General features: G+C 37.2%; 1 protein-coding gene across 5 annotated transcripts; it reads left to right on the top strand.

Annotated features, from left to right (window-relative positions):
* The first annotated feature begins 21,409 nt into the window (after positions 1–21,409).
* LOC121251826 (probable serine/threonine-protein kinase SIS8) lies at positions 21,410–50,643 on the top strand. Of its 5 annotated transcripts, none has more exons than XM_041151199.1 (17): positions 21,410–21,737; positions 24,883–25,279; positions 30,473–30,676; positions 31,656–31,844; positions 31,972–32,231; positions 32,348–32,467; positions 32,642–32,731; positions 34,003–34,098; positions 41,963–42,058; positions 42,804–42,915; positions 43,718–44,018; positions 48,383–48,506; positions 48,602–48,621; positions 48,785–48,944; positions 49,857–50,145; positions 50,262–50,334; positions 50,414–50,643. In XM_041151199.1, the coding sequence occupies exons 2-17, from the start codon at positions 25,031–25,033 to the stop codon at positions 50,494–50,496; spliced, it is 2,466 nt and encodes an 821-aa protein (XP_041007133.1). In that variant the 5' UTR covers positions 21,410–21,737; positions 24,883–25,030; the 3' UTR covers positions 50,497–50,643. The 5 variants fall into 5 exon arrangements, with proteins under 5 accessions (XP_041007133.1, XP_041007134.1, XP_041007132.1 ...); XM_041151200.1 differs by having other exon boundaries at positions 21,410–21,740; positions 41,972–42,058; XM_041151198.1 differs by having other exon boundaries at positions 21,410–21,740.
* The last annotated feature ends 21,446 nt before the right edge of the window (positions 50,644–72,089 follow it).

The following is a 72,089-nucleotide window of genomic DNA, read 5'->3' as shown; positions in this document are numbered from 1 at the left end:
ACAATCAAATCTCTACAGCACACAGTTTACATAGACACAATCACATCCTCCAACTCCTCCATTTAATCCCAACCTTCCTCCGATCTCTATAACTCAACAAATAAATAAATAAATATAGGTTTGGATTCAATGCTCAAGCTAACTTACCTTTGGCGATGGAGATGGAGACGAACGACAAAGGCATAAGCATACGACAGATGGATGGACTGTGACTGAGATGAGAGATTGAGAGAGGGAGAGAGAGAAGTGAGAAGTGAGAAGGATTAGGGAAGCAGGGGAGGGGGGAGTCACAAGGGTTCTCCTTTCTCTTAACACCCTAGACCAAAACAACACCGTTTGTCAGATACAAAACGACGTCTTTTTGTGACATGGGGGTTTTTTTATATAATTATATATATTATTAATAATATATAATATATGTGTGGCGGGGGAAAATCGGAGTGGGGTTGAGCCCCTTCTGTCCCCCACCTCCATTGGACGCCTCAGATGCAGGTGGGCCCCCCCCTCGCGTCTACGGTGCGGATCCCCCGCCTCGCCCAGGCAAGCGTGGGGTAAACGAGGCAGGGCAACGAATGCGAGACCCTACTACCCACCCCTACAAGAGGCGTAATGCGTTCAAGTTCGAGCAAGAGAGAAGAGGGTTTGTACAGACGGGTGAAAATCGTGATATATATAGATATATATATATATATATATTTTGGTGAAAACGACGTCATTTTTCTGTGTTAATTCGGGTATCGATTATTTAACCGAGTGTATTTGAAATAGTGCGGTATATCATGGCTAAGTTCCATTTCTGATTTTGAACCTACACAGGCCAAGTACTTTCGGGTCGGGTCGAAAATGGAATAATGATCAGCGGCTTTTTTTGTTCAACCTTATTTAGAAATGTTGATTTTTGCCCATAGATGGCAATATATTATGGTATTGGTGGGGATTGTGAAATGCTCAAGTATCAAATATCCTAGGTGACAGTGCGATTCTTTGGTTGATGCCTTTGTGATATGGTGATAAGTTAGGCACTAGGGACAAATAGTACGGTTATGGGGTAGTGATAGGCTTACAATTCATTTACTACCTATTTACTACTTATAATGTATTTGTTTTTTTATCATTTTCTTTTAAGTATTTTTTTAACATCCTTAATTATTAAGAAAAAATTAAAAAATATATATAATTTTACCAATAGTTACTTCCTTAACTATTAAGTAAAATAAAAAATTAAAAAAAAATCAAATACAAAAAACGTAGTAAATGAGTAGTAGGAGAGTTGTAACCCTATCATTTTCTATGATTAAGATGAAAATTTTGGCTATAACTTATGGTAGCGAATTTCTTATTTGAGTTATACTATTTACAAATATGATGTGTAATACGCCACCTTCTATGAGACCCACTAGATTCACAAAAATTGTTAAAAAGTATCTCAATAAAATTTGAGGGCAGCGATTACTTACTCTGGCTGCCACAATTTGTTCTAGTTCTTTGAGGTCGTGACTTGTTAGGCATAATTGATGGTTTTGAGTCTTGTCCTATCTAATACGGGTCGATGTCTTGTCCTATCTAATACGGGTCGATGCTCATGGTACCAAAGTAATGAGATGAGATGGTTGAGAAAAAACACCCTAGGTTCTTACCAACGATGCTACAGGCACGCAACAGACAACGAGAAAATAAACATTCAATCAATCAATGACACGACAGAAATATTTACATGGTTTGGCAATGTGTTTACATCCATAGACCTACAGAGAATTTTGTTCAGAGAAAAATAGGAACACTGTGAAGCAATACAATGTCTCTCCCTCACTTTTTCTCTCTCACACACACAAGGGCTGCCTTTTTCTCTCTATTTCACATTGGTCAAAACTAACTCAAAATACATATAATTACATACATAAAAGCATGTGGCAGAAACCCTAGAAAAACATATTTTTAGGTTATTCACTTGAACGGAGTGTCAAGGAAGTCCAAACTCTCTGTTCAATGTTCGTTCGAGCAGCGTGTCAAGCGAGACTCAAGCAAGCTCTTTGCCCGAGTTTCACTCGAAGCAAACTTTATGTCTGGCATTTTCTCAACTCACAAATCAGGCTCTACAAACCTAACAAGCTCCCACTTGGAGATTGGTTCAACCACAACCGTCAACCATTATCTCCAACACAAGCCCTTCACACTCTGTAGCTCACAGCTCCAGTCTTCAAGCTAGAAGAGTAATTGAAGTCATGCACGACCTTAGTTCATCACGTGTAGTACCCTCAGTTGACGTATCTGCAGAACAACTCACACCTCCCATTGCATTGAGAATACTTGGTCTCGTATCGACCCTGGCACACATTAGAGAACCAATAGCTGAGGATCCATTATTTGACTTGAGCGACTGATCCTTCCTCCTACTACCATCATGTTCAGTCTTCAATCAACGTGTCCGTCCACCTTCTGTGCAGTACCGACTTCCTCCCTAGAAGTCCAATCAGCTTCTTCGCCGCTAACTCCCATCTCGCAAGATTTTACCATAGTTATGTAGCTCACCACCTTTCGTTAACAAAATATAGTTCAAGGTGAGTGAATACCACTACGGAGGTCTGGTCATCTTGGCAGCCTTGCGAGTAGTAACTGTAGGAGTAGACGACCCTGGATCACCAAACGCTCTATCCTCGTCTCTCATACTACTGCTCCGCATTATAGTCTTAGGAAACTTCCCCAGGCTTACAAAACTGCAAAACTGACTCCCATTTGCTTCTCCCTCCTCAAAAGTGATTTCCCCTTCCGATTCATGTGACCAAGCCTACTTTGCCACAACTTTGTATTTTCTTACACATCACTGGATTTGGATGTCAAATACAAAGTATCTATGCTCTGACTATGAGCCAAGACCCAATCATCAACTAGATTGTGCACTACAAGAAATAGAGCATCCTTTATTTCTTCAGTCACCATGTTCACAGCGTCATCCTCAGTCTTCTTCAAATTTTGGCAGTCTCTTCTGATGTTGTCTGTCTTGCCACAATGCCAATAAGTGATTTGCTGCATAGATCTTGACTTGCTCTTAACCCTATTCTGGGACTCTAACCTATCATGTCCCCTACCCAGAGTGTCAACATTTAGTATAAAACCCAAACCCAAAAACTCACCAGAATCTCTTTTGTGCACCTCCTCAGCATGGATCAGATCTTGATGTTGTCATATTTCAACTTCATCTTACTAGCAGAACTACTCATAACCATTTTTATGGCCTCCCAACTATTCAACAATGATGCTAACAGGATTAATGCTCGAATCTCATCATCGAACTCAATCTCGACTGACAAAAATTGATTTGCGATAGTGTTGAAATTCTTCAAGTGTTGGGAAACGATGTACCTTCTGCCATCTTGAGGTTGAATAGCTTCTTCAGTAGATACACCTTGTTATTTGCCAATAACTTTTCATACATATCTGACAAAGACTACATAAGATCCGCTGCAGTCTTTTTCTTGATAATGTTATGTGCAATTTATCTCAACAGGGTTAGCCAAATAAGCCCCAAGAATTGTCGATCTAACAAGTTTCAATCAGCATGCTCCATGTTGTCTGACTTCTTTCCCAACAGAGAAAGATAGAACCTTTTTCCATAAAAATAATCATCGATCTACATCCTCCAATACCCCTCTCTGTCTCTTGCCATCAAACTTCTCCCTTAGACCTAAACTCGACTCTCAAACCAATGTTGAGAAAAACACTCCCATGTTCTTACCATTGATGCTATAGATAAGTAACAGGCAATGAGAAAATAAACAATCAATCAATCATATGACACAATGATTTACGTAGTTCAACAACGTGCCTACGTCTACAATAGAGGCGAGTACCGACTTAGTCGAAGCTCATCTGCAATGAGCGCGACCACTTCCTCTTCTTCCAACTCCAACAAGTTCCAAGAGGAGAGAATTAGAAAGCAGACCGCTTGGCAAAGGCTGCATCTGGATAGGAAGAACTCCCTCTCCTAGAACACACCGTGGTCAGAATGGTCACCTTGTCCATCAAGGGTGAGGTGTCTGTCACAACCCTAGCACCCCCTAAATGGGTAGTGGACATTCGACAATTCCTACAAGAAGGGGAGCTCCCAAGAAACTTGAAAGAAGTACGAAAGATTAGGAATAGGGCGGCTCGGTTTACCTTGATGGAAGGAGTCCTGTACAAGGGAGGCTTCTCTGAGCCACTCCTCAGATGCATATTGCCGGACAAGGTGCAGTACATGCTAGCGGAGATCCACGAAGGAATTTGCAGGAGCCACTTGGGGGGATGGGCGCTGGCGCTGGCTGCTGGCCGTAAGAGTAACCCTAGCCAGGTACTACTGGCCCCGTTCCCTCAAAGATGCAAAAGTCTTTGCCAGGAAATGCCAGAAGTATCAGGAGCACGGGCCGGTGCCACACTGCAAGCCGACAGAGCTAACATTGATCACGGCCCCATGGCCTTTCGCCCAGTGGGGCCTGGACCTAATTGGCCCATTCCCAGCAACCAGAGGAGGGGATTGTCACGGTCGATTACTTCACAAAGTGTGTTGAAGCAGAGGCCCTCGCAAGCATCACCTCCCAAACCATCACAAAATTCATGTGAAAGTCAGTTGTCTGCCTATTCGGCATATCACAGAGCTTCATATCGGATAACGGAAGATAGTTTGACTGCACACATTACCAGGAGTGGTGCCCAGAGCTCGGAATTAAGGTGAAGTACTCTTCACCAGGACACCCACAAGCCAACAGCCAAGTCGAGGCAACCAATAAAGGGAACAATACTTCAACAAACGAGTCAGGCCGCACTCCTTCAAAGCGAGTGACTTGGTGCTGTGACAGACCGAAGTAGCCACCCAAGAAGAAGGAAAAATGGGACCACGATGGGAAGGCAAGTATGTGGTAACCGCAAGCAATTGACCCAGCTCCTACCATCTCAATGATAGCCAGGGACACGAGCTCCCCCACCCCTGGAACGTCGAACACTTGAAGAAATACTACGTGTACGAACATAAGGCAACACTTTGTATGAACCATTATAAACTTATTTGATGAATGAGAATGTCTGGATATTTATCTCAAATCCTTTGTTGTCTAAGCTTGGAATTAAAGAAGTCAAGTCTTTATACTCGCTACGGGGTAAGGCCAAGTCTCTAGACTCACAGACCCCCTATTCAACAAAATCGAGTCCCTAGACTCACCATGAAGTTAAGTCCCTAGGCTCGCTGTGGGGTAAGTCCAAGCCCCTAGATTCGCCGACCCCTTATCCAACAAAACAGAGTCCCTAGACTCACCTCGAAGTTGAGTCCCTAGACTCACTGTGAGGTAAGGCCAAGTCTCTTGACTTGCCGACCCCCCATCCAACAAAGCCAAGTCTCTAGACTCATCGTGGGGTCAAGGTTGAGCATCAAATCCTGAGCCCTCTTCAAGGCTTTATGACCAAAGAAGTCGAGTCCCTAGACTCGTTACAGGGTAAGGCCAAGTCTCTAGACTCACCGACCCCCGTCCAACCAAGCTGAGTCCCTATACTCATCATGGGGTCGAGGCCAGGCATCAGATCCCGTGATGGGCACCAAGGCCGGGCATCAGATCCCGTGATGGGCACCAAGATGGACCTATCCTTAAAGATCCTTTGCAAGTTCCAGATGGGCCAATTACAAGGTCAAAAGCCAAGAAGATCAAGGAGGCAATACAAGGATTGGTGCAATCCACTTGAGATGAGTCTAGCAAGAGCCGAATATTCAAGATGAGCTTGAGAGAAGGAGATCCAGTGATCATCCACGTGATACAAGTTATGGAAGAGTGCAACATAAATTAGGACCTAGTATTATGTTTATGTGATTGAAGGCCTTAGACTTGTTTATTTAATTAAAGGAGCTTATTTTATTAGTGATAGAAATTAGTCTAGAATAATTGGGTTTGAGGATGCTTGGCCCACATATGTCTTATTTCTTATGAATTAGGATTTTTGGGAAGGCTTTGTATTTTGGCCAATGGCTTATTTGAAAAGTTACTTTTTATGAACTAGGGTTTAAAGAGGTACTGTAGTGAGTTATTGTAGCTACAGCACTATTCATCCAGGGGAATTTTTGAAAGAAATGAATTTATTTTGGCTAGAGTTTTAATTAGGTTTTGGTTTAAATACGCTTTGTAACCTCATTTTAAGAAGTTTATGAAATTTGATGAATTTATTCATTGTGAGTTGAGTTTAATCATCTTGTTTTTTATTGAACTTTTGAACTTATCAAATGTAAATCACAACTGTTGTAGCGTTCCGACTTATAATCTGGGTTCTTGAGACAGGTTCTTCAACGGGTCTAGATTTTAATATAATTTAGGTTCTTGAAACGAGTTCTAAACGGGTCTAGGTTCTCCATCCTTTGACTTAATTTTGACTTTCTTATGTGAGTTTTCAAATTGATGGTAGGTTCAAGGGATTCCATTCCCACGGGTTCATATCATTTGATATGCAGAGCAAGGTTTCCAATCAGGTCTGATTCTATCTTTTAATTCTTGCATTTTTAAATTTAATTCTAGAGCTTCATTTTTATAGGGTTGCAAAAAACAAAAACAAAAAGTAGGCTACCGAAATTCTTAGGATTTTTTGTTTTGGTTGAAATTTGCATCACCTAGGGTTTCAAAATTTTAGGGTTTATTGCATCTCTAAGTTTGTCAATTGCTTGGAGTGTCGTTCCATTGATTCTCTTCTACTTCATTGTCAATTTTTGTGTGTTTGAATTCAATTGCTTGATTTTCGCAATTGAATATTGTTGTTTATGATTGAATCAGAGAAAAGTAGAGAATCAAAAAAGAAAAAAAAAAAGAAAAGTTAGCATATTCAAAGGCTGCTACATAGTTACAACAATGAGAACGAATGGCATTTATTGATTGATCTTTACAATCAAAGTGGCTGAATACATCTTTCTAGTTGGTATCTTGTTTTATAATTAATCTTTCCCTTGTATAAATTCATTGAGTCTCGTGTCATTTTATTCCTACCTTATTTCTTGAACCTAGTGCTGGTTGTATTGTCTTGATTTAATTCAACTAGTTCTTAAAAAACTTGAGCGGGAAAACTATTGAGGTAAAAGGCAAGAGAGTGTAAAACTATTATCGAGAAAAAAGTCAATTAAGAGTGAAACACGAGTGGAGTGCCATTATTCGAGTGTAAACACGTAAGGGAGTGTGTGAGATTTTTCACTAACATTCTTTTTGTGCAGCACATTACAATATCTTATAGAAGTTATTTGTGACGTCCCGACTCCGACGTACAAAAAAATAAGGGAATCGTGACGTCAGGATAATGACAACACGGTCACACATCCCAACGAAAGTGCCAAGTGTGTGTATATGCAACAGTGTACAATAAACAACGTAGCGGATAATATAAATAAGTCTACAAGTACTAGAATTTTTAAATACAAATATTCAAAACAAATCATCTTTAAGAAGTTATACAGTCATCCCAAAATATATTACAAAACAAATACATAAATAATTGATTAAGCGAATCTCGATATACGGGAGCAATCTCAGATCACTCCTCCAACGGAGCCAAGCTTAAGGCTCGTCATCCTCATCTGCATCAAAATCTGCGATACCATAAAACGGTACCACAGGTAAGTATAAACCAAACAACTATCAAGATAAAAACATATTGATGCAACCAACATGCATGCATATGATGAAATATGCATCAAATCCAAAATATCATTTTCTCCGAAAATAGATTTTTTCAGGAAAAATGATATTTTGGATATTTTCCAACACACGCCAAAATCTCATTTTGGCCCAAAAATAATAATCAGTCATTTTTCCAGAAAATGACCCAAATCAATAAAACCTCATTTTTCCAAAAAATGAATATATAAAATCCTTTTATTCAACACACGCTATTTTTCGAGAAAACAGCCCATTAATCCATTAACCAATGCACCATGATCTCCCTTAGGGATCATCCGCATGTCCTGCTTCTTAGCAATGCTCAATTCCGCGACCAGCGCTTTCGTGGCCAAGCACCCACTACGCAACGAGCGATGCCCAGTTCCACACCCAGCGCGTTCGTGGCCAAGTATCCTCTAGCTCCCGCCAGCAGAGGGGCCATGGAGTCGGCACGAGACCATCTCGTCCGATCCCGTTGTCGCCCAGCAACAACCTAGGGGATGTCACTCAGTATATTCCGCTCCCGAGTGACCAGAGGAGCTCCACTGAGATAATGCCCCATCTCAGCTTGGGGTCGTGATACACACGCACCCAAAATCCTTTAACACATGAAAACCCAGTTTTCTTGAAACACATGAACATGAATACATGTACACGAAAATCCAGTTTCCTTTACAAACATGATCATGCGTGCAATATGCCATGTACATGAACAACACCATACCAACAACCAACATTTCACGATACCAACCAAACACACAACTCCGTCCACAATCCATCCGACCCCCGAACTCCTCGAACTCAGTCCGGCATGTCCAACCAGATCACAATAATATGAGTTAATGTAAAAATATATTTAAATCACGATAGTTCTTTGGAAAAATACTTACAGTGTTATAATATGATTTCCGAAGGATCATGGAGCTGCAAGAAGTGGCGGCACAGCAACGTAACAGTGTAAAATACATTGTGGCCGTGGGTCTCAAAAACCCACTTTTGAATGGGGACAAACCAAGACCCGAAATTGATAGGGTAGGGCTTAGGGATGTCGATGAAGCTAGTGGTGGTGGTGGTTTGCTGTGGGTGGCAGCGTAGATGGTGGTTTTAGGCCAAAAATGTCCAAAACAGAAATGGAGTTGGATGTACTTCACCAGTGACGGATCAGAGCTAAGGATGGGTGCTTTGGATTGCTAGGAGGTCGAGGATGATGTGGTAAAGAAATGGTGGCCGGAGGTGGCGTGACGACGGCGCTGGAGTGAAGAGAGTGCCGCGGCTTGGTGTGGTGCGTGGGGCTATCGGCGGGACGAGGCGGCGGCTGGGTGGAGAGGGGGAAGCGCACGGGAAAGAGAGGGAGGGGGAGTGCGTTGCACGGGAAGCAGAGGGGAGAAGGAAGAAAAAGAAGAAACGGAAAGAAAAGAAGAAAGAAAAAGAGAGGAAAGAGAAAATGGAGGAAAAGAAATGAGGTCCAGTCCTCACATCTTGGGTCACAAAAATGATCCAACGGAAACGATTTCTAAAACAGCCAGTTAAATAAAATAATTTAAACGTAATGATAAAATGAAAATAAAATAAGCAAATCCGACAATAAATTAATTTAGAATAAAGAGAAATTTAAATGCATAACAATAATTAATATTAATAAAACATACCAAATTTAATTTTTCACAATTTAAAGATCATAAAATAAACCATTTAAAAATCCGATAATTTTAAAATAAGAGAATAAATTTTTGAATTAATAAAAATAATCTTTCAATAAAAATAAACTAAAATACGGAGTGTTACATTACTCATCACCAAAGGGGATGGCAAATAACTCATCATTTGTGTTGCATGTCATGCAACAACAATTTGAGCAGTTGAACTTGCTGTTAGGTGAAGTGAGGGAGATGATGGATCATCAAGAAGTGATAATTAGAAATCTACAAGGCAAGAGAGATAGGAAAAGGCATAAGCCTAGTATTGAACATAAGTGTAAGAATGAAGAGTATGGTGAGTCTTTTGTTGCCAGGCGTGCTCTCAATGTACAAATTAGGATGGATAATACAAAGCAACGGAGAGAGAACATTTTTCATACTAGATGTCACATCAACAACAAGGTATGTAGTATGATCATTGATGAGAGGAGTTGTATTAATTTAGCTAGCACTACTTTAGTTAAGAAATTGAGTTTACCTACCTTGAAACACCCTAAACCATACAAGTTGTAGTGGTTGAGTGATTGTGGGGAGGTTAGGGTAAATAAAAAAGTGCTAGTTTCTTTTTTAGTTGGGAAATATCAGAATGTGGTGCTTTATGATGTAGTGTCTATGGTCATTTTGTTGGAAAAGCCGTGGCAATATGATAGGAAAGTGATCCATGATGGGTTAAAGAACATGTACATTTTTGAAAAGGATGAAAAAACAATCAAACTTACTCCTTTAACTCCAACACAGGTGCATGAGGACCAACTGAAACTGAAAAATGAGGTTGTTCACAAAAGTAAGAGTGAAAATTAAAGTGATAAAAAAAGAAAGAGTGAGAGTGATCAAAAAAAGAAAAAGTGAAAAAGAGATTGAGCTAAAAAACAAGAGTAAAAGTGAGATTGAGATTGAGTTAAAAAGTAAGAGTGAATGTAAGATTCAGGAAAAAAAAAAAGAAAAAGAAATAGTGAGACCGAAAATGAGAGAGAGAGAAAAAAAAAGATGAGGGTGAGGTTGAGACCTCAAGAAAAAAAAAAGAGAATGAGTTAAAAACAATTATGAGGTCGATAGTTCAAAAAGAGATGAAGAAAAAGAGAGTGACAGGAAAAAAAAAGAGTGAAAAGAAAAAAAAGAGTGGAAAAGAAAAAGAGAGTGGAAAAAAAAAGAGAGAGTGAAGAAAGTGAGAGAAAAACAAAGAGAAAAGTGAGTTTTTATGCTAAGACGAGTCTTAATTCTAACGAACTTGACATATCTTTATCTAGTGTTATTGTCTCTTTGTTGCAGGGATATGAGGTCGTGTTTCTTAGTGGTATATTTAGTGGATTGCCACCTATTAGGGAGATAAAGCACTGCATTGATTTTGCGCCCAATGCGACAATTCTTACCTAACTTTTCTTTGAAGAATATGAGTTCTTGACACACTTGAAAGGACAAGATAAGTTGTTGATTAGAATGCATGCTAAGTGGGAGGACTGTATTGAGACTTTTTCTTATATAATCAAATACATACATGGTGAGAAAAATTTTGTAGTTAATACATTAGCAAAAAGGTATGTCCTTATCTTTATTTTAAATGCAAAGTTATTAAAATTTGAATATGATAAGAAATTACATGCTAATGACGATGACTTTGCTAGTGTGTATAGAACATGTGAGAAAACATCGTTTGGTAAGTTCTATAAACTAGATTGGTACTTATTTAGAGAGAATAAACTTTATGTGCCTACTAGTTTTATTCGTAAGTTCTTATGTGTGATAGACATGGTGGTTTGTTGGGTAACTTTGATGTAAGGAAGACATTTGATGTGTTGCATGAACGTTTGTAGGAGTATCATTTATCATTCATTGACGTGTTGCATCAATGTTTGTAGGAGTATCATTTGTCATTCATTAACGTGTTGCATATAATTGGAGTGTTCATTTTGGTGTAAGGAAGATTTTAGATGTGTTTCATAAATATTTGTGAGAGTATTGTTTGACATTCATTGAGTTTACATATAATTGGAGTGTTCATGCTACTACTAAATTTTCACATTTTGAAATTGTTTATAGACTTAATCAATTTACTCCTTTAGATTTAATGTCTTTACTTGTTGATGAAAGGAGTAGCTTGAATGGACTTTTCCAAATTCTTGAACAAATTAATAATAATGCATATAAAGTGGATCTTCCAAGTAAGTATCATGTTTTTACTATTTTCAATGTTACTAATCTTTTTCCATTTGATGCAGGTGGAGATTTGAGGTCGAATCCTTTTGAAGAGAGGGGGAACGATGGGCACCAAGATGGACCTAGTCTTAAAGATCATTTGCAAGTTCCAGATAGGCCAATTACAAGATCAAGAGCCAAGAAGATCAATAAGGTAATGCAATAATTAGTACAATCCACTTGGGACGAGTTTAGCAAGAGCCGAATATTCAAGATGGGTTTGAGAAAAGAATATCTAGTGATCATCCACATGATACAAGCTATGGAAGAATGTAACATAAATTAGGGCCTATTATTATGTTTATGTGATTAAAGACCTTGAACTTGTTTATTTAATTAAATAGGCTTATTTTATTAGTTATATGAATTAGTTTAGAATAATTGGGTTTGATTATGCTTGGCCCACATATGTCTTATTTATTATAAACTAGGATTTTTTGGAAGACCTTGTATTTTGGCCAATGGCTTATTTGAAAAGTTACTTTTTAGGAACTAGGATTTAAAGAAGTATTGTAGTGAGTTACTATAGTCGCGGTACTATAGTCATGGCACTATTCATCTAGGGGTATTTTGGAAGAAAGGGTTTTATTTTGGTTAGGGTTTTAATTAGGTTTTGGTTTAAATACTTTTTGCAGCCTCATTTTAAGAAATTTATGAAATTTGATGAATTTATTCATTGAGTTGAGTTTACTCATCTTGTTCTTGATTGAACTTTTGAACTTATTAAAGGTAGATCACAATCTTTGTGACGTTCCTCCTTGTAATCTGAGTTATTGAGATAGGTTCTTCAACGGGTCTAGATTTTAATATAATCTAGGTTCTTGAAACGAGTTTTCAGCGGGTCTAAGTTCTTCATCCATTGACTTGATTTTGACTTTCTTGGGTGAGTTTTCAAATTAATTGTGGGTTCAAAGGATTCCATTCCTGCGGGTTCATATAATCCCGAGCACTCGTCAAGGCCTCGCGACTAAAGAAGTCGAGTCCCTAGACTCACTGGGGGTAAGGCAAGTCTCTTGACTTGCCGACCCCCCGTCCAACAAAGTCGAGTCTCTAGACTAGTCATGAGGTCCATGCTGGGCATCAGATCCTAAGCCCTCATCAAGACCTTGCGACCAAAGAAGTCGAGTCCCTAAACTCGTTGAGGGGTAAGGCCAAGTCCCTATACTCACCGACCCCCCATCCAACAAAACCGAATCCCTAGACTCACCTCGAAGTCGAGGCTCTAGACTCGGTAAGGCCAAATTTCTTGACTTGTTGACCCCCCGTCCAACAAAGCCGAGTCGCTAGAGTTGATGTGAGTTCCAGGCTAGGCATTAGATCCCGAGCCCTCATCAAGGCCTCGTGACCAAAGAAGTCGAGTCCCTAGACTTGCTGCGGGGTAAGACCAAGTTCCTAAACTCACCGACCCGCCATCCAACAAAACCAAGTCTCTAGACTCATCTCAAAGTCGAGTCCCTGGACTCGCTGCAGGGCAAAAGTCAAGTCTCTTGACTTGTAGACCCCCCCCCCCCGGCGTCCAATAAAGCTGAGTCCCTAGACTCGCCTCGAAGTTGAGTCCCTGGACTCACTGGTGGGTAAGACCAAGTCTCTTGACTTGCCGACCCCCTCATCCAGCAAAGCCAAGTCTCTTGACTCGCAGTGGGGTCCAGGCTGGGGATCAAATCCCGAGCCCTCTTCAAGGCCTCGCAACTAAAGAAATCGAGTCCCTAGACTCACTACAGGGTAAGGCCAAGTCCCTTGACTTGCCGAACACCCGTCCAATGAAATCGAGTCTCTAGACTCACCTGGAAGTCGAGTCCTTAGACTCGCTGTGGGGTAAAGCCAAGTCTCTTAACTTGCTGACCCCCTTCCCCCTCGGTCCAACAAAGCCGAGTCTTTAGACTCGCCATAGGGTCCAGGCCGGGCATCAGATCTCGAGCCTTCGTCAAGGCCTCGCAACTAAAGAATTCGAGTCTCTAAACTTGTTGCGGGGTAAGGCCAAGTCTCTTGACTTGCCGAACCCCTATCCAATAAAGTCGAGCCCCTTGGCCCACTGCGGGGTTGAGCCACAAGATTCGCCATAAATTCAAAAAGCAATAAGTGAGACACAAGCAGTCTTGGAAAACATATTTTCATTTTATTTCATCAACAATATACAACCCTTACAGAACTAAAACAAAAAGGTGCTATACAAAGATTCGAAAAGCAAAAAAGCCTGAGCCTATCACTAGGGAGGAGGAGGCGAAGGAGCGCTCGCGAAATATGGAGGATACCTTGGCTTCCCGAAATTCTTGACATAAGCTTGCGCTTGGGTGTTCGAAGGAAGGGAGGCCAAGGATAGAGTGTGTAGGTCCAGCCTGGGGTTTTGGAGCAAGTGCTCTTGCATCCATTCAAGACCCTCCCAGTAGCTGTAAGACCGGGCCGTGTCCCGAATAGTGTTGGCCTCCAAGATCCGGGATCTAATTTCCCTAGAACGCTGAGCAATGTCATCTTATTGAGACTTCAAACCAGCAATCTCGATGTCATGGGCTAATAGGTCAATGTTCCTTTGCGTCCCCATGCGTGAGAGTTCATCAATGCGTTCCTTCGCCTTATGCAGTTGCTTCCTTAAGTGATGGGCCTCTTGAGTGAGTTTGAAGTGCTTGAACAACAGCTTCGAGTGATGTCCAGTGACCGAGGCCCGACCCCGCTCAAACTCCTTCAACTTCTCCCGAGCAAACTCCAGCTCCGCCTCCCAGGTGACCAAATTCTGCTCGGCCTTAGCACGGGCCTTTTCAAGGCGATCGTTCGATGACGACCACCGACAGATGTTATCCTCAGCCTCGCGCAGTAGGCATTTCAGAATCTTCTTCTTCTACTTACGCTTCGCAACGACTGTCTCCAGGAGCTGGTTTTGCTCCTTCATGTACTCCACCTCGTTGATCAGCCATTTGCGCTTGGTCTTAAGCTCCTTGATCTTTTGGACCACCTGCTTCATCTTAAAGTACCCAAAGCAGCCTAACGTCACGAGCTCCTGATTGGACTCCTCCAGATCATTGCAGCCAACTGATCTATGGCTTGCAATAAAGAGAACAATTAAAGTCATCAAGGTAAGGGGCTGAAAGGGCTCAACGAAATAAGCAAAGTAAGAGAAAGCCTACCTGGGCGAAGAAAGGCAGTAGCCTGAGCCTTGTCCAGGCTCAAGGCTAGAGCTTGCGCCCCCTCTACCCCGGTCGAAAAGAAAGGGCCTGCGACTGCCAGCTACTAAGAAAAGTCCAGGAGCGACCTCCAACTCTAGCTGCACGATCCGAGTGCGACCGGGGGATAGAGCCTTGGAGTCGTTGTCATCGCTTAAGTCCACGACGAATAGGGGATCCTGGAAACCTCCCACATGATTAGCCTCGCTCGACTCAACAAAGGAAGGCGTAGCAACCTTGGTGTTGGGAGAGGCGGACCTGACGACCAATTGAGAGCAACCTTGCCAATTATCATTTTCTCATAATAAATAGTTACCAATCTTTTAATATTATATCATAGCATAATGAGAAATGATGGTAAAATATGATAAGTAGCATTACTCTTATGTATAAGTTTGACTAAACAATTATAATAATATTTTTTAATTTTTTTTTATTTAACATATCCAACTGTCATATTTTTAAAATCTAACGATCATATTAGTTATTTTATTTAAAAGCCTTTTTATTTACAGTAATTTGTTTTAACTTTAATTTTTAAATTAGAATAATTTTATCTAATAATGATTTTTATCTAACCATATTTCTGATTTAATGATATTTGTGTTGTGAAAATATCTAATAATTTTTATTTTTATCTAATAATTTTTGCTAGACATTGTATCATAATAGCAGAATTGGAACGCTCGAGGAAAATAAAAGACCTCATTTAAATACAGAAACATTCTCAATTCATCTTATATCATCTCATCATTATAATTTTTTTAAATCAAATATAATAAATAATTCAACTTTTTCAAATTCAAAAACAATAATAATACTAAAAAATAATATTCTAGTAATAATTTATTCAATTTATTTAAAATCATCTTATCTCAATATTCAAACCAATCCTAAAATACTCATTTAGCTGAATATGTTGGATATCTTAAAATATATATATATATATATATATATATATATATATTATATATATTTAGCCGAAGTTTGCACAATTAATGTGGGGGAGTTTTCAAGAAAAAATAAATAAAAGAATTTTTTCTTTTGACCAAACTCTTATAACTTTTGCAATAACATTTATAAACTCGAAAATCAATTCTGATGTTTTCCATGTATTATTCCCCATTTTTCAGGAAAAAAAACATTCATAATTTTAATTTTTATTTTCTCAGAAACTTTTTTTTTTTTTTAAGATATTTTTGTTTCTTCCAGAAGTCGTTCTTGTTCATACGGTCAAAATTTTGCAACGTAGCGTCAACTTGTTCTAAATAATTCTCCCACGTGATTCACGTTCCATGGGAAGCATTGAGCCAGCCAGAGCCAATTAATCCCTTTTGTCCCACTCACCTTGTTGTATAAATGAATAGGACTGGACCATCACAAGTCTTGCTTGGTCAGCCATCTTTGTCTTATATAATTTTAAATGATTGTCCGATTCTTATGTGAAAAATAATATATTTGGTTGATTTGTATAAAATAGTTACAATTTCACTTATTTTGATGAAAATAATGAATTATATGACTTTTAAATTTTGCAATAATATCACAAATTCCCAGTTTTGTCTATTTTTTATTCTTTTAAGTATTTAGGCTACGTTTAAATAGTAAGAATACCTGAAAAATGTTGAGAATATTTGTGAATAATAGTAAAAAAATAATGAAAAAGTAATAATAAAATATTAAAAAGTAGGTGAAAAATAATGAATAGTAGAAAAGTAGATAAAAAGTAATAATAAAGTAAAGAATAGTAGTGAGAGTACCTCAAGTACTCTCACTTGCCAAACACAGCCTTAGATTATGAAGAATCTAATGGCTCGTTTGGATATGAAATAAGATGAGATGAGATGATTTTAGATGAGTTGAATAAAATATTGTTAGAATATTATTTTTTAATATTTTTATTGTTTTGAGATTTGAAAAAATTGAATTGTTTATAATATTTTGTATAAAAATTTAGAAAAGTTATAATGATGAGATGAGATGAGATGAGATGAGTTGTGAGTGTCTTTGTATCCAAACGGGGCTAAGGGCTCGTTTGTTTTCACAACACATTTCATCTCATGTAACGCTCATCCTTGTGATGAGATTTTAATAAATGGTTTTAGAAAATGAGATAAGAATTACTGAATCTTTTAAAACTTTTTCTTTTTCCTTCTCAGGATATAAAAAATCGATGTTTTAAAATTAAAACATATTCTATAAATGAAAAATTCATCCCCACACACTATACACCATTCATAATTTTTTTATTTTTTATTTTTTTCTCTTATCAAATATGTGGTGTATGAATGATGAGTAAAAAAACTCAATTAGTTTAGGAAGAATAAAATAAATAAAAATGAGTGGTATGTGAGATGATAAGTTGCAAAACTCTTTATAAATTAAAAGAAAGTTTACGGTGGAAATCATTAAATTGAATTAAAAGGTCTTTTACAAAAAATTTTGCTTTCATACATTACATAAAAACATGTCTAGGCTTATGTCACTCTTCCCTTAGGCCATGTTTGTCCTGACGCTTCTTACTCATTTTGTTCCTGAGAGGGGAAGGGACATACATAAAGATAAAATAAGTCGAATACTCAGTAAATATTATTTCATACTGTAAAAATATACTAACATAGGTTTTCATTCATACATTTAACATTCATCTACATACTTTACATAAAACGTTCACTTCCTTTGAAAGCATTACAAGGTGAGGTTTTTCTTTAAAAAAAATTTCATTTTTCATAAAACACTTCCCACACATTGTACATTCATTCATAAAGAAATTAAATCATTAATATATTCATTTACTCTTTTCATTTTTCCTCTGGCAGATACACACTATTATACCCCGTGTGTTGGGATTAACAGTTTTTTGAACCCGAATTCTGCCCGTGACCACATATTGGGAATCCCTTTCAGTCACGGGTAGCACAGGGTGCACTACCGGTACTACTTACCTGGTATTGCAATCTGCCTAGTCCATTAGTATCATCATTCATTCATTCAGTCATAACCGTTACGTATTTTTATTCATTTCCTTTCATTCCTTTTTATTTATTTCATTCATCAGTCCATTTCATTTCATAAGCATAATTTAAAAACATACCTATAAACATTATCATTTAAACATCATTTCGTAACATCCATTAAATATTCCTTTCATAGCATCATTTAAATACACTTTCATTGAGTTATTTAAATACACTTTCATTATATCAATTAAATATCAGTTCTTAGCATCAAGCATAAATCTCAACAATTCATTTCATGAAAAATAAAGACAATAGTTAAATCATATAACATCCATTCACATGCATACAATTATGTTTTGGGTGCATAAATAAGGGTTTCCAAAGAAGACATTTACATACATATACCTTTAAACATTAATACTTAGTATACTTTCATAAAACAACATTTTTTTTCATTTCATAATGCATCATAAAGAGAAACATTCATTTTTCATTTTCAAAACAGTAAAAAACTCTAAAAGAGTATGAGCATAATATTTACCTAGACTTTATTCTATTTATATTTCATGCAGTTCATTCATATGCATATCAGATGACAACCTACATGAATACATAATTTTACATCATTCACTTTTCAAGCGTATATGTAACTTAAACTTAGAATTTACATAATACTACTATTTACTTAAATTTTATTCGCTTAGATATACTCTATTATCCAAGTCTATCCTGTATACTTTCCTTTATCACTCTTCTCTAAATTTTCAAACTCATAGTTTGGGACCCATTTGAGGTCACATTCCCAACACATAACATTCTACTTAAAGTCTTTATTAAGAGTAAAAGCAGAAAATCTAGTTTGGGGGGGCCGAGTTAAAAAAAAAAATTGGGGGGGCCAAATACTAATTTTTAAATAGTTTACTTTATAAAAATACATTTCAAAACTTAATTTTCATCGAATTTTGAAAATCTTGGGGCCAAGCCTCTTAGTAGTTTCGCCCCTGGTCCTTATACTTTAAAGTGAACCTCCTTGAAAGGTTAAGACACACTATTACATTCATCACACTTTTCCTAGCTAATCATCCATTCCGATGCATAACTTAAACCGACCAAGTTATACAACTCAACTCAAGTCAATACATACATATCTTTCTCTATTTACACATAATCTAATCAACACTTCATCACAATCCAAACCAAGCATAATACATAATTTTAAACCAACCTTGAGGCTTAAACATCATGTACTCATGCTTAGAACATACTATCCATTATATATGGTAAATCTGTCCGACACGTGTGTCCAACTAAGTTACACATGTACCCTACCCTTTTATCACCTAAGTTCAACATATAGTCTACCCAAACACCCACTTGCTTTTACAAGCTTCCTACTAACCAATACAATCTCAACCAAGATAAAACTTTACACAACACGTTCAACTACATATTTTATCCCAACACTTTATATGACATACACAACATACAACCACATCGCTAATAACATAACATCCTATCACATCACATAGTTTACAACTACCTTCCAAACTGCACAAAGATCCCGTCACTTCACAAAGCACAACCACATCACAGTTTCACATTAATCCCAATCACTTCACAACATACCGTCATATCACAACTACATCACACACTGCATAATAACCATGTTACTTCACACTACACAGCCACGTCACAACTGCAGCACAACCCCATCATTTCACACTACTTATAGCCACATCACAAATTACTATGTTCACAATTCACAACACAACATATTCACAATACACAATATTCCAACGCTTCACATCATACTCCTAATTACAACCATACAATCTCAACTTCACAAACATGGTAAATTATTGAGGTAAAGAGACAAAAAATATATTATGATTAGGGGCTAAAATCATTGTGTGCCGCTTGATGTCCGGTGGTCACTATCGTGACTATGAGTGACGGGGGCCTCAATTGGGTCTCACGGTGGAAGGTTCACGGCAAGGGATATGAGACAACGTGGCACTGTCAGCTTGCGACGATAGAGAGAGGAGGCAACCAGTGGTTGGTGAGATACGGAAGGGCTACTAGAGAGAGATATTGAGAGAGAGAAGAAAGAGATTTAAGAAAGGGATGAGAGGGGGTGGCTGTGGCGAGGCTTGGTGGCGGAGGTGGTTGGTGGCGTGGCTTAATGAATCTTATACAACTAAAGAAGATAAGAGACTTTAATAAGAGAGATAATAAATCATAAACATATCCATAAATCTAGAGACTTTACACTCGTTCTAATCTTAACATAATCTCACGTTTCTTTGATGTGAATAGTTTGGTGTTAATTATTATTTTTTTAAGAAATTTATTGGTTTATTTCTTTTAAATATTAGGGTTTCTTAGTTTACAAATTTTAGTTTTTAATTTTTATTATAAGTTTATTCTCTCTCTATAAAAATTCAATAATTTTTATTTTTATGTACTTTTAATCTTTTAGTTTTTGTTTATTTTTTAAATTTTTTATTGATTTCTTCTTCTTATGTTATTTTAAGAATTTTAATATTTTATACAAGTGGTATATACATTACATATCAAATAGAAAATTGTACTTATTATCCATTACACCATACATCAACATGTGATTTATCAGTTTTATCATTCTATTTAAACATACACATATTAATATGCAAATATGTGTTTAAGTAGAAGGATAAAAGTGACAAATTATAAATTGATATGTAGTGTGGAGATGATAAATAACATTTCTCTATCAAATACAAGCATATAGAGTACTTCGATTTTAATTTTATGTCATTATTATTTTTTTATTGCAAGCTTGTTAGGCTAGTTTGAGGACTGAGAATACCTCACTACTATTCATTATTTTATTATTATTTTTCACCTACTTTTCACTACTATTCAATATTCTATCACTACTTTTTTACCATTATTTACAGAATACCTGACAATTTCTACTACCCAAATGCAACTTGAATAAACATGTCTTTCATCACGACACTCTAAGAAGGAAAATGATTTGCGTAGTTTTAGGCTGGTTTTGCATGTTGAAATGATCTTAGATGATTTGGGTTGATTTATAATTAATAATATTTTGTAGGTCTCATTAAGATGTGTTTGAATGTAAATAGGTTACAATATATGTTTAAATATATGATGTAGATTGAGATGAATTTAATATTTTTATGAGAAGTTGAAAAAGTAATTAATCTTATTAATAATTGGGTTGAATGAATTGAAATGAATTTAACAATCAAATACAACTTTGAGTGTGCAAGTAGATTCACATAAAAAAAATTGTTTTTTAATAAATGACTGCTAATTTTAAAAAAGAGTTCGCAAACTTGTGGGTAAACTGCGTTTAGATATTGAAGTGAATTGAGTTGAGATGATAAAATATTATTAGAATATTAGTTTTAATATAATTATTATTTTGAGATTTGAAAAAGTTCAATTATTTATTATATTTTATGTTAGAATTTAAAAAAATTATAATGATAAGTTGAGAAGAATTGAGAAAAGTTGAGGATCTAAACAAAACAGATTGTATCCGGAAGTCTTCTAATAAAGATAAGGAGAGAAAGAGGGCGAGGGAAGTTGGCTTGGCTTGGCTTGGCTTTGAGTTGCGCTTTGGATTTGGTTGTTTCACGCGGAGTAGAAGGTGTGGATGTTGGTGAGCAACCCGCTGTGACAGCTGGCTGTCGGAGAGAGGTCCCCAAGACCCACCCCGCAAGATCCATTCCCTCCTCCTTTCTCACGTGACTCACCACCCCTCTCTCTCCCTCTTCCTTTCCCTCTCTCTGTGAAAAGAAAAAGCCCATCGCTTTTCCTCAGCGATCAATTATATCAATCAAACCCCCCCGCCCCCGCCCCCTCAAACTCAAATCCATCTCCCTCCTCTTCTCGTCGTTTACATCAATCTCTCTCTTTCTCTCTCTCTGTATTTCCATATATATATATATATATATATTGGTGTTTCGTTCTTGGAAGGTGTGGATGCGGATTTGGATGCCAAGCCTTTGATATTTGAATGCTGGTGTATGAGAAAGGAGATTTGGATTCAAATGCCCGGATCTGCTGGTGGTAAAGCTTTTCCTTCTTGTATTTATATACTCAATTTAATTCTTTTTTTTTTTATGGAATCGTCTTTTTGTAACATTTATACATTTTTGTCCAACTTTAGTTATATTCGTGAATCCTGAGTTGATTGTGATGGAGAGGTGTATTTTCATGGTGAAACTATTGTGATCGATCTTGTGGACTGGTTTCTTCAGGTGTTTGTAAAAAAGTGTGTATGTTCGGAATGTGTGTGGTTTGAAGAGTCTGAGGTCAAGTATTTGTGTCATTGAATCTTTTTCGAGGGATGGGCATTTTTCCTATATATCGAATCTGTTTGATTTTTTTTTTATCTGTTTGTTTCTTGGAATGCTTTGGTTTTTGGTTTCAATATTTAATACTTGGAAGTATGGGAGGGACTGAAGTTGGAAATAATACTCTTTCGTCAGATATAGTTGAACTTAAACAGTGAAGTGGTTTTTATTATTATTTTCATTATCATCATCATCATCATCATTTTGAGTTGAGTGGTGGAATAGTTGTTATAAGGTTTCTAAGAATTCTTATTTGTGGATATAAGAGAATTGTTCTTGGGCAGGCAATTCTTTGTTTTCTTCCAATGATTACATAAAATTATTTGTTATTCAGTGATTATATCCATGGAGACATTATGATTTTTGTCTGAAAATAAAAATAAATAAAATTAGAAATATAATAGCAGGGTTTGGAGACGCCAAAAAACACCTCAATCAAAGGTTTTACTGCATAAAGCCACAAGTGGAAAATGGAACATAATAATTTCAGTCTCATATTTATTAACCCGAGGTCAAGAATGCGTTTTTCTTGGCTGAAGGAGGATCCCACAACATTCGGATGTGCTTTGGGATTGTCCATGTTGAGGCGGTCGGTGAAGATCTCCTCTACTGGCGACATGGGAAAGGAAGCACACATTGGTAGCTCTTGCCAAAAAAAGGCATACAGCTTCTTGCAAAATGGTGGAATAAGTGAAACCAGGAGTTTGGGAGGGAAGAGGCGATGTGTAAGCCTAGTAGTGTGGTAATGTGGTGGGGACTCATATAGAGTATTTGTGGGCAAAAAGCAATGGATTTGGCCTTCTACAACCAAGGACAAAAAGAACAAATATAATAAAAGTAAAAAGAAAACTGAGGAGGGGAAATGGGTGAGCAGGCCAAGAAAAGATGGCAGTGGGCATTGTGGAGGCCATGTGCTTGTGATTTTGGCCTGTAAATTGTTGGGCTTGCTGTAGTTGGGGTGGCAGTTATCCTGGTGGGATGCATGTGGGTGGAATATGGGTGGAACTTTGTAGATTGAGCCTCTAATGACCATAGCATTAAGGAGGGAAAAACATGAAAATTGGGATAAAAATCAAGGGAAAGAAAGAGGTGGAGAGGGGCGGGGGATAATCTGGATAAGAGAGGGAGGTGAGTAATTTACATCATTACATTTGTATTTAGGAAATGTTTGGTGTCTATGGACCATTGCTAGTATGTATGTGTAGTACTTGTGATAAGTTTATGGTAGGTAATTGTGCATATGTAATGGCTTATGCCATATCATTACTTTTTTGTTTAAAAACTTTTATGGGCAATAACATATTGTTTTGATAGGTTGTTGTAAATGATATTTTTAATCACCATATAGGATTTCCAAAATATTTGCTAAAATCACATTTATAATTAGAAGAATATATATGATACTTGTAACTATTTATTCTTCTATGATTACTTTTTCTTTGTCATTTGTAATCATGCACTTAAGTTAAAGAATAAACATGTATTCAAATAGCTTTTCCTCCTTAATATAAGTATACTCTGATACCCATCAGGCTGCAGCCTAGTAGTCAAAGAGTGTGCATGGGATGGGCTGTGGGTTCAGACATCCTAGGATTGATGCCATTCTAGGAGTTCTGTTGGATTACTTGATATAGTTTTGGTGGGTGGGGTCTCGTGTATCTTGAGTTTACTCCCCAAGGGTGTGTTGAAGGGTCTTGCCTCAACGAGGTTTCACGTAATAAAAAAAGTATCCTCTAACTATCTATTCTCTCTAAGATGTGATGTTTCCTGAGATATTGGATCTCAATGGAGATTTTCTATATAATGAGAATGGTGCATAGGTTTTACTTATCACAAAAAAACAAAGAGAATAATAGGTGTATAGTTTTGGCCATGGACCTTAATGCCATATTCTTTCTTTTTTTTGTCAATTTGTGAACCTTAATGCTTGCAAAGGTAGAACTCTGCCTACTCAAGTTAGAGTTAATTTAATTGTTTCCGCATGGAAATTGTGTCAGTAAGGTATTGACAGCATCGCTTTTATGAATTGCTTGTGATTGGGGAAGCCCGTGAAAGGCTTTGTAGCATATGCATTGATTTTTTTCTAGGTAAGAATAACTTTATTAATGAGAATGAAATACACTTTGCTCATACATAGGGAGTATACAAAAGAAAACACCTACTACATTCTATGAACCAGGAAAAGAAACAAGAAAATCATGAGCACTAGTTCCATCAACTACAATAGCAGAAAACCAAAGCGGTAAAGTGTGCACAAAAAGTCTTCAAAGTTCCTTCAAAGTGCACTCCCAATATTCAAAGTATCTGTCATTCCTTTCCTGCCAAATACACCGCATAAGACACAAATGAATCATTCTCCAAACTGCAGCGACCAGGGCAACCTTGAAGAACATTCCAGCATGCTAGGAGATCCACCACCCTCCCCGGCATCACCCATGCAATACCTGATCTACTGAAGATCTCATCCCAAAGCGCCCTAGCCACCTCACAATACAATAATAAATCAGTCACCATTCTTCTTACACATGTAGCACCATGCAGAATTGCAGAGTCGTCCACAGTTAGGTCCAGCCATTTCACCTCAAGTCCTTGGAGTTGGTTCATAGTTCTATACTAAGTTCTCATGCATCACTTAAATGCCTGTTTCTTATTTTTTGTGACTTCTTAGTAGAGACCCGTGACTTTGTATTGATTTTGCAAACGTGTATATTGATTGTAGATCTGAAATTTAGTTCTCTTGATGTATGCTTCCTGGTTTTTTCAATTGTGCCTTGGATGCCTTTTTTGCAATATTTTTCTATGTTGTTTGCTCGTTCAAGATGTCAATTCTTTTTCATTTCGTCTGTGTTCTGCAGGTCATATGACCTCCAGCTTGAAAACTTAGAACAATTCAAGTGTGTAATCAAATGTTTTTTGGTCTAAGAACTTCTCTTAGATTGAAAATGTCTTTTATGGGGTAAGAAGTGGGGGCGAAATGGTTTTACATTCCAGATATTTAAAGACATGGAGCAGACAAGAGATGATGCAGGGCCAGCAGAGCAAGGGACTTCAAATGCTTCATGGTGGCCTTCAGATTTCGTGGAAAATTTTGGATCTGTTTCTTTGGGGTCTCAAGGAGAGACCTTAGGTAATAAAGAATCCCCTAGAAGTTCTGAGGAAGATCGGTTAACGCCTCAAAGAGCATCTCAAATTCTCTGGCGCACTGGAATGCTTTCTGAAAAGATTCCAAATGGCTTCTATTCTGTCATTCCGGTGAGTTTGAAGCCTAATCAAGAGGTCCATGCTTCAATTCTCCTTGCCTGCACAACTTTTTAGTCATAAAAGAAAATGTTTCTCCTATATATAATCATTTTTTTTCTTTTTCTTGCTATAAACCTTAGATGCTAGAAGTTGTTCTTTCTTGCTTTTAGTTTTGCTGATTTCGTATTGTTGTGCTGCATGAAGGGGCTGTTAATATTTTGAAATTGGAGTTATTCTGGTTGCTTCATATTCAATCTTATTTGATAATGAAAATATATTTGATTGATTTTTTTTGCCTCTCATATGTGCTCTTGTTTTCTTGTTTTTGTGAAAATCTACAAGAAACCCATGCTTGAACAGGTAAATGTACTTGACAGCCTATCCTTGTTGCAAATAGAGTATTTCCATGCTTATTTTTTTTTAAATATAGGACGCGATGCAAAAACTGGACTAATTCAATTATTCTTGAGTCAGATTCTTTGAGTTTGCATCAGTTCCCAAGTTTAAATATACAAGTGATTGTGCAATTTCTATATTAAGTGGTAAAAATGGAGATTTTGACCTTAGTTGAGAGATGGAGAATATCCTACTTTCGCTCCAGCTTCAGTCTTTTGCATGTATCTATTTCAAAGAGCATATTTTGGAATGCATTTCTCTTTGTTGGGTTTGGGTAGATAAGGTTATGTGGGTCTTACAAATTCAATACGGGATGAGGAGTAGGAACACTGAGGTTATGGCTTGTTGGAGTTATATCATATGCTAAACTATATTTGCTTGCGGAAAAACTTGTAATTAGGAAATGAGTTGCATTGCAAGCAAGTAAATTAGGGTGAGAACAGTGCTAGAAACCAGACCTACCTAAAATTTCAATCGAAAGTCAATTGATATGGGTTGGTTTATGATGGTTCTATGGGTGGTAATTCGAAAAACCAACCTTGTTGATTTAGGGCTCGTTTGGGGAGTGAGATGAGATTAAGGTCCGGTTTGTATTCGTAACCCATCTCAACTCATTTCAACTCATCTCACTACTGTTCATTACTATTCATCAACTTTAACTCACAAATCTCACTACTATTCACAACCCATCTCACTACTATTCACAATCCATCACAACTCATCTTCGAATCCAAACGACACCTAAAATTTAGTGAATAGTAGTGAGGTAATTTGTGAATAGTAGTGAGAGTTTGAGTTGAGTATTTTTTGGGTTTTGGGAAAGGAGAGAGAAAAAGTTGAATAAAAAATATTATAAAGTTAAAATATTGTTAGAATATAATTTTATAATATTATTTTTGTTTAGGGATTTGAAAAAGTTGAATTGTTTTTTATTTTTTGTTTGAAAGTTTGAGAAAGTTGTAATGATTAGTTTGAAAAAGTTGTAATGATTAGTTTTGAAATGTTTGTATTTGAATTATGTTTGGGAAGGAGATGAGATGAGATGATATGAGAATTTTGGGATGAGATCTATTTCCAAACAATTTAGTTGTCAATGTTGGCTGTTAGTGGTCCGATCATAGCTGACCACCTGATACCCATATATGAAAAGTAAGATTTTTGTCCTGATTTTCTGTTTGGGCATTACTTCTCTCTCTTTAAGCCTTGACCTTAGACCCCTCTCCGGTTTTTTCTATTTATTATGGTTTGGGTTTGGGGGTTAGAGAGAAAAGGAGGAATAGAGTCAGCTCTGGCGGTGGACTGGTAGTGTAACACCTCCTTCCCGTAGGCATGAGTATGCTACTAAAACGTGAAAACTTGCACCAGGTAAGGGATCCAATGTATTAAAAGTTACCATATTTATTGAATAATAAAATGTTAAAAACATAACATAGAAATTGCCTTGAAAATTGAAATAAAACGTTCTCATAGTATGACAATCTAAATCTAATCCTATGTGTAAAACACTTGCTTTCATCACAAACTAGAATTCCTATCTAAGGTCCACTTATCCAATAAACTCAAAAGGGCTTTATAGAAATTCATGGGCCAATGAGCCCAATGATTTTTTTTTTTCTTATTCTAGCCCTAACAAAATTGGGCCCGAGTGTTACAGGTGGTCACGCCTTGATAGGTGTTTTGGTGTGTAGATTAGGTGGTGGCGATCAAGTAGCCACCATTGAGGCATGCATTTTGGTCTCCACCATTCTTCTAAAATTTCTTGATTGCTGGTGCTGTTCTAGGCTGATTGGTTTTATTTGATGCAGCCTTGGATGTATGGGTATGTGGTATTGATTAGTTTTCTTTTTCCTTTTCCTTGAACAAAAAGGGTGAGGAGGGAGATAACAGAGGTTAGAATTCTCTGGCTACATGTGACCATAATAACATGCTTCATTGGGCTTGCAAAAAGCCTGCAACATTGGCATTGTTGCTAATAGTGTGCTTAAGCGCAAATCACCACGGCTGAAGTGCGCCGCTTACCAAAAGCAAGCTGTATTTACAAATGCATGCATTAAGTTGCGCTTTTTTAGCAAGCTTAAAGTGTAAAAATGCGCTCTTTTCTAGTTTTTGCTATATATATATATAATTTTAACTATTATTGTTTGTCTAGGCTATTAATTTAGATGAAGTAGATGAGGAAGATGGTGAGGGTTAAAAATCTTTTGATGATAACGGTTATGGTCCAATGCCTTTTCTAGGACAGAGTCAAACTGAATTGGAGGAAGTTTGCTACAACTCATCTATAAATATGACAAGTGACCATTAAGCATGCAACAAACACATGCTTTTTTAAATTCTATCTTAAAAAATTGACGTGTGTCCTTTGTTTTAAAAAACATGTGCTTGTGACATACTTAAGGGACACATATCAATTTTTTAAATGGGTTGGAGGAAACTCCCTGTTTGGAGGAAAACTCTATCCTTTTTTGAAGTAATAAAGTAATGATTTTATTTAGACTAAAGAGAGGATGAATCCCAAGTAAACAAGATGTATGCAAGGACTTTACCTAACTGGAAAAAGAAGAAGAGCTTGGAAGTCTAGAAAAGTAGTATCTGAAAAAGTTACACAGCTTTTGGCCACTGCCCATTGAAAGATGATGGTCCTGTGCTTGTTTTTTTGATAAGTAAAAGATTTTAATTATTGAAATAGGCATAGCTCAAGACTCCAAGTACACAAGAAGTATGGTCCTATGCTTGATGAGAGGATGATTATATACTTTACCATTGGAGAGTCGCATCAAGTCAGGTGAACCCGGGTTATAATGCAAACTTGACATGAAGAAGGCATATGATTGAGTAAACTGGAATTTTTTGTTACACATACTCGAGAGGTGTGGACTAGGAGCGAGATGGTGCTCTTGTATCAAATTTTTCTGCTCTACTGTTCGTTTATCTATTTTGGTGAATGGTACTCTAATGGGTTCCTTCAGAAGTTCGAGGGATTTGAGGCAAGGTGATCCTCTATCTCCATTATTCTTTGTTTTCATAATGGAAGCTTGTTGTAAAATGATCGCAGGTCTTGTGGAAGGTGGATTTCTATCTAGCTTTGTCATAGGGGATGCAAGAATCAGCACACTTGAGATGACTCACCTCTTATTTGCTGATGATACTCTTGTCTTCTATGGGGCTAGTCATAATCACATTCAAGTTTTGCAGGCTCTTTTACTTTGCTTTGAAGTGGCATCGGGTTTGAATGAAACTCGCCAAGTTAGAATTAGTTCCGGTTGGAAATGTTCCAAGTGTTTTGAGCTTGGGCAATATCCTGGGGTGCACAATCTCCACCTTGCCAATGAAATATCTCGGTCTTCCATTGGGTGCCTCCTTTATGTCACAGTCTATTCGGGATGGGGTGTTGGAAAAAATGGATTGTAAACTGGCGAGTTGGAAGAGGATTTATTTTTCTAAAGATGATAAAGTTACATTGATAAAAAGTACACTATCCAACCTGCCTACTTCTTATCTTTATTTTCCAATACAATGCAAAGTGGCTCACCGGTTAGAGAAATTGCAAAGAGATTTCTGGGGGAGGGGGGGGGGTCTGGTTTGTACCCCTATATGCGAAGGTGGGCTGGGAATTCGGAACTTATTGGTTTTTAACGAGGTTTTATTGGGTAAATGGTTGTGGAGATACCACGAAGAGAGGGGAGCTTTATGGAGGGTGATCATAGAGTTAAAATATGGTGGTTTCTAAGGAGGATGGTGCTCGAATCAGGTGAGCAGGTCACATGGGGTGGGGCTTTGAAAATACATAAGAAGAGGCTGGACCAATCTTCATCAATACACACGTTTTGCAGTTGGGGATGGTTCTAGAATTAAATTATGGAACGACCTATGGTGTGGAGATTGAATCCTCAAAGAAGCCTACCCAACACTATACGGCATTGGCCGAAGACAGGAGGCTTCAGTAGCGGAGCTCATGAATCTCTCTCTAGTGGCTCTCCTCAATAGAATATCACTTTTCTTAGAGCTACCCAAGATTGGGAAATTGATACATTTACAACATTTACAGATTTCTTCAATCTTGTGTATAATTGTAGAGTCATTAGAGGAACGGATAAGATTGTAGAGTCATTAAAGGAACGGATAAGATTGTAGAGTCATTAGAGGAACGAATAAGATTATGTGGTCAGAGTCCAAGAAAGGGGAATTTTACAATGCAGTCGTACTATAAGACATTGTAGACGTTGTTTTTGAGGTCACTGTTTGAGGGTTGTCATCAAGTGGTTGTGTATCTTCATTTTTGTTTTCAGAAGTTTGTAAATTAAGATCCCTTTTCCCTTTGCATTACTGTTTTCTCACATTCAAGTATTGTGGCTACTATTTTTGCTTTTTATTTAATTCTGTTACCCATGAAAAAAGATTTAATCATTTTATCCCTACTTAAATCATAATAACATCCTCAACAGAGGGTTAGAGGACTATACTAGGGTTGATTTCTATGACTTAAATTTATCCAACTTGTTTATTCATTTTCAATGAAAGCTGACTTGTAAATCCTCACATGTATTAATTTTCTCCAGCAATAATGTGTCTTCACTTGCACAGGTGGGACTAGTGCTTGGTGAAGACCCTTTAATATAATCTTTGAACCCCACCTTTGTATGTTGACTGATGTTTCCCAAACTTGTAATTGTGCCTATTCTGTGCATCCATTGATGTTGGCTGCTTTTCAGGAGGAGTCAGTGTTACATTTGTCCGATTTGGCTGGTTTTCCACTGAAAGACTAGTCTCAAACCATGATTTAAATTTATTGTATAAAACTATGTACAGGAGAAAAGGCTGAAGGAGCTTTTTGACGCCATTCCTACTCTGGATGAGCTTCATGCTTTGGGAGGAGAGGGTTTCAAAGCTGATATCATTCTTGTAGATAGTGAGAAAGATAAAAAGCTATCTATGCTGAAGCAACTGATTGCGGCACTGGTGAAAGGGCTGAGCTCAAATCCGCATGCAATTATAAAAAAGATTGCCGGACTGGTAGGAATCCTTTTAACACGTGCAAGTGTCAAACAATTTGTTGTTCGTGATGCTCTCAACCCTTTCTTTGCTGTGAATGTGTTCTACATACTTCGTGCTTAGTTGTTACCTTCTGTGGTTTGCCTTGGGACAAAATGTTCCTTTGATTTTAATTTGGCTTTTTAATCCTTGAGCTTTCACTTTTGATCAAATCATTCACGCCTTCAGTGTTCTGTTAGCAAATCATTAGATACACCACGAACACTATGAATGTTTGAAATCTGTTTAATTGTTAGACCCTGTTTAAAACTTAATGAAAACTAATTAAAAGATAACAAAACAAATAATTTTTTTTAAAAGATGAAATAGAAATATCGTTTTACTTAAAAAGTCACCTTACTTTTTTCAAAGAGATAGAGGGGCAGACCCTCCCTTGCGGTAGATCCTCACATGCAAGGGGTGATGCAGGAGGTTCCCATCCACCTGCTCTTGGTGTTGCGGGTTCTTGCCATAGAGAGAGGGGCAGCCCCTCTTTGCCGCATGAATAGCAAATGGGTGGGGGCATCCCCCACCCCACCCCTAGTTTGGTGTAGAATGGCAAGGTTGGTCAGCGGCAGGGGGATGATCTCCACCCCGCTTTCTTTGTATTTGTATTTGCTGATATTTGTTAATATACGTGCAGCTGTTGTTCTTCATGTGTTTCCTTCAAGGTGTGGACTTGTGATGGATTTTTGCATGTTAATAAAAGTGAGATGATGAGTTAAAAGGATTTGCAGGTGTACTGATTATAAAAAAGTTCCACTTTTCATTGTTATACAATCTCAGTATAACTATTGAGCAAAGGAGTTTTGTTCCTAGCCATCATAGGGATCGCCATTACAATAATTGTTTTACCTCTTTGTTTTCACAAATTGTCACTAATCCCATAGGTTTATTTTAGATAATATGGTGGAATATGTTAAATATCGTGTTTACCAACAAAGATTATATTTCGATACAGGTCTCTGATTTTTATAAACGGCCGAATTTGGAAAGTCCAGCGAAGTCTGCTCTAGAAGAAGTTTCCCACATGTTTGAAAATCGAGGCGTTCAGATGCTGGGTCAAATAAGGCATGGTTCATGTCGTCCTAGAGCAATATTATTTAAAGTTCTAGCAGATACTGTAGGTCTTGAAAGTAGGCTCATGGTGGTAAGCTTTTAACTTCTTTTGGTTTGATAAACTGTTCTGCCTAGTTAATGTGAAAGGTATGTTTGATTGCTAATCATCATTTGTAATATCTTAAGGTTTTGCCTGTTTTTTCCACTATAATGATCAGGGTTTGCCAAATGAAGGGGTTGTTGAGTGTGTAGACTCTTATAAGCATATGTCTGTGATTGTTATGTTGAATTCTGTGGAACTATTGGTCGATCTTATGCGGTATCCTGGCCAGCTGCTACCCCAATCAACCAAGGCACTTTTTATGACCCATATTTCAGCAGCAGGGGAGAGTGATTCAGCAGAAAATGACTCCTGTGATTCACCACTGGAACCAAATAGTCCTCTTTATGGCTTTTCAGAGAGAGTCGATCCGGATAGGTTAGCTGATGGTGTTTGATGTTTAGATATGAACCAGAATAACACCCACATGATGTTTAGCCAATGCATGCTCTCTAAAGCTAGTTAGGTCATTATTTTTGTTTCTTGTGCAACAGTGCTGAAAAAGATGATGGCCTTGTATTCCAAAGGAAATTTGAAGCATCGTCAAATGTATCTGGTCCTTCATTACGAAATGTGATGATGCGATCAGGTACATCTATTGAAAGGAAGTTGAGGTAATAGTAATTTCATAGTCCCAGCTAGGTCCATTTTGATTTCTGGATGACTTTTGCAATGAATTTTTTCCCATTTAAAATTCTGTTGTAGGTTATAATATCTGTTTGATTAAAAATCTTGAAAGTGTTTCATGAGATGTTAGCCGCTAAATCCTTTTTTGACCAATTCTACAGTTTGTCACATAGCGAACCTAACATTGCAAATACATTTTGGCGACGCAGCCGTAGAAAGGCCATTGCTGAACAGCGAACTGCTAGTTCCAGGTTTTTTTTTTTATCCTTTTTATACTCCCTCTATCTTGTTTTGATATCTTATTTAATGATTCCCCTGTTTTATTTTGTATGCCAGATTACAATATCCTTTTTGCCTGATTGTGGAGTTTTTATCAAAGCTATATGAAGTTAGAGCATGGGCTGGGGATGATGAACTTTTCTGGAGCTTATCTTGACAATAAGCATATCTAATTGTCTGAGTTCATTGTAAAAGTGTTTGACCTGTATGAATTTGATTAAGAGGGAACAAACAAATGTCAACTGGTGTTGTTATGTTAATGGGACGATTAGTCAGTTAACCACCTTTTGATGTAGTCCTGAGTGGTTGGGGAGATGATGGATCATCAATGCCAGTTGGAGTTGGCCTCATAAAAAGTATTCTTAAGGGAAAAAATAAATATATTCCTCTTGAAAGAATTGTCTTATTATTTATGTGTTACTCTTACAAGAATTTAGGTGGATATTGGAGTACTCCAGAAATAACTAATGTATTTGGCCCTTTGCAACCTGGACAGGTTTCCAATTACTTGACTCAATGGATGAAATAAAATAATAATTTTCGCAAAGTTACTTCTCAAATATGTTGTTTTGAAAATTGAAGTCGGAGTCTTGATTCTTATATGTGGTCAAAAGTTTGGTTTAAGTTGAATTAGTTTAAATTCCTGATTCTTAGTGAGTAAATGCTCTTCATCACCTAAATTTAAAATTTCCTTTTGTTTTTCAAGGAAAAACCAAATATGGCTGGGGTATATGTTCTTGGAAGGTCAGGAGTCAGCTTTATTGGTCCCATGAAATGTGACATGCTCACAAAGACACTTGTGGAAGTGCTTGGCCACTAGTGATTGATTGCATGCACACAAATGTAGACACCAATATGCCTGGGGTATATATTGTTCTTGGAGGTCAATTGTTAGCTTTATTGGTCCCTTAAATGTGATATACTCACAAAGAAACCTATGGAAGTGCTTGGGTACTAGTGGCCTATGGAAGTGCTTGGGTACTAGTGGCAGGGTGCACACAAACGTAGACACACCCAAACAGCGATTCACTCTTTTGCTATTTCATTGCCCCACACGATCTGATAGTTTTTTTTTTTAAAGTAAATGATTTTTTATCTACCACTTTTTATGTGAAATTTTTGTTTGAGGGCATATATGATGGTTTCAGAAAGTCCTATAATTTTTAGTTGATGTGAAATGTTACTGTTTGAAGTTTCCAATATCGAATACTTTTTTCTTTTCTCAAATGCTTTTGTTTTTCAGTCCAGAGCACCCTTCTTTCCGAGCACGTGGACGGTCAATGCTTAGTGGTGATAGAAAATCATTTAGAGATTATGCTGATGACATGGCTCCATCAAGGTTCTTACCTCTCTATGATCTCATTTCGTTATATGTTTAAGGATTATTAGTATCCTTTTGATGAATTTTTTTAGTGTTGGAAGTGTTATTATCGAGACAGACTTAAGGCTAGTTTTATGTTATTTGACAAGTGGTAAAGGCCTTGGTCTTGGTGTTATGCTCCCTCCAAGTCTAAGCAAATCTTCTTGGATGCGAATGATTTCTAGGGGCCATCGATCTGGGGGAGCTTCCCTTGAATTACATAAGGTGCACTTGCAGTAAACGCCTTGTTGAGGGCTTGTAAACTCTTGGGATTACTCGCGACTTTGTTCTTAAACACCCGGTGCCAATAAAAAAATAAATGTTATTTGATTGGATTGTTATTTTATGTTTGGCTTTTCCCGAGAGCTAAATATATTAAGTTTGATGGTATTCTCATAAAAGTATTTCTTGGTCGCTCAGTATGTTCTCCTCCCTTGTGGGAGTCATGGTGGGTTGGGGGGCGGGGGCCGCTGCTAATATTTATGGCCCATGGCTAAATATAGTTGAAATGTAGATAGTTTGAGCATAACTTCTTGGTGAATTTGAAGTGACTAATTCTCTATTTTTTTGATACATGAAGATGTGTTGACACTGGTGTTCGGACTTACATTCCAATTTGTTAGTATGGGGAGGGTTAGAGCTGAAATATTGTCTTAGACGTATGAAATATAAAGGCTATACTTGGGGATAACTTTTCTTTTGTATCATAATCTATTGTTAGTGCAATTACATTTTGGCTGATCTTTAAATTTGAGAACATGTGGCTGAAAGTAGATGGGTTTATGGACAAGGTTAGATCGTGGTGGTCCTCATATCAACTTTCGGGTACTCCTAGTTTCGTACTAGCTGGGAAACTTAAAGCCCTGAAAAATGATTTGAAAAAATGGTATATGGAAGTCTTTGGGAACATTATTCATCAGAGGAATATTCTTTTCCAAGGGCTGCATTGTTTTGATGGAAAAGAGGTCGATGGAGTCCTCTTGGTTGAAGACGAGGCAAGGAAAATTGCTGTTGAGTTGGAGCTGGAAAAAATACTCTTATGGAGGAGATTTCATGGAAACAAAAATCTCGGGTTCTTTGGTTAAAGAAAGGGGACAACTGCACTAAGTTTTTCCATAGAGTAGCTAATTCACATCGTAGAAATAATGCCATTGGAAAGGTAGGGTACTTATGGACAGCGCTGAAATTAAGGATCGCATTGTTCACTTGTATGATAAGCTTCTCATGAAGCCATAACTTTGGAGGCCTAAGGTTGATGGGTTGGTTTTTTATTCGATTGATCAGTCAAGCGTGACTTGGTTGGAGAGATCCTTTGAAGAGGATGAGGTGCTTAGCGTGATAAGGGGGATGGACAAAGATAAAACACCAGGTCCAAATGGCTACACAATGGCTTTCTTTCAAGCTTGTTGGGATATTGTTCGGGAGGACGTTATGAAGGTTTTTCTTGAGTTTCACTTGCTAATGAAATTTGAGAAAAGCCTTAACGCTTCATTCATTGCCCTTATTTCAAAAAGGGCAAGGTCAGTGGAGGTGAAAGATTTTTGTCCTTTTAAGTCTGGTAAGTGGGTTATACAAGATCATATCAAAAGTTCTAGCTAATCGCCAATCGGTTGAGTGAAGTTATGGGGAAGATATTCTCGAAGTCACAAAATGCTTTTGTTAAGGGAAGACAAATCCTTGATTCGGTCCTCATTGCTAACGAATGCTTGGAAAGTAGATTCAGAGCCGGCGCCCTAGGCATTCTTTGTAAACTAGATATGTAGAAGACCTTCGATCAAGTTAATTGGGATTTTTTGGTGTACATTCTTGGTAGATGGTTTTGTCTACCATTCAAGCTTGGGTTGGTTTTTTATACTAACGAATGGTTTTTTCTACACAATAGAACAACCCTTGAAGCTTGAATCAGTCTGCTTTCAACATCACAAAAAATTTGAGTATCATCCGCAAATAATAAATGAGAGATTCATAAAACCTCATTATTAACGTTACCCACTGAAAAATCAGCAAGAAAACCCCCCCTAACAGCAGCCTCCATTACTACAACAAAGAGGAAATGAGATAATAGATCCCCTTATCTCAAACCCCTCGAACTCTTAAAAAATCCACAAGGTTGGCCATTAACTAAAACAGAACCGAGCGGTCGAAACACAATGTTTGATCCATCCACACCACCTATACCCGAAGCCACATCTCCTCAACATATATAGCAAAAAATCCCAGCACACGTGGTCGTAGGCCTTTTCCATATCCAACTTGCAAAGGACTCCCGTAATGCCATCCTTCAACCAGCTGTCCAAACACTCATTTGATATTAAAACTGAATCCAAAATTTGCCTACCCCTTACAAAATCGTTTTGAGATTTGGAGATAATTTTTTCCATCACCAAGTTCATATGATTTGCTAACACATTTGAAATGATTTTATAAATCCCGCCTACCAAACTAATAGGACAGAAATTTTTCAACTCAATGGTCCCCGCTATCTTCGGGATAAGGGCAATGAAGGTAGCATTAAGGGACTTCTCAAACTTGTGACAAAGATGAAACTCATGAAAAACCCGCGTCACGTCATCCTTTACTATGTCCCAGCACTCTTGAAAGAAGGCTAAAGAAAATCCATCCGGGTTGGGGGCTTTATCTTTGCACATATCACTCATCACCTGCTGCAGTTCGGCTTCCTCAAATGGTCTCTCCAGCCAACTTGCTGCACTAGCATCCAACAGATAAAAAAACGGCCCATCCAGTTTAGGACGCCATACCGCAGTCTCTTTGAGAAGATCTTCATAATGATTCACAATATGGTCTTGTATAACCTCTGGGGATTGGTGCACCGTGTTACCTGATTGGATCACCTCGATCACATTATTGCCCCTATGAGAATTTGCCATTTTGTGGAAGAAGTTAGTACATTTGTTGCCCTCCTTCAACCATGTCATCTTTGATTTTTGTTTCCAAGAAATTTCTTCCATCAACAAAACCTTTTCTAACTCAGACACCACCTCAATCTTTCTCAACGAGGACTTCTCAGTGACCTCCCCAACTTCTAGAGAATGCCGCCCATTCCAAAGAAGAATTTTTTGCTCGTCCGTGTGTCTAAAAACCTCAATGTTCCACTTCTTTAGATCCAGCTTAAGGGCTTCGAGTTTACCAGCCACAAAAAATTGGGGGTACCGAGAAAGGAATAGGAAGCCCACCAATCCCTCACCCTCTCCACAAAATCAACCGTTTGTATCCACATATTCTCAAATTTGAAGTAACGCCTGCCTCCATGAATGCCCCCACAATCTAATAAGATGAGAAAATGATCAGAGCATACCCGTGACAATCGCTTCTGGCTTAGGTCTGGATAACGTGTCTCCCAAGAAGTAGAAACTAGAAATCTGTCTAACCTTGACCCCCCCTCTACTATTCAACCACGTGAAAAACCCCCCAATCAAAGGAAGGTCAATCAAGTTAAGATTGAAAATCAGTTCCGAGAAGTCTTTCATTAACCTTGTCAAATAAGTAGCCCCCTCCCTCTTGCACGGGAAGCGTACAATATTAAAGTCCCCGCACACAACCCAAGGCAAGTCCCATAAATAATGCATACCTGCCAGTTCCTCCCACAAAGAGCGAACTGCATTAGGACCATACACACCCGCAAGAGCCCACCTCCACCCATCCTCAATATTCTTGAAAGACCCAACCACTGAATAATTCCCAATACAGTCCTTTACTAACTCCACCACACATATCCCACATCAACAACACTCCTAAAGCGCTCAAAGAAGCTAAATAACTCCACTCCACACAAGAACATCCCCATAGGCTTCAAATAATATTTCTGTTAACATAGCACAACTTAGTCTTTTGAAGACAAACAATATTAGCTTTTCAACTACAGAGGAGGGATCTAATGCGAAGTCGCTTGTTAACATCATTGGTCCCCCTAACATTCCACGATAAGATTCTAGGCTTCATAAGATAAACAACTCCTCTGCCCCTTCAACCTTTCCCTCCCACTACTATCCTAGTTATTAATTAATAGAACAAATCAATCTTTTCAGCTCTCTTTCTTTTTTGGCTGCTGACTTGAGCACCGTTGGTCTACCTGCTTCTATAGCAACTAAAAGGGCCATAAATTGCTCTTCAAATACCCCTGTAACTCTGCTACCTTTTTCAGTACCCAATTTGAAGATTTGGGAACTGGTCGAATAGCTCATTTTTATCACCCCCTTTCTCACAAACCACCATATGAAAGCCATCTGAAAATCCATCTTACTATGCAACCCTTGTATCTCCGCCGCCTATAACAACGCCCTTCTGTGAGCCAACTGACATCACATCCCCTAAAGAGTAGGCGACTGCCTAGACAACACCTCTATTGTGCTCCCCAAGCCACCCATGACCTTTCCACCCGAAAGGAGCTAGTCACCCAACCATGGGACAAGCTCCGTCGTGGGTACCTCTGTCGTTGGGAAGCTGGGCTGCGTTGAGAGCTCCTTGAACTCCCCGTCAAAAACAACCCCAGCGTCGAGATCTTCAAAAACAACCTCAACCTTTTGCCGATGGCTGACCCACCAAGATGGTCGTCGGTGACTAGCAGAAATTTCTGTGTTAGGGCTGGGTCCTGTGGGACACTTATCAACGTCGTGGAGGAGCTGCTAAGACTCGGGATTGAAATATTGGCTGAGATCCGGTTCTTCAGCATCTAGACCCTTTTTGGGCCTAAACCCTGGCTCGACCCATTACCCTTAGATGTATATCCCTCGTCCCTAAACCCCGGCCCTAGCCCAGACCCATCTATCTACATAACCCCTTTCCCCTTAACGCACCGTTTAAGCCAAGTAATATTATCCCATAGACAACCCACTTGATTTTCCATTTCAACTAACGTCTGCAACAACCATCCCTCTTTCAAACTCCCCACGACCCTGCCACCTCCCTCACAACTCTGCACCTCAGTCAAAATTGAAAGGCCGTCTGTACCTGGTAGGCCTGCCTTCTCTGCAAGCTTTGCGGCTCGAGGTAGCATCTTCTGCCCTAGGAGTACCTTGCTGTAAGGCCGAGGAGCCGCCTGATGCACCATCGATGATGGTGGAAGCACTTGTGGAGGACCACCACCTCTACCAAACTCCTTCGACATCTCTGCCTATTCCAACCTTCCCATACCTCCTCTGACTCTGTTTTCCTCGCACACACCAGAGGATGAAGAAAGCTCCTTCAAGGTGTCGCGGAAACTCCTCCAGCCCTCCCCCTTCCATCCTTTCGGCACCACAATCGGCACCACAATCAAGCCTCGCTTCTTCTCGTGACCAAACTCCGATAGAGAAAAGAACTTGCCATGATAATTTTGACCCCTCTGCACCACAGACACTTGGTTCCTGTTTCTATGAATTCTGAGAAACGTAGAAGAGCCCATTGAAGCCACACATTCCCTCACCATTGAAGCCAACCACACCAGAGCTTCATGATCGATAGAGATATATATTTCACCACTCGACGACTACTCTCTGTGATTCTCCACCACTTCGCGTTTTCCCTCTTAAATGCAAAAGTCTTGTGATCAATGATAACATCTCTGCATGACCCCATCGTAACCACCCAGACGACAAACAAAAGAGAACGAGCGCTAAATACCACAGAAAAACTTATGCCATTACCAGAACAGCATCAATGATATATAATTGTTAGTGACAATGTGGTGCTTTGTAGGATAACAAAATAAAAAGAATATGGACAGGTTAGTTTTGCAGTTGTTTCAAACTCTATTCATAATCCTTGTCCACTGGTTTCCTGATTCATGCTTAGCTGTTGGTTGGTAATGGATGTGTTGAGTAGAATGTTGAAGGGGCGACGGATAGGGTTTTTATCTTGGGTTTTTTGGTGGGAGGTTCACCGAATGGTAGCATAAATGTCTCTCATATACTCTTTGTTGACAATACGTTGATTCTTTGTGAGTCGGATCTTGATTAGATACGTTTCTTGAGGGCTCTTTTACTTTGTTTTGAAGCTGTCTCCTAAGGTGAATTTATTGAAATCTGAAATGGTCCTTGTTGGCTTGGTTAATAATTTAGGAGAATTGGTTGCTATTTCGGGTTGCAAGGTGTCATATTTGCCTATGAAGTATCTTGGTCTTCCCTTTGGGGCTGCTCATCTATCCAAGGCAATGTGGGATGGGATTATTGAAAAGATTGAATGTAGATTCGTGGGTTGGAAAATGATATATTTGTCCAAAGGTGGTAGAATCACCTTAATCAAGAGCACTTTATCTAGCCTTCCAAAATACTTTCTATCTTTATTTCCTTTTCCTGCAGGGGTGGCGAGTAGAATGGAAAAGATTTTTTGTGATTTCTTGTGGGGAGGCTTAGAGGACGAGAAAAAATTCCATTTGATTAAGTGGGATAAGATCTGTACCCCTTTATCTTGTAGAGGTTTGGGGGTTAGAAAGTTGAGAATCTTCAATAAAGCACTTTTAGGGAAATGGTTGTGGCGGTATCATCGGGAAGGCGATGCTCTTTGGAGGAATGTTATTGATGCTAAATATGGGAGTATTAAGGGAGGTTGGTGCTCAAATGAAGTAAGAGGGGCATGTGGCGTGGGCGTTTGGAAATTTATCCGGAATGGATGGGGAGATTTCTTCGGTAATTTCAGATTTGAGGTGGGAAGGGGAATACGAGTCAGATTTTGGTACGATATATGGTGCAGCGATGTCGCTTTGAAGAATGCTTTCCCTTCTCTTTATAGGATTGTGCTGGATAAGGGTGCTTCTGTGGCTGATTATATGGACACTTCTACTGGTTTTCTTCAATGGTCTGTGAGCTTTATTAGAGCTGTTCAGGATTGGGAGGTGGGGGAAATTACTGAATTTTACAGCGTGTTATATGCACTGAATTTAAAGGCTGGAGGGGAGGATAGGTTGCTATGGATTCATTCAAGGAATAAGAATTTCTCTGTCAGATCCTTTTATAAGGTTATGTTGACCCATCCTTCTATTGTTTTCCCTTGGAAGAGCATTTGGTGAAGCAATGTTCCTCTCAAGATTGCTTTCTTTGGTTGGCTGGCTTCCCATGGGAAAATATTGACTATAGATAAGCTCAGAAAGCGTGGTTTTATTATAATAGATAGGTATTTTATGTGTGAAAGAAATGGAGAATCGGCGGACCACCTTCTTCTTCATTGTGACGTGGTTAAGGCTTTATGGGATGAGATTTTTACTAGGCTTGGTATTGCATGGATAATGCCTAGGAGGGTGGTAGATTTATTGTCATGTTGGAGGGGAATTCGGGGCAATAGTCAAATCATGGCTGTTTGGAATATGGTTCCTTTATGTCTAATGTGGTGTACTTGGAATGAGAGGAATGATCACTGTTTTGATAATAGGGAACGTTCGATGGCAGGGTTTAGAGATTTTTTCTTTCATATATTGTTACTTTGGGCTTTGGCTATTGAATTGAATGAGTCTACTTTTAATATCATTTTGCTGTTTTCACAGCTCTTAGCTTGTAATTAGGTTTTTCTCTTGTATCCTTCCTATGTACTTGGGCTTTGCCTAATTATGTGGATTAATAAATTCTTCTTACTTAAAAAAAAAAGAATCATTTTGGCCGATCTCTGTCTGTTATGGAACATGGCAGAATATGATGAAGTCTCAACTTCTCTTTTGCCCTGCAATTTTGTTTCTTGATAAGTTCATATTGTTAAAGCAAAATTAGAAAACCAATTGTTGTAATAATTTTCCATGTGTTATGATTTCCCTTCACTTTGGAACATCCTTGATTGATGATAGAAGTAGTTTCTCTAACACTTGGAAAAAAACTAATTTCTCTAACGCTGAAGCAAATAAAATATCTTATTTTCATAGTAACTACAGGTCAGATGGCGCGTCAACATCAGAAGCTCGTAGAATAAGAAGAAGAAGCATTAGCATTACTCCGGAGATTGGTGATGATATCGTAAGGTTGATGCTTGTGTCATTATTTTTTTTAAAAGAGTGATTACTCTTTTTTTTTTTTTTTTTGGGTAAACTTAGTTTATTGAAAATTTTGTTGCCCATAATTCTGCTAAACGGGCACTTCTGTATATGCCTTTGCAGTATTCCTTTTGGGTCTTTTGGATAGGCCACTAACTCTAGGTACCTTTGTGAATAAATGTTCTAATCTTTCCGATATACTATTTGAGCATTTACAGTTGTGGAAGATTTTTTTATTTCTTAATTAATATCCTTGCTGTGAACTTGATAAAGGCGTTATTGAAAATTGTTTTTGTTAACTAGGGAAAAATTTGACGAAGGAAGAAATAATGAAAAGTGACCTACAAATAGAGAAAATAGATCATCATATTACTAGCTCCGTGCCACCCCAAACATTTTTGAAAATGAGACCAACATATATACTTTTTTTATAACAAATTTTCTGACCCTTTATTGCAGGCAATGATGAGATTGTGTTGTAAGTTTTTAATAATCATCAAATTTTAAGCCTCAGTTTATCAAGTTGGGACTCGTGTGAAGTATTAAACTAAACATTAACCTGTATTGATGATGTGCCTGCCACTACAACTGTTTGGTCCTATTTGGCTTGTAATCAATTTGTATATGAACTTTGGGGACTTCACTGCCTATGTTTTTCTATCATTTGAACTTGCCGATAATCTAAATTTGTTCTTATATGGTGAAATAACATAGGATACATTGAACTCCTCAGGGCTGTACGTGCAATGAATGAAACATTGAAGCAAAATCGTCTATTGAGAGATCAAGTCGATGAAAGGTCATTCTCCTCTTCAAATGACACAAGTTCAGATCTTCAGAAGAATGTATGTTTCTTCTTTCCTGGTAACGGAGGACCAGATTTGTACTTTGTTTTCTTCATTAGCATCATAGTCACTTCTCTTCTTATCGGAGTTATAATATTTGTATGTTTAGAATGAGATAGAAGCTGTTCCATTTGTCATATTCGTATGTTTTGTCTTGGATGAGTTATATTGTTCTGTACATTTGTCATTTTTTCAACTATTTGGCAAGTTTTCTACTTTTTAATTGTCTTAGGAGATGGGCTGTGATCATTATCTTGGAGAAAGATTATTTATGTTATTAAAATATGGGGCCTTTTTGTTACTTTGTTATTGTCTAGTATTGTGTTTTTCCGTCATCTTATTTTTTTTGCTTATACCAGGTGGTTTTTTTTTTTTTTTTTTTTCCGGATAGGTAAAAATAAGAACCTTATACCAGGTGGTTGATGCATAATGTACCTTGTTTTAATTCCACAGTACCAAAATGAGAAATAAGTATGGAAAGAAATAAATAACCCAAAAATAAAATACTGAGGGTCAAGTTAGATTATTGCTGGACATAATTGTTTAAGCACATGGGTTGTGATCATTATCTTGGAGTAGTCAGGTTAGTTGGGAACTTATATATTGCTAGACATGCAATATTGGTCTATTTAGTTAGTCACTTGTGTCAAAATTGTGACTGACGAAAAAAAAAAAAACTTGAGCTTGATTGTAGGATTTGCAGTCAACACATGCTTTTTATGGATTTAGTATGCGTGGTTAATGTGTTTATCTCTCCCTAGCTTTCTGCATGGTTAATAATCACTCTTTTGCTCTACTCTAGGCATCCAGTTTCCATCTTGATGGTCATCACAACATATCTAGTGGAAGGTCTGCTTTATATTCTCTTCCTCGAGACCAGATAAGTTCTCAAAAGGCAATGTCATTACCCTCGTCACCAAATGAATATCGTAGACAAACTTCTGATAGAAGTGAGCCTTCTGAATATGGCCGAAAAGATGAATTAGTGTCAATGTGGAATAAGGTTCTTGAATCTCCCATGTTTCAAAATAAACCTCTATTGCCTTATGAAGAATGGAATATTGATTTCTCAGAATTGACTGTTGGAACTCGTGTCGGGATTGGTAAGCACTATTTGTTTACATTCTGTGTTACAAGTTTATGTTTTCAGTTTTTGTCCTTTGCTAGCATATAGTTCTAGATTGATATTAATATTTGTGAACTGTGTTTTCATAATCTTATTCTAGGGTTGCCCTCATAATTTTCTTCAGAAAAAGAAAGCACCAATGAAGAGTAAAATTATAGCACCATTGTCAAATTTTTAAATTAATAGTTTTTAACAATGGTGAGTTTTTTGCCGAACAGACTTAGACTGAAAGCTCAATGCTTCATATTTCATGTTCGTCATAATATTTTTCACATTATCATATTGTGGTTTAAGTTGCAGATCAGGAACCATATTTGTGGTTTGCAATTTACAATTTGAGTACGGTAAAAAAAATGGTTCTTGCATTTTTCTTTCCATGGTTGAATTCAAGACTAATGTAATCTTTTTTAAAAATCTTCTTAGATTTTACTTATAAAAAAAAAATCTTAGATTTTTTTATTCTTGTAAAAGCTAACAGTACTTTTGATGGCAGTGAGGGGGAGTGAGAGAGAGAGAGAGTATTGTTAGATGTTGATGGCAAAACTTGTTGGATCTCATCAAGTCGGGGGCCTTCAAGGTCAAGTTATTCATCAAAATGTTCACCCTTAAGTTGGTTCTCATTTCTTGGAAGAGCATTTCGAGAAATAAGGTGCCTTTGAGGGTAGCTTTTTATACTTGGATGACAGCTTTGGTAAAGAATTTAATGCTTGATACTTTTAGGAAGAAGTCTGTCGTAGTATCGAAGTGGTGTTGGGTGTGTAAGAAGAGTGGGAAAAGCATTGATCATCTTCTGCTTCGTTGTGAGGTGACTACAGATTTATGGGCTTTGCTATTAAGTACTTTTGGGACTGTGTGGTGCATGGGTGGTGGAGTTGTCAGTTAAGTCCTTTTGGGAGTTATAATGTGGTGTAGAGGACGGTGATAAGAGTTAAAAGCCTTCATATACAACTCCCTTTATGTTCTAATTGCTGCACATTTCAGCTCCCAGTTTTCTAGCTTCTTAGATTTTATGGCTTTTTGTTCTTTCACAATAGCTGGGTGTAGGTTTGTGCTGCTTAAATAAGATTGCGTTACTTATGAAAAAAATTAATTAATACTGTTGAATTTAGTGGTTGTTATCAATAAAAAGTGAGGGGATGTTTGGTAATGATACCCATCCCATCCCATCCCATCTCATTCCGTCTCATTTCCTTCCCAAACATCACTCAAACACAAACACTTTCAAACTAATCATTACAACTTTCCCAAACTTTCAATCAAAAAACAAAAAACAATTCATCTTTTTCAAATCCCAAAATAAAAATAATATTAAAAAATTATATTCTAACAATATTTTAACTTTATAATAATTTTTATTCAACTTTTTCTCTCTCCTTTTCCAAATTCAAAAAATACTTAACTCAAACTATCTCACTGCTATTTACAAACCATCTTACTACTATTCACAAAATTCTCATCTCAATTTATTTCCCAAGCATCTCCTGAATGTAGCTTGTAAAAATTAAATTTTGAAATGCAGCAGTGGAGATAATGCACAAGAATTATCATGACTTCATTCCAAGGAAATATTTCTTTATTACATCAGTTTGTGGAGGATGGTCCCTTTGTGTCTGATGTATATTTTGTGGAACATAACACTGAAACATACAAAGATTGCGAGAGGATATTGTTATGTAAGAGCCATTATGTTCAATTCACTTCAAATTTGGATGGCAGTGTAGCTTTGCTGCTGTAGTTTTCTACAATTCTTAGCTAGTTGAGTTTCTCCCTTTATATACTTCTTGTGTACTTTGGTTGCACCCTTTGTGATTTAAGTAAACTTGCTTACTATCAAAATAAATTAAGTAATCACACTTCGTTCCTAATTTTAACCAGAGATGTCTGTATATGCCATTTAAAGAATTAAAAGATAAAGAATTGTTTTGTTGAAAGAAGAGTATAAAAAAATTGTTTGTTGGTTTAATGTTTTCAAGATTAAAAAAAAAAAAAAATGCATCCATCTTGAACCTTAAGTAGTTGTCATGGAGGAAACAAACTAATAAAACTCATCTCCTGGGTTAGTTATATAAGAAAATATCAAGGATAAGGGTTATTTCCTAACCTGCAGATTATCATTGTATCATCCCAAATAGTGCAGTTCATTCTATTTATAGTTTTTGAGTATTTCTAGTGCCTTCTCCTCTTGCTTGTTAGGTGGATCTCTTGTATACTTGTGAACTAGTTACCATTACTTTTTTGAGGACACAGATGGATTGGTGTTTCTTGTGTAAGAAAAAGGGGGAATCTGTGGATCATCTAATGTTTACATTGTGAGGTGGGTAGGTTTTCGTGGGATGAGATCTTTATCAGGATTGGTGTGGCATGGGTTATGCCTGGAAGTGTAGTGGATATTTTCAAGTGTTGGTCAAGTCTTAGGTCTCGTTTGTTTTCACAACTCTTCTCCACTCATCTCATCTCATCTCATCATTACAACTTTTCCAAATTCTCACACAAAATAAAATAAACAATTTAACTTTTTCAAATCCCAAAACAAAAATAATATTAAAAAAATATATTTTAACAATATTTTATTTAACTTTTAACTTTAATCTCAACTCATCTCACCTGATCTATGAAAACAAACGAGGCCTTAGGGGTAATGTTTACATTGCCGATGTGTGGAAATTGATCCTTCACTATATTATGTGGTGTTTGTGAATGAAGAGAAATGATAGGTGCTTGGAAGACCGGGAGTGTTCCTTGGACAAGTTGAAGAGATTATTTTGTGACACTATTTTCCTGGGCTGCGGTCATTGTTTGTAATGAGGATAGCTTTCATTATTTGCTTGTATCCATCACTATGCTTAGTGGTTATTAGGTGTATTATGTGTATATTTCCTGCGTAATTGGGTTATGCCTTTTTCTATCAATAAAGTTATAAAAAAAAAATGCAACCATTTGGCCTAACTAAACTGGAACTCTTTTGCACGTACATACTCCATACTCCTTTCTAACAAAAGGCTAGGCAGGAGGTAGACTAAACTGGATCTCTTATGCACACAATGTTCTCATGGGTCTTGTTTAGCAAAACACCTTTTTTTTTGGATTTTCCTGTTTTAAAGTTCTCTCTCTCTCACACACACACACACACATTTTAAGAATGCAATAAACTAGTAGCGTATCCGCACTATGTGCAGGAAAATTGTTAATTTTTAATTCTGTTTTATATTTTTATTCTATATGATCTGGTTGTAGAGTTGTCTAATCAGGGCCTTCTTCAATTACTAATTATAATAAAGTAAATATAGAGGAACTTATAAAAAAAAAAAAAAAGCTTATAAAATAAAGTAAATATAGAGGAAATAAGAAGAGGTTCCTCAAACGTTTACAATTCCAAATTGTTCAATATTTATTCACATGATCTTTCAAATTATTTTAAACCTATTTATGGTTATTTAATTCAAGAAAGGATATTGTGACTAGACAACAGGAACAAAGCTTTTGTTTTGAAAATTAAATATGCTCTAGATTGTGTTAGAACATTGTGCCTGAGAAGGCTCAGCACAAAGAACAGCTTCTTAAGAATTGAAAAGTAGAAACCCTATCAATTTGTAATATATCGGCTTCTAGCTGGGATTTTTACTTGTATCGGGAAAAAAAGGTACACTGGAAATGAAACTTCACCTTATAGATACTTCTAAGAAAGCTGGCCTCAAAACAGAATAATTGGATACTTGTTGCTGACCTCAACAATTTTGGATAAGGATTAGTTTTCTATGGAATAGTATTTTACTTTGCAGGGCATCCCGTATTTTTTTATTGTAATTGATGGAAATCATAATTGTATTTTGCATAGCAGCAAGTCACACATTAAGGGCCCATTTGGATCCTTAGAATATCTCAGTATATCTATGAATAGTAGTGAAATAGTTTGAGTTAATATGTTTTATTGGGTTTTGGGAAAGGAGAGAGAAAAAGTTGAATAAAAATATTATAAAGTTAAAAAATTATTTGAATATAGTTTTTTAATAGTACTTTTGTTTTGAAATTTGAAAAAGTAGTATTATTTTTGTGTTTTGTTTGGGAGTTTGGGAAAATTGTAATGATTAGGTAATGATTCGATGAAAAAGTTGAAGATTTGAAATTGAAAAAGTTTTGTATTTGAGTGATGTTTGAGAAGGAAATATCTAAGAATATATGAGAATACTTGAGAACAGTTGTGTTGCCAAATGGACCCTAAATGTCACATATGGCAAAACATTCAAGTCTGTTTTCAAAACGTGAAACAATATTGATTTTTGCAGATGACTCCTATTTTTTGAACACCATTGAGTTGAGATTTGTTTTATTTTCCATGTATAGGTTTCTTTGGAGAAGTTTTTCGCTGCATATGGAACGGAACAGAGGTCGCAGTCAAGGTTTTTCTAGAACAAGATCTAACCGCTGAAAACATGGAAGATTTTTGCAATGAGATATCCATTCTCAGGTATCTCTTAGTTGATATGTTAAAATCAAACGTTTTGATCTCTACATCCTTCTAACTTACATGCTTGTTGTTCCTGTGCATATGTGTCTCTCCAGCCGTCTTCGACATCCTAATGGTACTTCTTTTCACCTGCTATTGTTGGAAATATGCCTTTTCATCATTTGTTTTTCTATGCTAGCTGCATATATTGGTTAAAACTTTGTCTGCGCTCTATCCTGTGGCTAGCAAGTGGCAAAAGTGTTATTGTATGTTAATTAATATTGATGATGGTTTTGCAGTTATTTTATTTCTTGGTGCATGCATGAGGCCTCCACGCTTGTCAATGGTTACTGAATACATGGAGATGGGATCCTTGTATTATTTGATTCAATTGAGCAGCAGTCAGCACAAGAAGCTTAGCTGGCGGCGGAGATTGAAAATGTTGCGTGATATCTGCAGGTGTACTCAGTCTACCTGTAGCTTAAAGAATTCTTTACATGTAATTTAAAAAGTTGTGCCCTCTTGCTCGGCCATCATGCTTTTGTGCAGTATTGGTAATCCATGAAATAGATATTTTTCGCATGGCCCTCTAATAGAGTTTATGGGTGGAGGTGTAGAAATCTTGGATAGAAAAAACTCCATGACAGAATTTGATCGCAGTTTGTAACATAGAATAAGACTTGATGGGATGTTGCCCAAAGGATTCTAGTCTAGTGCAGCACAGGCTTCAGAAAACTGTTGTAGTCAGGATATACCAATCTACTGCAAAAAATATTTATCATGAAAAATTATAAGGTCACCCTGATTCACTGGAAAATTCTGGTTGGTCATGAAGCAAATCTATGCAATGTACATAGATGAAATTGACAATTTTCTTATGCTGCAGATGAGTGGCCTTGTGAAGAAAGGTAGGTACGTAATTGGGATGTATTTTTAAGGTCTTGGGGGCAGTTCTAGTGGGTGACCAACTTGGGAAGATTGTACTGTCGCATGAAATGGAATGAAGATGGTGTATTGTGAGAATTGAGTTTATTTTACTATGAAACGAGGCTTGGAGGGTCAGATATAGATACCACATAATTATTTTGTTCATGCATGGTCGAATGGTGTAATAGGATGAACTCCACTAGTGTATTAGCTTGAAATTAATTTGATCTTGCAATATTATATGTGAACACGGCCGAATATATAACAGATATTACAACTTGTTTCTTGCTTTGTTGTTGTTGATGTTGCATCATCATTATTATCATTATGATTATTATTCAAGTACTGCTTCTAGGGTCGGCATCATATTATTTCCCCTCATAAGCTGACTTTTAAAATGATGAACAATTTCATTTTGACTTGAGCTTCCTGCTATCAATGTAGGGGTTTGATGTGCATACATCGGATGAAGATTGTTCATCGTGACCTAAAAAGTGCAAACTGCCTTGTGAATAAGCATTGGACTGTCAAGATCTGTGATTTTGGGCTATCGAGGATAATGACAGAATCATCTATGAGAGACCCTGCGTCTGCAGGAACTCCAGAATGGATGGCTCCTGAACTTATAAGAAATGAACCCTTCACCGAGAAATGTGATATTTTTAGCCTGGGGGTGGTGATGTGGGAGCTTTGCACTCTAAGTAGGCCATGGGATGGGGTGCCACCAGAGAGGGTAAGGCTGACATATTCATTGATTTATTTGTTGAATTGTTATTCATATTTTGGCTGCACTAAGTGATATTTATGTATAATTATTCAAGTATGGACCTCTTTTTCTCTGCTCTTCAGGTAGTTTATGCCGTTGCTAATAAGGGTTCCCGACTGGAGATTCCGGAAGGTCCACTTGGCCAGCTAATTTCAGGTCCAGTATGACAAAAACTAAGTGAATGAAGAAGACTTCAATTTAGCTTTGCTCTTCATATTTTTATTTGTGTTGGCAGATTGTTGGGCGGAACCACATGAACGGCCAAGCTGTGAGCAAATACTTTCCCGGTTGCTCGACTGCGAGTACTCACTCTGCTGAAACAATCTGTTTTTGCCTGTGTATATAAAGGAAGACATTGTAGAGGTGTTACATTGTGTTTCCGGCTTAAGTTGTATGCATGAATAATTTTTCCTGTCACTGTGATAACATGAGATGATTTCATTTACCATTTTTGATTCCCTCAAACTCTTCATGTTTTTTTTTTCTTTTTGGGTGAAATCAGATCAAGATCAGATTCTGGCTTGCTTTACGTAACTGTTAAAAAACCACAACTCTGGTATGTTGCCCCTAACATGCCCGACATAAAGACCAAGTTTTAAGGCAAGAAAAACTTGATTGAACTCATACATGCTTTTCCCATTAGCTGGTGGCTTCACTTCAATAGGACCCATAGGTCATGCCCATAAAATAGACCTGACCCGTGATACTCAAGACCTAACTCGTGTACCTATAAAATATCTAGAGTCGTCATAGTTTTGAATTTTATTCCGTTTTTAGACTATTGTAATGGCAATTTCGTAAGGGTTTTTTTTTTATTTTTTTTTTTGAATGGCATTTTTGTAAATCTCAAACCTAGATGACATTCATGTAATTTTAAAATTTAAAAGGGATTTATATAATTTAATTTTTCTTTGAACTTTAAATGTCCCCTTATTCCCCCCCTCTCTCTCAAATCTCTTTATTTTGAATAATTTCTCAGCTCTTTATTTTTTAATTTTTTTTTTTTTGTCTCAACTCAACTTTGTGATTTTATTTATATTAGTTATTGACACTGTTAATATCAAAAATTGCACAACAGGTCGGAAGGGAGGAAAGAGTCATCCCCCGGCCTAAGATAATGATTCAGGCGTTGATACGGTGCTCTTCACTTTCATCCATAAAATAAATAATAAATAAGCAAATAAAAGGTCAATGGAGAGATAGAGATTTACGTGGTTCAGCATAAAAACCTATGTCCATGAGTTGTTTGGGGGACGAAATCTACTAGTATAGGTGATTTTATATATTTCTCAATAAAATAGAGAAATTTAGGATTTTAAGAGGTTGAAGATGATGTGTGACACCTCCAAACCTCTGCTTAGGATGGAACATAGACTTGGAGTGTCGAGACATGCAATACAAGGCTACTATCCCCGTTCATGATAGTTAATATGCAATGCATTTTAGAATGAAACTAGTAATATGCAATAATTGTAGCGGAATAAGGGTGACTAAACATATGCCAGAATGAACTAAAACATCACAATAACATTCATAACTATCATAAGTTCAAACATAAAGGTAGCATATCCTCGATACAAAATTCTTAAAGCCTAGTCTCAACAATTAATCAACTCTCTCATACACTATCGTATGCAGAGTTAGTGCTTCGAATATCATAATCATATCTAATCTCCTTTCTAGGTCCAACTCCTCTTCAACCAATCGTATCCATTAGTCCATCTTGGTTGATCTCCTCCGGTCCTGATACAACTTCTATTGTTCCGAGACTAATGGTTGTGAGACTACCACAGTGAGATTCCTTGAAATCTTAGTAAGTTAATAACCAATGTGTACAAAGATAAATTATACATGATAATTAATAAATATGAAATGTATGATATGCAGGAAAATCAGTATTTGCCTCCCATCTAGATTCCTCAACGTTTTTAGAAAACCTTTGATGCACATTTTCTTACTGAGAATATTTTCCATTTCAACTTTCAAAAATATAGCATTTCATCATCATTAAGCCATCATTAACATTAATATAATAATGTATGATATCATTACAATTCCCCATATGAACTGTGAGTACCTGTTGGTGACCATAATACAATTCATATTGAAACTACATTGTCTACAGATTCGTTCTCAATGCATTGGTAATATAACATTTCATCATAATATCATAACATTCATCATAATGTATGCACCCACCAACGTTAAATGCCATAAAATTTGATTGTCTGACTAAGTAGCTGGGTGCCACACCATTCAAGGTAGTGGTAGTGGTGGGCGCAAGCCTGCCTTGTGAAATACCTGGGTGCACCCCTTTTGCCCGCGATGCATGGCATGCAGAGTGCATCCGTTACGTGCACACTGCACACCATGCAACCCGGTTCCTTTTTTTTTCCCCTCTTTTAAACGATTTTTCCAAAGAATAATCCAAAAGTAAACACTTTACAAAGCAATTTAGTCAGAGATAATCAAAGATACCAATTGGATTAGAAAACTATGGTCCTTGCATAATCTCAAAGACAAATAATCGCAGTTATTTTTTGGTATATAATAGAAAAGAAACAAACTATATTTGTTATCGAAATAATCATTAGAAAAGATAAGGGATAAAAGGTAGAGGAGGTCTTATCTGCTTCGTTGAAGATGATCTCGTGAGCCGGAGAATATCTTTCTCCCAATTCCAGTGTAGAGAATTAGTCCATCCCACAGACGGTGCCAACTGTTAATATAAAAAATCGCACAACAGGTTGGAATGGAGGAAAGAGTCATCCCCGGCCCAAGATGATGACTCTGGCGTTGATACGATGCTATTTGAATTTATCCATAAAATAAATAAAAAATAAAAAAATAAAAGATAAATAGAGAAGCACAGAGATTTACGTGGTTTGGCGTAAAAGCCTACGCCCAATGTTTTTTTTTTTTTTTGGGGGGGGGGGGGGGGAATCCACCATGATAGATGATTTTACATATCTCTTGAATCCAACTTGCCTTGTGAACCCCTTTCCTTTTAGGAGTCTGAGTCAACTTGCCTTATCTCTTCCCTTATTATTAGCGATGGGCTGCACCCAATCAATTTTATCCCTAACATACCTCAATATCTCACTTTTTGTTTAAAATGTTTTCAACCTATATTCATTTTAGAAATCTTCAACTCTTATATGTGTCTACACACACACACATACGCACACACACACAAATACATCTATGATAAACACTTACACACATATATATTTATTTTATTAATTATCATTTTCAATATAAATATATATAGCTAATCTCGAAACAGTACCCCATAATGCATCTATACCGAAATATTTTGTTCCAGTACCTAAACTAGAAATATCAATGAAACAAAATTTAAAAGATTGGTTCAGACCCGTACATAAAGCCCATATGCACGTTGAAACTCAAGAACTCTGCTAAAGTTGTAGCAACCGTGAAGGAAGCCAAATGGCTCTTCTTGGCTATCAACACAACACACACCATTCTTCCACCTCTTTCACCAAGAAGCCAAGTGTCCCTCGCTCTCATCTATTTTTTGCACAAGAAAAGAATCACTTCTGCATCTATTAGGCATTAGAGCCGAACTAGCTGAGAGAAACAAGTGGTTTTAGGCAACAATTTTGAAGGAGTTAGGAAATCCAATCATAATCTAGCTTTGTTCACAAAGATATATTCAAACTCCTGAAATTCCGACACCCTATGCCCCACAAACTCAGAAAGACTCCATCCTAGGGTAGATAAGAGATTTCCATAGTTGCACATAAGAAAACAAAGAAGGAACATCATCATAACTCTAGCCGATTACACCATGGTAAACCTAGGAGTGAGTTGTCGGATGAACCATGGTATGTGTTGTTTCTTGAATGTTTTCTTCTTCAAATAAAGTCTATAAATAGACCCCTCATGCTTGACTTCATCCCATACCACAAGCAAAATAATTTGAGTGATATAGATAGAAGTTTCAAAAGAGTGAAAGAGAGAGCTATAGCCAAGCACTTTGAAGGGAAGCTTCAAGTTGGTAAGTAGTTTATCTTGATATATTTATTGGTTGATGAACGAGTATGCTAAGTATGAAATCTTGTTGTCATGAGGAATTTAAGCTCAAGCTTTGAAATGAGAAAGAAAAGAGATGCATGATCGTGTTAGGTCTTTGATGATAGCATGAATAAGTTTGTTATGGTTAATATATGATCTTGATGGGCTATGATATGAAGTTGTAAGTCTAGTTAAGGTTTTCGAAAAATCAAGTGAAGGTTGGTATCTTGAAAACTAATGACATGCCATGCTAGGTATTGAAGTAATATCATGGGTTGATCATCAAGCATGCCTCGGTCTACTAGTAAATAAAAAGTTGGATCATGATGTTTGGTTAAAGTTGCTTCTTATAAATGCATTATCATCATCGTATTAAGGTTTAGTCTAGATAAATTTTAAGTATTATCAGCATCACATGAAGAACAAAGATTAGTGAATAAGTGTAAGTTTCATGTGAAGCAACATATAGGTAATAGAATGATCATTGGTATTGATTTCTTTATGAAATTAGCATGATTACATACAACGGCCTAGGTAAGTATTTTCATGGTAAACACTTGATTCAAGATGCTTGAAAGGTTTTTAGGAGTTGAAAACATGGAAGTTTGGAAGTTGAATGGTTTGATTAAAGTTAGCAAAGATTACAAAGTTAAAAGTGCTAATTGGTTAAGTGTATGGATTTTAGTGACTATTTAAGTTCTAACTTTAAACATATCTCTTGTTTCAGCCACCTCACATTCATAACTCAAAAACTTTGTAAGTTGACTTCTCACTTACTCTTAAATTATGTTTATATGACTATGTGTAAATACCACATACGTGTTATAAATGTTATTTGGAGCATGAAAATCCTTGTGAGATATGATAAGCATTTAGCACTTACATAACTATTTTTGCATAAACTTGTACCATTTAACATGATGCATGAAATTATGACATTTTACATGAAGTATGTCACTTGTTAAAAAAAAAAATAGTACATCCTAGTGGAGCTCCTATGTCCTCTCTGGAGTGACTAAAATGGAGTGATAATCCTTATGTTGAGGAAGAACAGTCAATGAACTTTGACTAGTTTGCCTTTGAAAGATTTCAGGGCATTGTTTTATTATGGCACCTAACGCTGGTGGGTGCCCATATTATGAAAAGTTATGATCAATGCATTAAAATTTATCTATGCAGCTTTGAAGATGTCTCAACTAAAAGTTGGGCCACGGTAATAACAGGTACTCACAATTCAAAATGGGGAGCCATGTTGATACCATATGTGAAGAAGAAAAAAGAGAGAACTGGACTGATAAAAGGAGGAAAAGTGTGACATGTTCTCTGTAAGAAAATGTGCCTATAAGTTTCTGAAAGATGTTGATGAATCTGGATGGCAAAAAAAAATATAATCCTTTTCTCTGCATCTCATGTTTATTATCATTCGTGTTCAGATTATTTCTCTATGTATGTTGGTTGTTAACTTATTGAAATTTCAAGGAATCTCATTATATTAGTTTTAATTACCATTCCATTCGGGATGGTAGAAGTTGTCGTAGGACCTGAGAATGGTGATGAATGCCAACCCCTGGCTGAGAATTACTGAGGAGGAGCTAGATCCAGACAGCCAGTTGGAGTTGATTATGATGTTTTTAGAGATGGTCTTGCAAGCCATTCAGCAGATTTGAGCAACGCACTGAAAAAGTTTTGTTTTGAAACCCCCCATCAACCACGACCTGAATAGGGAGATATACTCTCCATTCGTTTTTAAGTGTCATGTACCCGCCTCTTGTTATGGACTTTTAAATGAGGCATGAATGAATGTTAATGAAGTGATGCTTCTTTTTAATTATTCTAGTGCAAAAAGTTTTACAAGTCACATTTTCGTTGCGGTTATTACATATTGCTAGAGGAATTAGGTTACATTGCATATTATCTGTCATGTATGGAAATATGTGACCGTGTATTACATTTCCTGATGCTCCAACTCTCCGTTCCACCATAAGAGGAGATTGGGGGTATCACAGGGTGGTATCAGAGCAATTACGTCTCTGGATAAAACCACATTACATTGGAATATTGTACCAAAAAATAGGCTTTAATCTTTAGTATGAGTAGGCTTGAATTTTAACGTTGAAAGCTCGATTTGAGATATATCTTAGGAACTAGAAACAAGATGGTGCGAGACAAATGAGAATGAAATAACGATGGATCCAACAATCGAAGAGAGCAAGATCATTAGTTGGATGGAGGACACGTATTGGCAGATGCGATACGACAAATGACTGAAACTCTAAGACAAAAAAGGAAATGTTTCTTAAACAAAATCAACAATAGTAGTAACATCAAGCTGAAAGACAAGAGAGGGCCGACGAGAGAGGTTGCTCTTTTGAATGATTTTTGGTATATTGATATCCAAATTTCATGGGAATAGAGGGACCCATGAAAGCAAACAAATGGTTACTGGATCTTGAAAGAACCTTTGAGATCAGTGGTTGCACTGAGGAGCAGAAAGTGCAATATGCTGGACATTTGTTACAAGGAGAAGTATGTATCTAGTGGGATACCAAAAGATAACTCCTAATAAGAGAGTTAGGAAATATAACTACCCTAACTTGGCACATATTCAAAGAAGAATTTGATAATTGTTTCTTTCCAGAAACAACTAAGCAGCAAAAGGTACAATAATTCACATTTTTGGTACAAGGTAATACTACAGTGGAACAATATGCTACAAAGTTTATGGAGTTGGGAAGGTTCGCTCCTCATTTAATAGCCACAAAAAAAATGCAAGCTCATAAATTTCAAGGAGGCTTGCAACCTCAAATTAGGAGTCATGTGGCTTGTTTTCGTATTGAGAACTTTCAAGAACTAGTATATATAGCATCTATAGCTGAAGCTGAGTAAAGGAATGTCTCAACTCACATCAATCTAGAAGGAAAAGAGCTTATCCATTCACTATTGGGAGAAGTAGTGGTAAAAGAAGGAAGATGCCATAATAACAGTCCCACCTACAACTATAAAAAATGTGGAAGGACCCACGGTGGAGAATGCAGGCTTGGATTAGGAACGTACTTCATATGTGGTCAACCTAATCATACGATTCTAAATTATCCAAAGAATGCATTAGGAGGAGGAATCGCCACCAACAACAAACCCAAACATAAACCGCCTACCCAAGCTAGAGTGTATGTTATTACCCCAGGCGATGTGGATGTCTGTACACTGGAGGTTGAAGAAGCTGAAATCATTACTGGTATTTTTTCTAATAACTTCCCTTTCTAATAGAAGGTTTGTTCCCTTTAAACCTCTAAGTACATCATAGTTGTTGCTTTAATTTAGGTGATATCCAATTATTGGGATTACTGCTTGTGTTCTGTTTGACTTTGGAGCGACCAAATCCTTTATGTTAGCAGCATTGGCTTGAAAGTGTAATCTGCTGACATAATTACTACCCCAAAACATGGTAGTCACCATTCCAAATGGAAGTACAATTCAGTGTACTAGAGGGATCAAGAGTTGTCCTGTTGGTATTGGTAATAGAGTTATGGAAGTAGATATTATCATCTTCAACTTAATAGAGCTCGATCTTAAATTAGGAATGGATTGACTATCTGTGATGCCCCCAACATCTGCTTGAGATGGAATGTAGACTTAAAGCATCGGGACATGTAATACAAGGTTAATAACCCTGTTCATCATAGTTAATATGCAATACATCTTATAAATACATCTAGCAGTATGTAATAACCGCAACGAAAAATGGGTGACTAAGAAGTACTTATGCCAAAATAAACTAAAAACATCCCAATGTCATTGATAACGATCATAAGTTCAAATCATAAGGTAGTATAATCTTGGTACAATTATTCTTGATAATAAGTCTCCATGACTAAATCAATTGCTTCATGCATTCTAATGCATTAGAGCTATAAACATCAAAATGAGGTTTAATCTTTTGTCGAGAATCCAGCTCCTCTTCAATTCATTGGATCCACTGACCCATCTGGTCCATTCTTGTTAGTTCTTGATACAACTTTTATCATTCTAAGTGGAATGATAGTACAAGGGGTGAGACTTACTTGAAATTTCAATAAGTAACCAACATGCACAAAGATAAATTATGATGATGAATGATAAATATGAAATGCGTGCGATGCAGAAAAATCATTATATGTCTCCCATCGAGATTCCTCAACATTTTTAGAAAAACTAAGACACATTTTCTTACAGAAAATTTTTTTCACTTCAACTGTCAAAAACATAACATTTCATCATAACGTTTTATCATTATTAGCAAATCACATTTAATCATAATATTAACATCATAACATATGGTACGTCACAGTTCCCCATATGCACTGTGAGTACCTGTTGGTGACTGTAGCATAACTCATGTTGAAACTATGTTGTCTGCATTAGTAACATAATATAACATTGTCATAACATCATAACATATACATCCACCAACCTTAGGTGTTATAACATTTGACTTCACTTTAGCATTATTTAAAAAGAACCCATTTGAAGCCCGTTGATTGTTCTTCATCAACCCAAGGATTATCACTCCATTTTTACTAACTCCAAAGTGCACAAAGGAGTTCTACTAGGATACTTTCTCCATCTTAACCTTTGGGGTCATGATAAAATTTATGTTCATACTATGCTTGAAAAAAATAGTTCATGACATATACATATGTAGCAAGCTTTTCATGTGATAATGACATTTATATGCAATATGCTAAAAATGGTGAAAATTTCACATGTCATGTAAGCAAATAGTTATGTACTCAATGTATCATATAACATGCTATTTCATGCTCAAAATGACAATTATAGCATGGATGTGACATTTATCAATAAATCATAAATAACTTATCAAAGTGTAAGTTAGAGGCCAACTTACAAACTTCCTGAGTTTAGAGAATCGAAGTGGCTGTAATCAAAATTATACTAAGTTAAGATTTGAACTACTAAGGAAGATGTTCATAATCAAGAGGGTTCAAGAACTAGTATTTACAAAACTGCCCCTATACTTAGCAAAGTTTCTACTAAGGCCCTAAATTTTCACTATTTGCATATGGGCTCCAAAATTCACCAAAATTCATAAATCCCATAATTTATATGTTCTAAAATCATATATTCCTTTAGAATTTCAAGATTTAGAGCACAACTATATAAAACTTACCCAACCCGTGGCATGCTTCCCTTTAAGGCCCATGTGTGATTTCATTCTATTTAACCTTCATGGATGCATGTGTACTCAAATTCATCAAGTGCAAACTATATGTATAACCTTAGGGAAAAATTAAAAGCTTAGGCTCAGATCATACAAGTTCATCCCAACACTTAAGCATGGATTAAGGCCAAATTACCACTAAAGCATCCATTAAGCATATGCATGATGTTTCTAGCTTTTCTTTAATAAAGGAATATTTAGAACCTAATTAAATCATGCATTTTTATTCTTATCTCAATCAATTTTTTTTTATTTATTTTTTTTATAATTTCTCATTATTCAAGCCTAAGAAAATTAATCAAAAAGTCATGAATTAAACTTAAACTAAGCAAAACCGAAACATGCTTGATGATCAACACAATATATGAATTTAAAACCTATCATGGCATGCTTTTAACCTCAAATTTAAACTTTTAAAAATTATTAAAAGAAACTAGTGAATCATATAAAATTATATCAAGACATGCCATGACTAAAAATTCAACCCAAAGCAATTTATTTAATCAAAACACCAAATCTAACCCGGCTTGATATTAGCATGCTAAACCTTGATTAAATTCAATCAAAAGCTCATTCTCTGTGGCATAGATTAAAATTAACATGCTATTCTAATACTTAAAAAGAGATTAAGAAAGAACACTCAGAAAAGTCGTAGCCCTTAAAGCTCCCAACACAAGAACTCTTAAGAACTTCACACAACTCACTTGGTTTCATTCTATTGCACACTAGGAGGGGAAGAACTCTTCAAGAACTCAAGAGACGGATTGATAAGCGGTGTGAGGAAGTGAGAAGAGGAAGGGAGTATTATAGGCTTCAAGAGGGGAGGGGGACGCCAACCTTGGCTAGAGGAAAGCTTTAAGATTGGTGGAGTGAGCAGTGGAGTGTGGTCGTGATTCAACCAGCTTTGTGCCATCACTTGTGTAGGTGAATAGTGTCCAAACCTCCATCATTTTATTCATTCCAAGTGCTGCATTGAGTTATGTGGGTGAAGGTGCTTCCATGGTGCAGAAAAATAAAACAAAATGCAAGGAAGCAAGTGAGGTCATGCTACAATGCCGTCGGGTAGGGTCTTTAAAATTTGTCTAGCTTTCATCACTTGCTTGCTCATCTTCTTGTCCTTTCTTCATGGCTGTGTTGTGCAAGTAATATGACACCTATTGATGGCCTTTTTCAGATGGTGGAAGATGGAGGGATTGGGTGCTAAGTGATGATGTGTGTGCAGCTCAAGGAAGAGGGCGAAGTGGGGGTGGTTAGCTAGTGGTGTCTTGCACAAAAGCCAATCGGTTTTGACTCTACTTGGGGTGGTTTTGCATCAAGGTTCACCATGATGACTGGAGGGACTCTTGGGGATCGGAGGAGGAGGGAGGTGGTGTGGGTTAGGGGCTAAATTGGTACAATGCACCAAGTGATCCATTAAGGTGCCGATTGATGGTGATTTGGGCATTGACATGTATTTGCCTCAAATGACATGTGTTGGATCAAGACTAATTCTCTAGTTTAATCTAAGAATGATGAAAAACAATAATAAAAATAATAAGGTCCATATAAAAAAGGTGAGAAATAATTAAAAAGGAAATTAAGCTCAAAACATGGTTTAGAGATCACTAATCATGGGTAAGTTGATTAATGTTCTTAACTCAAGTTGAAAACTTAATTTAGTTTTCAAGAAAACCTTAGGGCTTGGGGGTGCAATATGGGCTTGGGGAAAACATAGTATGGTGCATGTGGGCTTCAAAATAGAAGTGCACAAATTGGAAGACAAGGCTTTCGGGCCTTGTTGGGCTTGAGGGGCCATATGTGTGTACATTTCTTTGATGTGGGCTTTAGGGTGTGGGTTATTGAGTGGGCCTTAAGTCCAGATTTGAGGTCTCAATAAGGGTTTCAAAGATCAACCATGACTGGGCCCAGAGAGCATGTTTTTTCAAGGTTGGGCCTAAGGTCTTTACTACCACTAAGTTAAGCCCAAAGGCTTTAAGTCCTTCTCACACTTGGGCCCAATTCCTATGACTCTTCAAGAAAGGCCTATTACACCATAAATCCTAATGGGCCTAACCTTTAAGATTCTCATTCTTGGCCCATCACAACCTTCTTAAACATTCTAGCTAAGAACGTCCATTCTTTTCCATAACCCAAAAGTAATGCCAAGTGTCACCTCCTTAGTGGTAAAAACAATAAGGCACTAAAATTTCTCCCAAATTTCTAGCTAGGTTCAAGAAAACTAATTGTTATTCTAACACTAAAAATATATGTATATATATATATAACCCAAGAAAAGCTAACCAAGAGAGATCTAATGGCTAGGTTTTAATGGGCTTTTCATGCAGGGTGTTACATTATCTAAGCATTTTGCAAATATAGATTGTCGAAAGAAGAAAATAGAATTCAATATGCTTGGTGTTGATAGAAGTGTTTATGTGGGAAGGATTGTAAAGTTTATACCTCCAGCCCTATCAGCTATTCAATTCAGGAGATGTGTAGTAGTTGGCGATATGGTTTATTTGATAGTAATAACAGAAGAGTCCTCATGGAATACCCATAGTTGAAGATTTTCTTGAAATATTCACAGATGATTTACTAGGACTACATCCAAACCGAGAAATAGAATTCATCATAGAATTAGAAACTGCCACAACCCCCATACGTAAAGCACCCTATCATATGGCTCCATCTAAGCTAAAAGAGTTAAAAACACAAATAGAAGAATTGTTAGAGAAAGGGTTTAATCAACCTAGTTCTTCACCATAGGGTGCACCAGTATTATTTGTCAAGAAAAAAGAAGGAATGTTGTAGGAAATTAATTCCAGCTGATCCCGAAATAAAAGATAGAATCTTGAAGGAAGCCCATCAAACCCCGTACACAACCCATCCTAGTAGCACAAAAATGTATCAGGATTTAAAACAATGCTTCTAGTAGGAAGGTATGAAGAAAGATGCGGCTGTTTGTAAATAGATGTTCTATATGTAAAATGGTGAAAGCAGAATATCAAAAGCGAAATTTTCATGGACTTTGTGATTGGTTTACCAAGGACCTCTACAGGAAATAATGCTATCTGGGTCATCATTGATCGCTGAATCAAGAGTGCTCATTTCTTACCTATAAAGAATACAGATTCAATGGAGAAACCGATCAAGTTATTTGTAGCAAAGATATTCTATTTGCAAGGAATTTCGAATACAATCGTGTTAGATAGAGATGCACTATTTACTTCTAGATTATGGCAAGGTCTTCAGAGCATAATTGGCACAAAATTAAAATTTAGTAGTGCCTATCATCCCCAAAAAGATGGGTAGATTGAAAAGACTATACAAACTTTGGAAGATATGTTAAGGGCATGTATGCTACAAGAAAAAGGAGATTGAGAAATGCAGTTACCCATGATAGAATTTGCTTACTATAACAGTTATGAAGTCTCACTTCAAATGGCACCTTATAAGGCGTCATATGGAAGAAAATGTAGATCTCCACTGTATTGGGATGAGGTAGGGAAAAAGAAAATATATGGTTCAGAGATACTGCAGGATATAAAGGAGAAACTTTTGATAATAAGAGAAAATATGAAAGCAACACAAGACACACAAAAAAGTTATGCAGAGCACTGAAGAATGAAATTGGAATTCAGGGTTGGAGATTGGGTTTGTATCCAAGTCTCACCTATGAAAGGTGTAATTCGTTTTGGGAAGAAAGGTAAACTAAGCCCAAGACATGTTGGACCTTACGAAAAAATAGAGAAAATAGGTATGGTGGCTTATAGACTAGATCTTATGTTTTACATATCTTCTCTCAAGAAAAGTTTTGGCAAGTAGTCTCCAGCAATTGTTAAATTTGAAGATATATCCCTACAACCAAATTTTTCATAGAAGAAATTCCGATACAAATATTAGAAGGAAGTCAGAATGCGAAAAGTCTCACTGGTAAAGGTGCTATGGCAAAACCATGATGAACAGGAGGCCACCTCAGAAAGAAAAGATGATATGAAAGCAAAATAACCTGTTCGGCTTGTAATATGTTTGTTTGAAACTTGTATGAGCTTTTGTATACATTCATAATTTATATTGACTAAAAACATGGGGAATCGGGTGATTTATCATTAATTCATCTTTATTAACATATGCTTTCTATGTTGTTTTTTTTTTATTTAAATTTTTTAGTTAGGATGACCCGAACCAAGAACACCGCACATAGATCTAACATATCACCCCGACGTTTAAGGATACTACGAGAAGAACAAAAGAGAAGAGAAAGACAAGAGGAGTCCGATAGATTGGTTGCTTCGTATTGGCAACACATGGAAAGGACGAAATACCAAAGAACTCAAGTACTAGGGCATGATGGATAGGGAGATCTAAGAATGAGAAGGGCTTTACCTCACGAAGAGCGACAACCACCCCCTGACCCCCTAGCTTGGGCGGATGAAACCTGAGCCCATTGGTTACGATATTGCAAGGAAGAACAACATAAGAACAATGCTAATAGGACAGGACAACAAGGCTTTGCTACTGAAACATTGGACAAACCAGAACCTAGTCGAGTTGTAGAAAGTAGACAAATGCCTAGAGAGCCTTTGGTTCCTACCATGCCCTCACCTGAGACCTTAGGGTCATTTGATTCATCATCACACCTTTATCGTTTCCGAGAGAAAGGAATACCCACTTATGATCAGGATTACATTCTCGAACTAAGGGACCTAGAAGAACATGTCAATATGTATTACGACTCGCTAGGTGAAGAACTTATGTATTTTACTCAGGATGAGGAATCTGAGGATGAAGAACAAGAATCACCCCCGACTAGATCCCCAACCAACTCCGAACCTTAGCTTTTTGAGTATGCTCTATTTCTCTATGTTTATATGTTCGCTATTCGATTTCGAGGATGAAGTCTTATTTTAAGGGGGGAAGGATGTAACACCCTGCCAAATCATGGCAGGAGACTATAAAAATCATGTAGTCTTGACCATGTTAAGGGATTTAGTATATGTGACACCTAGAGCTGTAAGATGGGGTTAAGTAACCTTCATCCTCTTTTAGTTAAGAATTCTTAAAGATTATTCTTTTAGTCCCTAGGAATAGGTCAAGAAAGAACTTACTACCTTAGCTAAAAAGGAAGTGGGCTTAAGCATAAAGCCTGAGGATCCAACTCTTGATGAGGAAATCTAGAATGGGCCCAAGGTGAGGCCCAAAATAGAGGCCCAAATACCGAATGTTCCAAGGCCCAATAGGAAGACCAACAACTAGGCCTAAATCCAAATGGGCCAAGGCCAATGAAAAGCCTATCAACCAAGTCCAAATCCAAATGGGCCAAGGCCCGATACGAAGCCCAAGGATTAGGCCCAACCAAATGGATGAAGGCCTAAATTAAAAAGTCCAATCGGAAGCCCAGCCCAACCTACAAAACTTGGGGCCAAAGTTGCCCAACTTGGAGACTAAGTTTAAGAAACTTGAACACCACCCTTTGTCTTAGGAATTCAACACCTATTGCATTTTGACTCTTCTAAGTGGCACCCAAAGAACTACTGGATGCCACGTTTTGCCCTTCAAGAATTCAAGAGGAAAACTTCTGATTTTGTATGACAAAAACAAGACAAAAACCAAGTCAACTAGGATAGAAATGGTATATCGGCTACTATACTTCAACCAATCCCTATAAGAAATTTTTTTTGAAAATTTAGTCTTGATCTCTAACCTAGATTAAAACATTAAGTGAACAAAACCTTTCATGACCATAGGGGACAAGTTAAAACTGAACACTCTACACAAATAACTCACTATGTGCAAACCTAATAGCCTTCAATGTATGTCACTGAGTACTTAGCTTAATTTGCATAAAATTCATGAAACAAGCATAGCCCACCTCTAGAATTAAATCTAGAAATTCAACCTTAGAATAAAGACAAGAGGCGACACTCCTAGGGCTGTAATTGATTCGAGCCGAGCCGGTCTTTGGCTTGTCGAGCTCAGCTTGACTCAAAATACTTGAACTTGAGCTCAAGATTTTTTTTTATTCTTCGTTCAAGCTCGGCTCGATAAGCTAAACGCTCAACTCAAGCTCGAGCTCGAGCTTGTGCCACAAATGAGTTCGAGTCAAGCTGAGCTCGAACTGTGTATTTTTATTTTATTTTTTGAATAAGATTTAATAATTAATAAAGTAAATAAATAATCTAATATTGAATTTATGCAACTAACAAGTAGAACCTCTATTGAATTATAAAATTTTAAAAAATTTATAAGTAATTAATATCTAACTAGTTAATATTATTAATACATACACTTAATATGATATCATATATCTATTTCATATATGGTTCCCACATACTAGTATATGAAATTATTAAATATTATCTACTGATTATTGTACAAATTATAAAATATACTTATGAAGTATATTCACTATATAGACATAAGTAATTAGATTACATATTATATATTTAATTATAAAAGTGGTATGCTTATATTATTAGTTACTACATATATATGTGTGCGTATATATACATAGGTGTATGTATATATTTATCAATATATGAATGAGTTTTAATCGAGTCGAGCTAATGAGTCGACTTGAGCATAAACAAGCGAGCCTTAATGAGCCTTAGCCGAGTCGAGTCTAGTCGAGTTTTGTCGGGTATGTGTCATTTACAATTTGAGCGGGTATCTGCTTTCACTAATGAGCTTTTTTTTTTTCGTTAGTTGAGTTCGATTTGAGTTTAACTGAGCGAGTACTGAGCAGCTATCGAACAAACTGGTTCATTTACAACCCTAGACACTCCCTTACACATTCACAAGAGGAATTGTGCAATAAACATCAAACTAGGTAATACCACTCCCTTACACATTCAAACAACAAAGTCAGCCCATCTTTAGGCCATAGTATTTGTCCTCAAGCAAAAGAGTGGAGTTCCAAGGCATTTAGACTTCAACTGGAACCCCACATAATTTACTTGGACACAAAGATTAAAGAAAGAAGCTGGAAGAAACCTAAACACTCATCTCAGCCGAATTACACCTTTAGAATCAAAACTTGATTTCTCTTCCTTCCATCTGCCACCAAGCCTCCACTCTCTCAAACTAGACTCCTTACACATTACATTAAGTGAGGAAGAAGTGCCAACTCATGCCTTGCCCTCTAGCAACATGTCAAACTCGTGCTCCTCACTCCAAGCATCAAATGAGTACAATCGAGTACGTCTTGAATGAAGCCAACGGATTGAGTCAAATTTGAAGAAACAATTCTGAGGTTTTGAACAGTCTTAATGAAATATTTTTTGTGGGAAAATCAGATATAGCTTGAAGACCTAGGCTACATCATTATACACATATGAAAGAGCGAACTATAGCACCAAGCATTTAGCCGAGTATCATCACGAACAAGCTTACAAACCATCTTCTATTCCCATGCCATCCCGTTGGTTCCCAAGCAAAGATTGACACACCAAGGTATTCAGCCATCACTTGACACATAATCCATGGCTTGACCACAAAAACTTGAAAGAAAGTTGAATAGATGATGAAGGAAGCCAAATGGCTCTTCTCAGCTATCAACACAACGTGCACCTCTCTTCTGCCTCTTTCAAAAAGCCAAGTGTCCCTCACTCCCATCTCTTTCTTGCACAAGAAAAGAATCACTTCTGCACCTACAAAGTATTAGAGCCGAACTAGCTAAGAGAAACAAGTGGTTTTAGGAAAAGTTTTTGAAGGAGTTTGGGAATCCAATCATGATCTTGCTTTGTTAACAAAAATCTATTCCAACTTATGAAATTCTTATAACCTACGCCCCACAAACTCAAAAAGACTTCATCCTAGGGTAGACAAGAGATTCCCATAGCTGTACATAAGAAAACAAAGAAGGAACATCATCATAACCCTAGCCGATTACACCATGGTAAACCTAGGAGTGAGTTGTCGGATGAACCATGGTATGTGTTGTTTCTTGAATGTTTTCCTTCTTCAAATAAAGTCTATAAATAGCACCCCTCATGCCTTACTTCATCAAGCAAAAGAACTTTAGTGATATAAAGATAACTTTCAAAAGAGTGAAAGAGAGAGCTATAGCCGAGCACTTTGAAGGGAAGCTTCAAGTTGATAAGTAGTTTATCTTGATATACTGATTGGTTGATGAACGAGTATGCTAAGTATGGATTCTTGTTGTCATGAGGAATTTAACCTCAAGATCTGAAATGAGAAAGAAAAGATATGCATGCTCGGGGTTAGGTCATTAATGATGGCATGAACAAGTTTGTTATGGTTAATATATGATCTTGATCATTAAAAATGCCTTGGTCTACTAGTAAATTAAAAGTTGGATCATGATGTTTGGATGACGTTGCTTATATATGCGTTATCATCATCATATTAAGGTTTAGTACTCTAGATAAATTTTAAGTATTATAAGCATCACATGAAGAACTCAGGTGAGTAAGTGTAAGTTTCATATGAAGCAACATATAGGTAATAGCATGATCATTGGTCTTGATTTCTTTATGAAATTAGCATGATTACATACCATGACTTAGGTAAGAATTTTCATGGTAGACACTTGATTCAAGATGCTGGAGAGTTATTTAGTAGTTGAAAACATGGAAGTTAGGAAGTTGAATGGTTTGATTAAAGTTAGCAAAGATTACAAAGTAAAAAGTGCTAATTGATTAGGTGTATGGATTTTAGTGACTATTTAAGTTCTAACTTTAAACATATCTCTTGTTTCAACCACCTCACTTTCATAACTCAAGAAGTTTGTAAGTAGGTTTCTAAGTTACTCATGGATAATGTTTATATGACTTTGTGTAAACACCACATACATGTTATAAATGTTATTTGGAGCTTGAAAAACCTTGTGAGATATGATGAGCATTTAGTCACTTACATAACTATTTTTGCATAAACATGTACCATTTAACATGATGCATGAAATTATGACATTTTACATGAAATATGTCACTTGTTACCAAAAAAAAAAAAAAAAAGTACATGTCATCAAATGTGTTTTGTCATTAGCATAACATGAAAAACATTTTATTATGACCCAATGCCAGGATAGGAGAATAGCCTAGTGGAACTCCACTGTCCACTGTGGAGTGACTAAAAATGAAGTGATAACCCCTGGGTTGACGAAGAAATGGCAATGAACTACGACTCATTCCACTTTAAAGGATTTTAGGGCGTTGTCAACTTATGTCACCTAACGTTGGTGGGTGCCCATGTTATGAAAAGTTATGATCAATGTATTGAAATTTATCTGCGCTGCTCTGATGACGTTGTCTCAACTAAAAGTGGACAGTGGATATGGTAACCATTGTCTCAACTAAAAATGTAAGAAAATGCTATGGTAACCAGTAGGTACTCATGATACAAAATGGGGAGCCGTGTTGATACCATATGTTAAGAAAGAAAAAAGAGAGAACTGGACTAATAAAAAGAGGAAACATGTTAAATATTCTCTCTAAGAAAATGTGGCTCTAAGGTTCTAAAAGATGTTGAGGAATCTGGATGGGAATAAAATATAATCATTTTCTCTACATCTCATGCATTCATCTCATATTTATTATCTTTCATGTTCATATTATCTCCATGTATGTTAATTGTTAACTTATTGAGATTTTAAGGAATCTCATTATATTAGTTTCAGCTACCATTCCATTCGGGATGATAGAAGTTGTAGCTGGACCAGAAAATGGTGACGAATGCCAACCCCTGGTTAAGAATGATTGAGGAGGAGCTAGACCCAGACCGCTAGTTGGAGTTGATTATGATGTTCTTAGAGATGGTCCTACAAGCCATTCAGCGCATCCAAACAATGCTCTGAAAAAGTTCTGTTTTGAAACACCCCATCAAACATGACCTAAATATGGAGATATATTCTCCATTTGCTTTACTATATACCCACCTCACGTTACAGACTTTGAAATGAGGCATTAATGAATGTTAATGAAGTTATGTTTGTTTTTAGTTATTCTAGTGCAAAAACGTTTACCAGTCACATTTTTGCTGCGATTATTACATACTGTTAGAGGAATTAGGCTGCATTGCATGTTATTTGTCATGAACGACGATATGTGACCATATGTTATATGTCATGATGCTCCAAATCTCTGTTCCACCATTAGCGGAGGTTGGGGGTGTCGTAGGTATTACAACTCCACCATCGACAGTGATGATTTGGGATGAACAACAATGATAGAAAAGTCCATAGAATAACTGGACTCAATCTAAGATTTGAGGTAAACTCTTCCGTTGTACTCTAATCTAGAATTTCAAATACCTACAATGTAACACCTCGCCTAAAAAGCTCCATAGGCCTTGACCTTAATAACCTTAATCCTAGTTAATTAGGAGTTGAGGTATTCTAGAATAAGAATAATTTTGGATATTTGAGTTGGCAAGAGGACCTTATACTTTGGGTTTAAAATAATTATTAGAAGATTCTAGTGCAATAGTGATTTATAAGGAAAAAGAAAATTTTGGAGCTTGATATTATTTGGAGAATTTTTAGTGCTTATTTAATTTTGAGGATCAATGCCAAGAGGCCCAAACATGATGATGACATAAGGCCTTTGGACCAAGCTTGGTATAAATTTGACCCATGGCCCAATTAGGCCAGATCAGACTTTTTTCAAGCCCATCTTAGTGGACCTTGAGGTTTCTTTTTGACCGAAAAAGATTTGGTGATAAGACCTCTCATTCCAGCCCAAGAGCCATGAGCCATGCACACATGCATTTGGCCATTTTAAGCCCACTTGGCCCAAAGTCATGTTTAGGTTTATTTCACTATTCAACTTAAAAGCCTAATACATCATACTGTTGGTTTCCTTCAGCCCAAATCATACCCTTAGTACCTAAATTAAGTTTTGAAAATTGGCTAATGTGATACCCCGTATTTACGTGTATTTTGACTAAGTAAATTATTGCATTTACTAAGATTATGAGTTTTCTTGTTTTAAATTTTAGATGATTTATGTTATATTATTTTAAGATTTTTAATTGTTAATTCAATGTGTTTTCTTGTTATTAATTACTGTTCATTATTTAAATCGTTCTTTAATTTAAATTAGTTTATTGTTTGATTTAATTATTTTATTTTTATTTAATCACTACGTTTAAATTATTTTATTTAACTTGCCGTTTTGAAATTTTTTTCGTTGGATCATTTTTGTGACCCAAGATGTGAGGATTGGACCTCATTTCTTTCCCTCACTTTTTTCTTTTCTTCCTCTTTTCTTTTTCCCCCCATTTCTTTTCTCCTCTCTCTCTCTTCTCTCCCGCGCGCGTAGCACCCCTTCCCCCGTCCGTTTCGTTGCTCACCACCCACTACCGCCGCGGGCTCTGTGATCGACACCGCCCCTCCCATTCTCTTCCTTACTAGTCGGCGACCACCCCCTTCATTCCCAGCCCCTCTCGTGCCGTCGTGAGCTCCCATGAACAGCTTAAAAGCCGCGGCCTACATTTGCTCCAGCGCTTCCGTCTCGCCACATCTGGCCACCATCTCTTCACCACATCTTCGTTGACCTCCTAGCAACCTAATGCATCCATCCTCAGCCCCGATTTGCCACCGGTGAAGCACATTCATCTCATTTTTCGATTTGTGCATTTTGGCCTCCAAAATCCTCCCACGCCGCCACTCACGACCAACCACCACCACCACTAGCTTCACTGATGTGGTGCCCACGACCCCCATGTAAGGAGACACGGGAATCGAGACGCCGGGATGATGACAATAGGGTCACACATCCCAACGTTAGTGCTAAGTGTGTGTACATGCACACCCAACCCACCGTCGTCGGTCCGTCGTGTGCGACACCGCCCGTCCAATTGCTCCCCCACCGGCCGGCGACCCTTCCCCGTAAATCCTAGCCTCCCTCGCGCCGCCGACAGCCCCCACGCACCACACCAAGCTGCGACGCTCTCTTCGCTCCAGCGCCGTCGTCGAGCCACCACCGGCCACCATTTCTTCACCACTTCATTCTTGACCTCCTAGCAACCAAATGGACCCAACCCCAGCTCCGATCCGTCACCGGTGAAGCACATCCAACCCCATTTCTGATTTGGGTATTTTTGGCTTAAAACCACCTTTGCGCCGCCACCCACGGCAAACCACCACCACCATTGGCTTCACCGACCTCTCTAGGCCCTATCCTATCAATTTCGGGTCTTAGTTTGTCTCCGTTGAAAGGTGGGTATTTGAGACCCACAGCCACAGTGTATTTTACACTGTTATGTTGCTGTGTCGCCACCTTTTGCACCACTGTGATCCTTCACAAATTATTATATAGCACCGTAAGTATTTTTCCAAAGAACTATTGTGATTTAAATATATTTTTATACTAACTGATATTATTGTGAACTGGTTGGACATGCCGGACTGAGTTCGAGGAGTTCAGGGGTCGGATGGATTGTGGATGAAGTTGTGTGTTTGGTTGGTATTGTGAGTTGTTGGTTGTTGGTTTTGGTGTTGTTCATACATGGGGGTCGTGGGCGCCACAGGTGGTATCAAAGCAGTTCGGCTCTGGGTAAAACCACATGTCCCATAGGTGGAGTACCATAAAGTTTTAAAGTTGTGATTTGAAATTATTTGGTTTGAAGTATGTTATTTTAATGGTTTTAATTTATTTATGTTTTTATATTTTTGTTGGTTTTATTTATTTTATTGTATACTACTTGTTTGTTT

This window comes from Juglans microcarpa x Juglans regia, chromosome 2S, assembly GCF_004785595.1.
Source record: "Juglans microcarpa x Juglans regia isolate MS1-56 chromosome 2S, Jm3101_v1.0, whole genome shotgun sequence".
Taxonomy (NCBI): domain Eukaryota; kingdom Viridiplantae; phylum Streptophyta; class Magnoliopsida; order Fagales; family Juglandaceae; genus Juglans; species Juglans microcarpa x Juglans regia.
Note: the sequence above shows the minus strand (reverse complement) of the source record. Positions and strands in the feature narration are given on the sequence as shown.

Excerpts from the sequence above, each read along its gene's own strand:
- LOC121251826 (XM_041151199.1), top strand. The coding sequence starts at position 25,031 with ATGGAGCAGACAAGAGATGATGCAGGGCCAGCAGAGCAAGGGACTTCA. Across the intron at positions 42,059-42,803 it reads ATTGGTGATGATATCGTAAG|GGCTGTACGTGCAATGAATG; the intron begins GTTGATGCTTGT and ends TGAACTCCTCAG. Across the intron at positions 42,916-43,717 it reads GTTCAGATCTTCAGAAGAAT|GCATCCAGTTTCCATCTTGA; the intron begins GTATGTTTCTTC and ends GCTCTACTCTAG.